Below are 72,089 nucleotides of genomic sequence, written 5' to 3'. Positions count from 1 at the left end.
CCTTATAATTGTATGTAAGGAAGCACTCACTTAGTGAGTCTTTCCAATGTGAACTTTTGTCAGTGAAAATGTGGTAAAATTTACTTGGGAAGAAGGTTATCAGGCATTTTGAAGCCTACTTTTTTGGCAAAAATAGCTATGCTCCTAAGAGTGGCTGGATGTTGCAGGACATGAGGTTTTGTAAAATACTGCTATTTCAGACCTTTGGTCAGAAATGGGAGGGAAAAGCCCCCTTTCTTTCCTTCCTTTTGGAGGTTGCGCTGTGGAGGATGATGGGGAAAGAGTTATAAAATGCCTCCAGCTGTGAGCACAGGATGTCAGGTGGGCTGTGAGAGTCTAATATAGTAAATGTAATAGGAGAAGGAACTTCCGTGTGTACTGTAATTGTGCAGTCGGGATGCAGCTGTCCTTGGTGTGCTGAGAAAACCCCTCACCTATACATAGTTGAGAGCCTCATTAGCAAGGCCTCAGCCACCCAGTGTCTGTTTTTATTTTCAGCAGTTGTCCAAACACAGGTGTAGCCCATGCAGACGTATAAGGTCAGAAAGTCACCGTCAGTAGAGATACTTGGTTACTGGGTATCTGATGGCTGGCTGGTAATATAATTTGATGCCACTGACACATACTTCCAAGAGAACATCTTTCCCAGAGTGCCTCAGACCTTATTGCTTTAAGAGACTTATGATAATGTTTTCATTACTTTTATTATTTTAATGATTTAGCAAAGTGACTGAATCTGGCATAGACTTTTGGGGATATGTGTGAAGTTTTTATCAAACTGTAATATTTGTGAATGGAATGACTTGTAATATGAATGTGAATATGTGTAAAGGGAGATTAAAAAGCTGAATGATTATCCCATCATGTAGTCATTAACTTTGCTGCATTTGTTTGGGATTGGAGGGGATTGGTATGAATGGGGAGGCTTATTTCATAATCTAAAATAAACTCATTACCGTTCAGGTAAAAAAATATAGATTATGGAAATTCAATCATTTCTTAGTGTGTTAGTCAGATATTCACTGCTGTGGCCAAAACACTTGACAAGAACAACTTACGGGAGGAAAAGTGTATTTGACTCATGGTTTTAAAGGCTCAGTCTGTGGTTGACTGGCTCCAAGGCAGAAACATTCTGGTGGCTGAGTGTGTTGGGGAAAGCTGATCAACTCATGGCAGTCGCAGACAGAGGATTTGAGGAAAAGACCAGGAGAAGATAAACCCTTGAGGTCACAATCCCTATGACTTATATTTTCCAGTCATGCCTCACTTGCTTGCAGTTACCACCCAGTAAATTTATTTAAATTGTTAATTCGTCAAACAGATTAATCCACTGTGAGATTACAATCTTCATGACCCAATCATTGCCTAAAAGCTCCACCTCTGAACATTGCTGCATTGGGAATCATGTTTTCTACATATGAGTTTTGGGTGGGGATATTCCAGATCCAATCTACAACCCTTAGGAGCCTTAAAAATGAGAACAGAGGATTTTCTATTTTATCCTTTGTTCCCCATAACCCTCACTGCCTCAAGGTCTGTATGATAACCGTGGTTGGGAGAGAGTTTAGAGAGAGCGCAGAAATTCCCTGTCTTGTTGAAGCTGTTTTTCCTCAAAGCTATAATGCATTAAGTCACATCTCTTTATAAATGTTCACAGGGAAAAAGCCCTGCAGATAACTGACCAATATGCAGTCAGATTTTCATCAAGCAGCTTCTAGTAAAGTAAACTAGTCAGCCAGGAGAGTAAACTAGCCAGCCAGATGCATGTAGGAGAATTTCAGCTTAGAGACACACAAAGTCAAGCTGTGCTGGCGGTTTGGAAGAAGGGTTGGGTTACTTTGAGAAGACTTTCTGAAAATAAGGACTGAATGTTCAAAACAGATAAGCACCCTGACAGATTGGGAATGAGTTTGAGAGTCTTTGGAGCCAAAATACTAAGAGGATTACATTGTCCCTTGCTTTTCTTTGCAAAACCAGAGTTGAGATGTGCAGAGCAAACTTTGGGGTGAGCTGGCCAGACACAACTCTGCTTTTATTTCACGGGGGAATAAAATTTGCCTTTCTTCTTTCCTTCAGCACAGAAGGACCTGGTTTAGTGCTTAGCCCTTCACGTATGCTACCTTTACATATGCGAGTTCATGTACATTGATCTTCATTAGTGTCTGGTGGGCTTACATTCATTTGCATGCTTTACAAGTGTTCCCTTGTAAACAGTTGGCTGTTTTCCAACTGACTCCTGTAACTTACCTTTTTTTTTTTTTAAATTTAGAAGCAGTGGTGTAGAGGTGAAGAGGTCTTTCTTTTCTGTCTGGTATTACTTTAACTGTTATGACTGATAATCTCAAAAGACTCTCTAAGGATGATGAAAAATATGTTCTCCAAATCTTGATTTTTATGCAGAACTACTTCTGTAAATTCAATTTAAAGAACAAATTAATATCTTTTGTGCCACTTTCTTCTTGTTTTTAGAATAAGATTCCAGATCTGAGTTTCCTCAAGATGTCAGAAGCTCTTGTGCAGACAGCTGGCATCACTTGGAGGCTTCTCATATCTGTGCTAGAACACATGTCCTTTAGAAGTCTGCATTTGTTTGGTCTAATGGTGGCCATAATTACACAAGTTATTGAACCTTGAATCCTGGGCATTACCTCACCCTTCTCTTCCAAAACATGTACAAGCACAGCTCATTCTCAGGCTCTATGTGATCTAGGAAAAGGACACTGGAGGAGCAGGAGGTCCCCAGGCCAGGTTCTAGTGCCAGCAAGCCGCACAGGCAAGTCTCTCTACTACTCTGTTTCCTTCAACTGAAAAATGATGGAGCTGGAATACATGTTCATTAAGGCTAAGACACAGCTCAAGTCCATAAACTAATACTAAGGAAGATAGGTAAAACCAAAGTCATAAAGAAACTGTTCCCTTTCATTGCAAAATAGCAGACATTTCTAAATAGCAGGCTACAGACTTCTCACTTGGTACTTTTAATCTGGTTTGAAAACAAGCCAGAAAAATTAAAAAGATATCATATAAAAACACTTGCCCAAAATATCTCCTTTAAAGGAATTTAAAAAATAATCCTAAGTGTTTCTCCAGAAAGAAGAAATTTCTTCTTCCCACATCTCCCAATTCCAGGAACTTTCTAAGTTCTCTATGTTGCTGAACATTTGGTAAAGTATTTGACTTGTGTGAGATTATGAATATGGTAGTTATTTTTGATATTTTATTGAAAATGTTTGTGCACTTTTAGATATCATTTATAAATATTAAAATTTGAATTTTAGGTCATTTTTGCAGGCAACCATGGAATTTATAGTATACACTAAAAAAAAATGGATCAATTCTTCCAAGAGGTGAAATTTCAGAAATGTATTCACTGTGTAAATTTCACACTGTACATCTCAGCATGCACCACAGGAGTTAGCACAGCTTGCAGTTCACTGTCATGACCTCTGGCCCTGGCAAAATTTCTATAGAACCTTGGTCTTTTTTTACCACAACTCTTTACTAAGTTAATTAAAAAATATTTTATATGCCTGACACTACTAGGTAGTGAAAATGTCAGAGTAAAGATAAGATAGGCAGGCCCTGCTCCAGCGCCTCCCAAGTGTTTCAGGAGAACGTGATATTAAATGAATAACATCCAATTATTTTGTTATAATTATAATAGCCCTATTTCAAAGAATCCAGGGTGCCTCTGGAGTACAGAATGGCCAACCTGATAATGCAGTGAAGTATCGGAAGAACATGAGGGCATGAGGGAAGACATCCTAGAAAAAAATATTTTCTTGGACTATAAGAAGATGAGGAATTGTCATTTGAAGATGAGATGGGATGGGAGTGAGAATAGGAAGGAGAACAAATCTCACAAAGTCTCATATAAACAGTGTGTGAGTCAGCTTTCCATTACTCAAACAAAATACCCAAGATAACCAACATATAAAGAGGAAAGGCTTATTTTGGCTCACAGATTTGAGGTTTTAGTCCAAGACCAATTGACCGCTTTGCTTTGGGGGCTGTGGTGAGGTGGCGCATCATGAGAAGGAGCATGGGGCAGAGAACTGAAAGAGAGGAAGAGGAGGGCTGGCATCTCACCATCCCTTCCAGGGCATGTTCCCAAAGACCAGAAGGCCTCCCACTAGGGCCTACCTCTCAAAGTTTCATCACCTCCTGATGGCGCTGAGCTTGGAACTAAGCTTTTAACAAATGGGCCTTTAGGGGACATTTCACATCCAAACTCTTGCAAATAGCAAACTTAGGTTTAAGCCTTTGGTTTCTAATCCCCACAGTAAGCTCTGCCAAAAAATACAAATCCTCAAGACACACCACAATTTTTTCAAGCACAACAGTTCTGTTTCACACATCCAGAAAATATTCCCAAATTAACAGTGATTGGTCAAGCTTTTAATCTTGCTCTAATCCAGGACCCTAAACTGCGAAGGTATATAAACATGGACCATTGTGGTATATGTATATTTTTAAAGCCTTTTCTAGGAAAGATATTTAATCTCTTATGAGAAGACTCCTAATTATAATCTTTGTATTACGAACTGAAATCCAACAGAAAAAAAAAACCTTGCTTGGCCTATAGGTAAAACTTTCATATTTTCATTAACAATCATCTAAAATCATTATGAAATCATAATTTTGGGATTTCATGCCAATCAGTATTCAAGATGAATTTGTTTTTGGCAAAATGCATCTTCTTGGCTTTAGAGACTATGATCCATCTTCATGACATCAAAGGAGGAATCATAAGCATTGACTAGAATCCCAAAGATTTTACATCCTTTTCATTCCAAGATAATCCTACTCTTTTATCAAAAGTACATAATTCCTCTTATATGATGATAATCAAGACTTTGAAAATAATTTGCAATGTGGGTCACTTCACTTCATGAGTTTTTCTCTTTGGCCTAGGAGAATGAAAATAAATTTCACACAATCTCCACAAATTTTTTCTCTGCCCTACCTGAGTATATGTTCTCTTAGGGTACTAACTGCCCGACAGACACTAGTTCCATTGCCATTTCACCAAGCAATTCACCACTTCCTCCCAGCCTCAATCTTCTGGTTGTGCACATGGATATGAACAATTTAGCATGGCCCTATGACCTACACGTATCTCTCTTCCTTACCCCATGTCATCTCTTCCAAGAAAATAATCTAAATCAAATGATTACGAAATGCTAGCAATACCAACTCTCAGGCTAACAACATCTGGAGTCTTGATTAAGTCCATACACAGTTTTTTAGGTCTTCTAGTTGAAATAAGAATAACACAAAAGGGCATCTAATATTTGAAAAGCTATTTCTCCTAAAATTTAAAATTGTGGGTGGCAGAAAATTTGTGGATGGCATAGACTTGGTATAGGAATTGACCAATTCTGAAAGGCAGTTCAGTGTTCAGCCCTAGGATATGTCTAGTTTGACCATTTAAAAAAATCTTTATGTGGGCATAGAAAAATTAGTGTTTATGAATAATTATGAAAAATCTTACATCTGCAAATGTTCTATTGAAATGAAGGCTTGATTTAATGGATAGGCCAAGGGTTAGTACTCTAGAAAATTGGGGTTTAGTCATAGTATATAAAGCAGCTTTTAGAGCTGGGCATGGTGTCACATGCTTGTAATCCAAGCGCTTGGGAGGCTGAGACAGGAGGATCACACAGGTTCAAAGCCAGCCTCAGCTACTTAGTGAGGCTCTCAGCAACTCAGTGAGACTCTGTTTCCAAATAAAATATAAAACAGGTCTGAGAGTATATATAAAATAGCCTGGAGGTAGAAAAGCCCCTGGGTTCCACCCTCAGTAACACACACACACACACACACACACACACACACACACACACACCAGCTTTTAACACTTCTGGGCCTAAATTTTGCCTTTTTGCAAAATGAAAAAAAATATTTCCATCTCATCCCAGTCTTAATTAAATATCTTATGGCTTCAAATTAAGGACATGTTCACTAAGTTACCTTATCAGCATCAGAGTTGATGTTATAATATATTCTTTAAATTTTATGTTAAATATTGAGACTATCTGTTTTTAAAAAGTGCTATTGCCGGGCATGGTGGCGCACACTTGTAATCCTAGCACTTGGGAGGCTGAGACAGGAATATCGCACAGGTTCGAAGCCAGCCTCAGCTACTTAGTGAGGCTCTCAGCAACTGAGTGAGACCCTGTTTCCAAATAAATTAGAAAATAGGGCTGGGAGTGTAGCCCAGAGGTAGAATGCCTCGGTTCCATTCCCAGTACCACAAAAAAAAAAGTGCTATTATGAAACACTGTATAAGCATGGCTAGAAGGTGATGTGAATTTTGCAAATATTACTGAGATTGTTCTAGATGAAAATTATGTGACAATCATGTACTCCTACATTACCTGTCACTATCTAGTAAGTCACTTTGTACCTGAGTTGAAAAGATCAGTTGGAGCCATGGAAAAATAAAATTGAATGTAACTGGCACCTCAGAGTGAAGAGATGTCCTCCTAAATTCTTTATTTTTTATCTTCCTACTCACCATCTCCATTCTCCCCCAGGACCCAAAAGCAATGTATTTTATAAGTGAGATAAAAACTCTTACAAATTATATATTAGAAATTCTGTCATTAAGAAGAGAGGGGGAGCTGGGATATAGCTCAGTGGTGAACTGTTTGCCTAGCACACAGGAGGCCCTCAGTTCAAGTCTCAGGAGAGAGAGAGAAAAAAAAATCTATGAGGGAGAACAAATGGAATAATAGTTACAAATATCTTGGAGTAACATTTACCAATTCAAACCATACTGAGATTGTTAGCATAGAAGGGAGTCAATGGACATGGGGAAGGAAAAAAATGCTACCATCTTTCCAACCTTCTGACACTTTCCTAAATTTCATGTCCCATCTTCTCCCTGAACTCAACAAGGCTAAAACAAAGATTCTCATCTTCACAGTTCATGCAAGGGGCATATGGATCTCCTCTGAACCAGGAATAGACCCTTGGGTAGCTACTATTTCAGGGTTCTCATTTACCCAAGCTTCCCATGAAATACCAACTACTCTACCCAGGATAATTTTCTGGGAGCTCCAATACTTTGTCCAGCACCTGATCTGAGGTGTCAACATGTTCTTTCAAGTATTTTTGCAAAAGAGGTCATTCCACTTCCTCCAACTGATCAGGTTGATGTTTTCAGCTTAATTTTTGTAAATCAGAGTTACTAGATTATCAGTTTGTAACCTTTGCATTGGTTTCTTGTGCTTTCCTGTTTTTGTGCTTGAGGAAAGCTGGTTTTGGATAATCACATCATCAACTAAATAATGAAAACCACAGTACCCAACAGGAAATTCTGCATTTCTCTCCATGTGAAAGGCATCATTGGGTGCAATGACAGAAGGTCATGGATAACTTGCTGCAGGTTGGAATTTAAGGTTAATTCATGGCCATTATCTGGGGGAGATTTTCAGAAGAGGTAGTTATATTCCTGGAAATCTATGTGCTGTTTTTCATCTTTTTAACTTACTAGATACGTATCTGTTCTGATCACTTTGATTAAACCTGTTTTGGCTGCCAGTGTTCACACTGTCTACGAATAAAAAGAGATGAAGTTTTTCATACTGGGCTCCATGGTAGAGGGTTGGAGACAGTGTCTTGGGGACAATTATGAGTTGAGGGCAGCCAAGGAGTCACATCACTGCTGTCACCAAGACATTTTTTATTTGTTTTGAGCAGTGGAACTCTGTATATAACTTTGCTGAAAGAAAATAATTTTGTGGAACTCTCAAAATGAGTTTAAAAATATTTGAATTGAGTATCCAAAATTCTACAGGTAGTCGGATACAGCCCCTGAAAACCTAATATAGTCATAGGGCAGAATTTTCAAGACCATATTCCTCCTGGGCAAATTCTGTGTGCTTTCAAAGAACACAGCATCTGTGCCTGAGTACAGGTCCTTTAGTCATTCTACTAATATCTGTTGACAACTTTTGATGTGTCAGGACCTGGAAATACTATCTTCATTTTGGGAGATATCTTTTTTTTTTTTTGCTTTGTTTTATTTTGTGTGTGGGACTGGAGATTAAACCCAGCAGTATTCTATCTCTAAGTCGTACTCCTAGCCCTTTTTAATTTTGTTTTTTAAAAACAGTTTCTCTAGGTTGCTGAGAGTCTTGTTACATTCCTAAGGCTGTTCCCCAACCTGCAATCCTCCTCCACCTCCCAAGTACTGGGATTGCAAGCATGTGCTGAGACTCCACCTGGTTGAGATACCACTGTTTTACCTATAGCCCTAGTGAGGAGATCATTAAAAAGGACAAGCAACGCTTAATTTTTTGCATATTTTCTCACTATTTCTTTCATCAAGCCTTCAACCTGTAAGGTATGTGTTATTATCTGCTTTCTTCAGATAAGGAAAGTAAACATCAGAGATTAAAATCTTCTTCTCAGTGATTCACCTATTGACTAGCCTTCTAAGTCTCTCCTGGCCCTCTGGCCTGTGAACTCAGCTGTGGATCTCAGGCAGGGAACACTATCTATAAGCTCACCTGAATTGTATATAGATCACATATAAACTGAACATAATACTCTCCCTTTCTCATACCTATTCCTATCTCATAAAATTTAAATGAGCTAATACCTGAGAATATCTTTGAAGTTAAAACAAGACACACGACTGGTAATGGAAGATGGATTATTTTTATTGGACTCTGTCTGAATTTGCACTGTGGGCGTGGCTAGAGGTTCAGAGACAAATCAGGACAATGCTCTCAAACTACCTGGGGCTAAAAATAATAGCTAGTTGTTTTAAAATTTTGGTCCTCATGGATGAGTATACAAAATATAAACCTATAATTTTATTAGTCCCAAGGGATTTAAAATTATTGTGACAAATGACAGAAAATAATTTCTAAATACAATTCTCAATTTCTGTATGAATCTTGTTATGGAAAATAATAGGCAATTGGCAGTGGTCTGCAAACATTTTATTTTTATTTATTTATTTTTTGTAGCACTGGGGAATCACACAGGGGTATTTTACCTCTGAGTTACACTGCCAGCTCTATTTTATTTTTTATTTGGAAACAGAGTCTTGCAAAGTTGCTAAGGGCCTCATTAAGTTGCTGAAGCAGGTCTTGAACCTGTGGTCCTTCTGTCTCAGACTCCCAAGTACTGGGATTATAGGCATGTGCCACCATCCAGCTGTAAACAATTTCAGTAGTATTGGGTTAAGAGATTTGCAATGAATGGATTAGAATCAAAGTTTTCAAAATTTTAGATGGAGTTGTCTTTGAACCTACAAATATAAGCCCAAAATGAGCTCATGAAAGAAGGACACAATGGGTAAGAAGAAAAGGTTCTTCATCTAGTGTATCAGGTTTTATAGAGAAACAGGAAGGGGAAATGTTGTCTAATACCAGTTATCCCGCAATTTATGCAATAGAAATTTTCTAAAGCACGGGGGCCATACAATCAACTTGTGCAAAGTAAGTTATGTGCATACCATCAGAAAAAATTTCTCTGCATGCTTTATCGGAAATTGAAGGATTTTGTGTTTCTCCCGTATAGATCAGGAGGTTGTGGTGATATTCCTGATGTTGTTACTATCTTGTGCTTTTGCATTGGAAGCTGCCTCAATGTCTGGGTATTATAATTAAATGAGCCAGCAAATACCTCTGTTGAAGTTTGGCTGTACCTTTTTTGGCCAGAGACTCTTCCAAAGCTATTCTTTTGCTGTTATTCACAATTCTTTGTCATATCTCCCAAACCTTAGTTCTCTTATTTTTTATATCTTGAGTATCTAATAGAATCAAGTATGGTGTGTCCTACTTTATCAGGAGTTGGCATTGGCTAATATGTCAGAAAACATCGCTGAGTTACACATTTCAGATGGTGGACAATGAGCAGCCCAGGATTTCTCGCTCCAGAAAGCTCAAAGCTATTGAAATGAAAGGTATATTTTTGGCTCCTGGTAGTCTATGTTGCTATAGCAGAAAGTTAGAGTCAGCAGGTTTAGGAAGATTATTTTTGCTGCTTTCTAGAGTGAATCATTTGAATGGTGCCAGCGATAATTCTGTGTGAGTTGAAGGCTCGATGTAGTCTGATAGGGCTTGTCCTTTCATACGTAAGAATGGGTTCTCAGAGGCCACATCCTGCCGAGAGAGAGAGAGGGGGGGGGAAGGAAAGAGAGAGGGAGAGAGAGGGAGAGAGAGAGAGAAAGAGAAGCTTTCACTAGCTTCTTTCATACTACAGATAAATTGGTAGTGAAAATAATCAGCACTACCATTATTTTCTGCCGTTTCTTCCCACTGCAGCATGCATTGTTTTCTGCTGCAATAGAAACTTTCTCTGAGTGCTGTTGACCAATGTTATAGAAAGATACATTTCAACAGCAGATCAGATAGACTAGATTCATGCATGGGGACACACTAAGCAGGCTGAGGCTCCACCAGTATGCACTGGTTCAGCCCTACTGCTTGTTTGCTGCTGGCATCTGTCCTGATTGGCTGGTGCCTATGTCATTCCAGTTTTTCAGGAGTTTGAATACCCAGCCTAGTTCACAAGTATCATTTAAGAGCTGGCCTGGTGAAATATAAAATATACACAGGTACAAAGATTTAACTTCAGAAACAACTCAAAGAATTACCACAAATGTGAACCTGGGAAAGTATGAAACCACCTGAATTCAAGGTGTAAACTTAAGGAATCAGGCCTTAAATGTGACCCAAACAACCAAACAACTAAACAATTATATGTATACATTTTCTAGAAATGGTAATGAGATAGTATTTGTTCGGAGACCTAGGAAACAGTCTTGCTATAGCCTCCTCTCTCCAAAGTTCATGAGGAAAACAGGTATCAAAGACAAACCCAGAAATACACACTTGCTTCCATGCTTTTTTACCCTAAATTGCAACACAGTCCCCTGGTAAGTGGAGCTAAGGATGCAAGGGTCCCCTTTGCTACATTGAAGAAAGGCCTTTCCCCCATTTTCTCTGTGGGTTCAAGTCAAAGTCTACAATTTCTCTATTGTACCACACTGAAAGCAAGGAAGCGTGGTACAAAAGCCTGTCGAGAAAAAGGGAGGGCCTGCCTTCACCTTCTCCAGGTCTATGGGACACTACCCACCCTCTCTAAACTCCCTATCTCCTGCTGTCCAGAGTAAGATGGGCCACAGCCAGACATATCCTGGCCATCTATTGAATCACATGTGCACAGAGATGAAAGCCTCTCGACAAGGAAAATGCCTGGAAAGAGACCACAGCCTTTGTTTGGCAGCGCAATAAATAGCCTTGACGTGTCTAGATGTGTAACTTGGCCAGATGTGTAACTCCTTTTTGGGATTGGAGTGCTTGGTTTTCTGTGTGAAGGTCCCAGCCAGGGGGATGGGGGAGTAAAACCGGAGGCCTGGAGCTCCCCCTACAGGCCAAGTGTATTCCACCCTGACTGAATTAGAAGGCTTTATGACGGCTGGTGGTCAGCAACCAAAGTGTCCCTCAACAGATGATGAGATAAAGAAAATGTGCTATATATATAAGCAATAAGATTTTACTCAGTCATAAAGTAGAATAAAAGTATGCCATACATAGGAAAATGGGTGGAACTAGAAAATATTATGCTAAGGGAGGTCAGCTGGTCTCAGAAAGTAGGTCATATGTTTTTTTCTCATATGTGGGGTAGAAAGAAAATAGGAAACAAAAGAGATTTCAGATAAATGAGGAGAGAGTCCAGTAGAGTAGTGGAAGGGGATTGGGAAAGGGAGGTGGGGAGGAGGGAAAGAAGGATGGAGAAAAGACACAGATCAAATAATGTTATATCCATATGCATATGTTACTAATCTCACCAACATTTGAGAGGAGGGAGAAGGAGGAAGCGGGGTGGGATGTGCAGGGTCCTATAGCAAGCAGTGTGTGCACTATTATATGTGATTACAATGAAATGATAAAAGTATAAAAAAGTATGAAGTGAAAAAGAGGTACTAAATTTAGCAGGCACCGCTGGGTACTTGAGAAGAAGGTCCAGAATCCTTTCTAAACAGTCCAAACCTCAAAAACCTCTGAAAATTAAAGCTGTTTTGAGATTTATTTGGCAACAAACCTTGACCTGAATTGATCTGAGGCCATATGTGATCTTTATTTACCTCAGCGTAAATATTTTTTATTTTTATGGCAGATATATGAATGTGTTTGATGGTGAGAGGCTGCCCCAGTTCCAGTGAGGGGTATCATATATAGTGGAGGAGCAATGCATATATATAAACTCCAGCAATGAATGACTGTCATAATTCACAGTTCCCACCAGGAGTGTCATGATACACAGTACCGCAATGGGATTTTTAATCTATGGAATGTAGGAGTCTTATGAGGTACAGCCAGGTAGGGATGTTATGATATAAAATGTGCACTAAGGATGTTATAATGTATAGTACATGAATTGTTAATTCCTCAAATGTCCTAAGACTTCTGATATCTGAGCTGCACCTGGCCCCGTCAGCTAAGGGCCCATCAGCCTATACATCATAATGCCAATGCTGTGTGGCCTCAGTTGCAGCTCAGGCACTCCTGTGCCATGTGGCCAGCAAGTAAGATAGGTCTATTTTCAGACATTACGTATTAGATGTGATTATGTGTAGGGTTTAGCCTAGGGCCTAAAAAATAATAGTAAATAATAATAGTTTATTATCACATTGTCATTATTACTTGACTTAAAGAGTGTCTAGCTTGCTCATCTCTTATTCATAGACACTCAGGAGTCATCTGACTACCCACTACATGGCCCTCTGTTACCAGGAGGGTGAAATCTTGGATAATATTCTTTCTTTCTTTCTTTCTTTTTTCCTTCCTTCCTTCCTTCCTTCCTTCCTTCCTTCCTTCCTTCCTTCCTTCCCTTGTGTTAGGAGTTAAACCTAGGACATTCAGCATTCTAGGCTATCACTGAGTTGCATCCCCAAAGAATCTTGGATAATGAAAATGAACTTTTGGGTCATTGGTGGTCCATTATAAATAAATAATTTTCCATTCTAAGTCCTACCTGAGTCTCTTGAATACCTCCCAAATTATCAAATTGACAAGTCAGTAATAAACTCACTTCTGAGATATATCAGCATACCTATAACCTTACTGGTTAATAAAGACAGCTAAGAACATTTTGAAGTTAATTTGTAGCAAAGAAACTGAAAGAATACAATTTTTTCTTTTTTGTTGTTTTTATTTTTGGTTTTGGTCTGGTATAAGCACTATAATTTTATGAAAGTCTTGGCTACTTGTTTGACATTAGTTGATAATGATTCAAAAATCTAGAATAAAATTATCTAAGATATTTTACATGGAATACTAGAGTTGTGAGAGCTTTGATGAGTAAGAAATTTCCCCAAGTTATTTAAAAAATAAATCCTAGAGGGGTGTGGAAGATGGCAGCGGCCGCAGCTGCAGTGATGACCGCAGCTGCAGTGGCGACAGCTGGCAGTGACTGAATAGGACATGTATTCCTCTGAGAAACCTGGACAACAGGCTTTGGTTTAATATCTGATTGGGACAACATACAGAGACATTTCCAGCCATGACTTTCTATGTAAAATATAACAGAGAAGAGAAGGATCAAGATGGCGTCAGTGGCCAGTATTCAGGAGAGGCAGACAGATCCAATCCAATTCGCCTTGAACTATTGGAGAAATGTCCCCAAAAATAGACTGTTCCTACCCCACATGCTCAGGAACTCTGGAAAACATATTAATGTAAGAAAAATGCTCAGGAGGAGAATCAAGATGGCAGCAGCGGCCAGTATTTGAAAGAGGCAGAGTAACTCATTCCAATCCACTCTGAACTTTTGAAGAAATCTCCCCAAAAGTAGACTTCACCTGCCCCACATGCTCAGAGACTCTGGACAACATACTATGTAAGAGAAAGATTTGGAGCGCATCAGATGGAGCCCCACATAGCTGGGTCAGCTGGCGTCGTGCGTCCTGGTAGACAAAGGTGCTCCTGGCCACCATGCTCCTCTGCTCAGAGCTGGGGGCCGGGGTGCACTCGGAGCAGCAGAACCCGCTCTCCATGGTGAAGCTGTGGGCCTCCATTCTTGGTGGGGAAATAGGACCCATTGCTGCTAGGTGCTCAGGCCCCCAACTTCTGCAAGGGACACGTACTATTACGTACTATTTTCTTTTATTAAAAAATAATGAAGAAGGAGGAAGATGGTGGTGGCCACGGCCGCAGTGGCGACCACGGCCACAGTGGTGATGGTTGGCAGTGGCCAAATAGGACATGCCTCCCTCTGAGAAACCCTGGACAACAGATTTTGGTTCAATAGCTGATTGGGACAACATATAGAGACATTTACAGTCATGACTTCCTATTTGAAATATAGGAGAGAGAGTGGAAAATGGCGGAATTAGAGGCAAAATGGCAGCATGGCACCCACCACTGCAAGAAAAGTGATTTTTGGAGGGACATCCTAGAAGAGATCAGAAAGTAGAGTGCTCCTGCCACACATACACAGAAATTCTTAACATACTCTAGGAGAGACAAAGAAGGCAGTGGTGGTGGTGGCCAGTATTCAGGAGAGTCAGACAGATCCAATCCAAACCACCTTGAATTTTTGAAGAAACTTCCCCAAAAGTAGACTACTGCCCTACATGCTCAGGAAGTCTGGACAACATACTATGTAAGAAAAAGACGCGCCGCAAGGCCAGGTCTGGACCCTCCTTGAGGCGAAGCCAGGTCTAGGGCCAGCGAGGCCAGGTCCAGAGCCCATCGTGAGGCAAGGCTGGGTCTGAAGCCAGTGAGGCTGGGCCCAGAGTGTGCCATGGGGCTCTTGTGAAGGGAGCTTTCCTAGTCCGAAAGGGGAATATGGAATAGAAAAGGTCTTTGCATCACTGAAGTATTTTTCCTTTATATAGAAGTAAATTTCTTTCTATAAAAGGGAAGTCTTTCAAAGTCAATTTTATGTTTGTAAGACCTATAGTTTCTCTGAAAAACCATTCTGAAATAAGGCAAAGAAATACATCTTGGGGTGGGATATTTTGGGGTTCCCCAACAACCACAAAAATTTTTAAAGTGAAATAAGGCAGAGGGAGCCTCAGTCAGAGAGAGACTTGAACATACCACACTGTTGGCTTTGAAAACAGAGGGAGAAGCCTCAAGCCATGGAATGCTGGCAGCCTTTAGAAGCTGGAAAAGACCAAAAAATGGACTCACCTCATCTCAGTCTTAGCCTAGAGAGACTCACTTCAGACCTCTAGAAGTATAACAAAATATTTTGTGCTGTTTTATTCTACTAGGTTTGGGATATTGGGTCTCAGGAAGTGTTAGGTAGTTAGAAAGAAATGAGAGGGTCAAAGTGCATTTGAGGGGAAACGTTAATTAGGCCCTCATAAATGAAAAGCTGAGATTCCCCACCGAGCTGTGGCTAGAGAACCACAGGGCTATCTAGAGGCTAAAGTAAACAGCACACTGTAACCTCCAGCAGGATTTCACTTAGGAAACAGATGAGGAAAGTTTCCAACATGGTGGGAACAGAAGAGGCACTGGAATGTCTGGGGCGGAGGGGGAGGGGGGGAGAAAGTAACCTCCCCAAATGCATAGACTTGAGCAGGAAAGGTTTCCAGATTGAATAAACCTCATCACCTGGAAGATTGGCAGCCATTTTCCACTCCAGAAAGCTGCCCATTCCAACCCTTTTCTCTAGAATGCACGCCTTTGTTCCATGTCAGTTTCTGCCCTGGGGAAGAAGAGGCCCTTTTTAGACCCTTTCTCCAGAAGGTTACCCCTTTATTATGGCCTTCTTTTGCACTGACCATGTTTCCCTAAATAAACCTCTTATGTCCCCCTTTTGTTCTTTCTGTTTGAAATTCTTGTCTCTGAAAAAGCAAGAATTGGAGGAGAGATAACCACCCTATAACAGTTGATTTCTAAAAGAGAGTTTCGCCTTCTAACAAAAGGACTACTCCAAAGTACTTTGAACTGAAGGAGAGTAAAGGAACCTCAGAAGCCATTATAACCACTCCCTACACCCCCTCACTGCTTTCCTACAGTGTGTGAGAGCTGGCCATGGAAACATGCTCTAACTACCTTTCTTGGAAGCAGATCATAAGCTCTCCTTCCAGGGAGTCCTCTCTATAGCAGGAGATGGAATGCTACTGTAGTGGAAGGAACAATAGCTTCCCTCTTCCCTTCTAGATTCTCAGCTGGGCCACAAATTAAATTCACACAAGGCAGATTTATAAAAAGAAAAAAGCGCTGGGCGTGGTGGCGCACACTTGTAATCCCAGCATTTGGGAGGCTGAGATCGGAGGATCGTGGTTTGCAGACAGCCTCAGCTACTTAGTGAGGCTCTCTGCAACTTAGTGAGACCCTGTTTCAAAATAAAGAATAAAAATTAGGGCAGTGGATTTAGCTTGGAGGTAGAATGCCCCTAGGTTTCATACCCAGACCCGCAAAATAAATACATAAATAAATTAATTAATTAAAAAAGGAAAAGGCACTTTATTTTATTTTTTAATTTTTTTTTCTGGTGGTACTGGGGTTCCTGGAAGCCCTTCTACACTCCCAAAATATAAAAAAAAAATTATATTTTTTGTGGCAGACTGGAAAAATACTAAGCACACCTCCTGGAGGCCTACGTGATCTTTTGAGAAGCAATATAGATCAACTGTCCCAGGAAGGAGCCTGCAGCTATAACAGCAAGAATTTTTACAACACTGTTGCCTCCCTCCCCTCCTCACTTACTTCCTTCTTTTACTCTCCATATAAACTGCCGCTTATCACTAAATAAAACAGACCTTGATAGGATTATCTACTTGGTCTCGTCTCTCTTTCTCGCCCATTTTTATTTACATATCGGGGTCCTCCTCGCCCCCCGAATTACTTGTCCCGCGGGACGGGACATGTGGCGCCCAACGTGGGGCTCGAGGCACGGATGCCCATCGAACGACCCCTCATCAGATGAACGCAGCTGCGCCCCATTCTCGTGAAAGACGGCCTCATCGCTCGTGGGACCGATATCTTTCTGGTAAGTCTTTTCGTCGTTCCATTTATCAAAATGGGCCATACTTTGTCTAAAGAAGCAGTCTTTATCAGAGACTTAAAATGTTCTCTCAGAGAAAGAGGGATTAGAGTTAAGAAAAAGGATCTTATACAATTCTTTTTGTTTATTGATAAGATATGTCCATGGTTTGTTATTGATGGCCCTGAAATTCATTATAAAAAATGGCAAAAGGTTGGCCAAGAATTAAATGAAAAATTACATACAGAAGGCCCAGAGGCCATCCCTACCTCGATCTTTTCTTATTGGGGAATTATTCGTGATGTTATTAATGATCCCGATAAGCAACAACTATTATCTGTAGCAGAATACTGTTTGCGACCCAATTCCAGTCAGGAATTTATACAATCCCCACCTCCTTCTAGACCCCCCTTCGGTTATTATTAATATCCCAGATACAAAATCCGTTTCTGCCCCTAAAAAAGCCCTTTATCCCACCCTGCAGCCACCATCACCACCGTCACCCACTGTGCCTAGTGCCCCCTTAATAAATCCTGTTTTTAAACGGCTGTCCTTAGAAGAGCCTCTAGATCCCAGAGATGCGGCTACTCTGGAGGATCGAGCAGCTCATTATAATGACCCTCCATATAAAGTTCAAACCTTTCCGTCTATATCTCAGCCTCCCACTCATTTATCATCTCAGACCATGCTAAATCTTCCCCCCTCACTTATGCAACCTTTGCTTGTTGCCAAAAATCAATTGCAGGCCCAAATAAAACAACTCCAAGATGTGATATCCTTACAAAAAGAATTAAATTAGCTTAAAATAGACCTTAAGACATTACAGAAAACAATAATACCAACTCCCACAAAAAAGACCCCCCATTTGTCTTCAAAATCTAAAACCCTCGCATTCCCCGTTATCACCCGATCTCAAATACTCCCCGCCCCTGATTCGGCAACAGATCCCGACCATAATGAACAAAATAATGATCAAATCATAACCCCCCCCCGCTCCACCCATAGATACAGATAGTAGTGAAGGAGAAGAAGACAGCGAAAACCCTGCCCAAGACCCTATTCTGAATAATCCGGAAATTGAGGCTCCTACCCTTGCCACCACATACTATAAAAGACTTAAATTTAAAGACATTAAAGAGCTCCACTCAGCGGTTAAAAATTATGGCCCTACTGCCCCTTTTACAATAGCTATTCTTGAAGGACTTTCTAGAGGAGGATATTTAACCTCAAGCGAATGGACTCAGGTAATACAATCTGTCCTCTCCAGAGGCGCCTTTCTCAGCTGGAAAGCTGAATTATTTGATAGATGCCAAACCATAGCCGCCCGCAATTTACATTACTCTCGGGGTGCTGCCCACAACTGGACAGCTGACAAACTTACAGGTACTGGAAAATATGCTGCCGAAACTAGACAGCGAACTCTCCCATTAGGTATTCTGGCCCAAACAGCTGAGGCAGCCCTAGGAGCCTGGAGGGCGATCCCTTCCAAAGGATCAATTACCGCTCCATTAACTAAAATTTCCCAAGGCCCTAATGAGCCCTTCGCTGATTTCATTGCTAGACTCCAGGAATCGGCAGAAAGAATCTTTGGACCAGAAGACGGAGATAATAAATTAGTTAAACAATTGGCTTTTGAAAATGCCAACTCTGCCTGTAGAGCTGTCCTCCGTGGCCATACGAAAGGCTGTACGCTTAATGATATGATTCGCAGATGTAATGATACTGATTCCTTTACTCATCAAGTCTCTAAGGCAGTAAGTTTAGCCATAGGAGCAGTGGTCCAATCTAATCAACCCAGAGAAGCTCGCCTCTGCTTCCACTGCAAACAATCTGGCCATTTTGCAAAACAATGCCCGCAACTACTCTCTTCCCAAACTCCTACAGCAAAGCCTTCATTACCCACTACCCTCTGCCCCCGTTGTAAGAGAGGAAACCATTGGGCCAATACATGCAGATCCCAAACTGATATTATGGGAAATCCCTTGCCTCCCCTTTCGGGAAACGGGGTGAGGGGCCAGCCCCGGGCCCCAATAACCTTTCAGCCGGCCTTGGGGAACAGCCAGCCAAACACGCCTACAAACCAATCCGAGCCACTCCCAGCAGCGCAGGCGTGGACTTGTGTGCCACAGCCAACACAATATTAACCCCAGAGGAAGGAATCCAAATTCTAGCTACTGGAATTTTTGGCCCGCCTCCGCCAAACACCTTCTTTTTAATAATAGGACGAGCCTCCACTACCCTTTCAGGCCTAATTATCCACCCTTCTTTAATAGATAATTGCAGATACCAGCAAAAGCCACGCTCTCTCGGCATCTGCATTTTCGCAGTTAATAGGCAAAATCTCAAAGTGAGAAATAAGCCCCGAGAGAAGGTGTGCTTGCTGGTCAAAAGCATCTTTCCACTTCTAGATATTCTTGCATAACTATTATTTTTCTAGTATTCTTTTAACTCCCTATACGAATTGCTCCAGTGATGTGAAATTAGAACTATGAATGAAATTGAGTCTGTGGAAATAAAACTTTCTAATAATTTGTCTAAACGTCCTTGGCTCTGCTCAATAGTAATGAAAAGACTGGCCAGAATTCAGGTACTGTGATAAGCACCCCAGCTGCAGCAATCACAAATGGCCTCCGACCTTCATCACTATCCATTAACTCCGACAAAGTAGCTCAGTTCAAAGTAATCGTTTACCCTTGAAATCCTGCCTAGAGACAGAGAAAAACCTTGTGTGTGACCTTAAAGCAATTTAGTTGATAAACAACTTAGCTGCCCAAATACAATAGACCCAAAGAAAAAGACTGTTGACTGACCGCATAGTTAGAAATGAATATGACTAAATAAAGGACAGACGTTCTAAATATATATGTCTGAAGGAAAGGAAATACCATAAGAGTAAGAAAAGCATTTTTGCATGAAGAAGAGCTTATCATAAGAAAGTCCCAACTGGGAAAGGAAGGAATTAGAAAGTTAGAAGCAGGCTGCAGAGAGTTTGTGACAGGGACGTGGATTATTAAAGATGAGTAGGCTTTTAATAGGCTTGTTGTCTAAAAAGAGTGCTCAGCAGTTAAGGAAATACATCTGACAATTAGAACTAAGAACCTTGTGGTGTTGTTTGTGATATTTTGTCTTCCAAACTGTGTTGTGAGTATGCTTAAGCTTTCAGACTTAGAAGATAAGGTACCAACACCTGAAGAAACTCCATCACATCCACCTGAATCACCACATTTCCCCACACTTGCTATATGAACTGAGCCCAAAAGATGGAAAAGTTCCAGGAAAAGTTAAAGAAGATTCCTTGAGAAGCTCCCAAGCCTTGACTATTCTGGGAGGCTGCCACCTGGAACTGCTTATCTGCAAGACCTTGGAGAGGAACAGGAGTTAATTCTTCGAGGGCCAACAGCCAGCTGAAAGACACCCACCCCCCTTGTTCTCTTAATTTTACTGGTGAAGGGTATAAACTTCTTGGGGTCTTTGTAATAAAGTGTCATTGGCTCAAGAAGCCTTTGTCCACCTCAGGTTCTTTCCAAAGCGTCGTCATTTAGGGACCTAAAGAAAATTTTGTCCCTAAAGGGAAAGAATCGCTGCAGATAAGATTCTGCAGTACTCCACTTGCCTTTTGCCCCATCTTTCTGAGGATTTGACCGGGAGCGGACAATAACGACCCGACTGAGATTAGTCTGCAACAGATAATGATTATTTAGGAGAAATAAAAATCCTTGCCAGCTCTTCTAAGGGACCCATTACAATTAGCAAGGGACAACGCCTAGCTCAAGCACTCCCCCTCACATTAAATACTTCTTTTCCCGCAATTAGTAAAATCCGGGGCTCCTCCCAACCAGGATTCTCTCATACTTACTGGGTCCAAGCTATCACCAAGGAACGCCCCATGCTCTCACTTAAGATTAATGGAAAAAATTTTGAGGGCCTTCTAGATTCGGGTGCTGATTCCACAGTCATATCTCAAAACTCCTGGCCAACGGCTTGGCCCTTAAAACCTACCCTTACTAATCTACAGGGAGTAGGACAATCCATGAATACCCTTCAAAGTTCACAGCTACTGACCTGGGAAGATTCCGAGGGAAATACGGGCACTATCCAACCTTTTGTAGTTCCACAGCTTCCCATCAATCTGTGGGGGCGTGATATTCTTTCTCAAATGAAAATTCTCATGTGCAGCCCTAATGATGTTGTTGCGCATCAAATGCTATCTCAGGGATTTATCCCAGGACAAGGATTAGGTAAAAAAGGACAAGGATCCCCAACGCCCATTTCTACACCTCCAAAATTAGACAGAACAGGACTTGGATATGACTCCCATTTTTTCTAAAGGTCACTGCTCCTCCTGCATCCCAGGCAGACAAAATCACCTGGAAAAATGATACTCCAGTCTGGGTGGATCAATGGCCCCTTCCTACTAAAAAATTGACCACAGCTATTGAGTTAGTGCAGGAACAATTGGCCGCGGGTCATGTTGAATACTCCACATCACTGTGGAATACACCCATTTTTGTTATACAAAAGAAATCAGGAAAATGGCGATTACTCCATGACCTCAGGGCAATCAATAAAACTATGGTCCCCATGGGGGCATTACAGCCAGGCCTCCCTACACCAGTAGCCATACCTAAAGGATTTTTAAAAATAATAATTGATCTTAAAGATTGCTTCTTCTCAATCCGGATGATTGCAATGGTTTGCGTTCAGTTTGTCTGTCACTAATTGCATAGGACCAGCCCCCCCCCCACCACCGTTTTCAATGGAAGGTCTTGCCACAGGGCATGACTAATAGTCCCACACTTTGCCAAAAATATGTGGCCCAAACAATAGATCCCTTTAGAATACAATTTTCTTCCCTATATATTATACACTCTATGGATGATATTCTCATTGCGGGCCCTAATCATAATCAAATACGAAAAGCTGCCCAGCAAATAATAACAGCATTACAAGATAGAGGCCTCCATATATCACCCGATAAAGTCCAGCTCACTCCTCCACAGATTTTTCTAGGATTTGAACTTCTCCCAAACAATATTCTCTTCCAAAAATTTCAAATACGCAGAGATTCCCTATGCACTTTAAATGACTTCCAACGTTTATTGGGAGACATTAATTGGCTACGCCCATACCTCAAACTTACAATGGGAGAATTAAAACCTCTTTTCTGACATTCTTAAAGAAGACCCAGACCCCTCCTCACCTCGATGTCTTACCCCGGAAGCCCTAAAGGCTCTATCTGAAGTAGAAAAGGCCATAGCCAATCAATTTATAAATTATTATTCCCCACAAGAATCCCTAAAATATGTTATTTTACCTACATCATTTTCTCCCACTGGTCTTTTCTGGCAAACAGGGCCCCTTATCTGGACCCACTTACCTGCCACGCCTACTAAACTTCTGCCAACCTACCCCTACCTTATAAGCCAGTTAATTCGCATAGGCAGAGAAATGGCTATAAAAATCTTTGGTAAAGACCCAGATGCTATAATTGTGCCATATAACTCTGCACAATTACAATGGCTTATAGCAAATGAGGATACCTGGACGATCAATCTCATTTCCTATCAAGGGATTATAGATAATCATTACCCTGCAGATAAATTAATACAATTTCTTCATAAGACTCCAATTATATTCCCTAAAATTACAAAAACCTCCCCCATACCTAAAGCCCTCACAATCTTCACCGACGGATCCTCTTCAGGATTAGCTGCTTTTAACGTACAACAAAAAATTACTCGAATTCAAACTCCCTTTTCTTCTGCTCAATTAGTGGAACTAGTGGCCATAATAGAGGCCTTTAAAACCCATGCCAATATTTCTTTTAATTTATACACTGATAGTTCATACCTCGTGATGTCCATACCCCTTTTAGAAACAGTCCCATATATCCGGCCCACCACCAATGCCTCTCCCTTATTTGCTGTATTACAAAAATTAATACTTACCAGAGATCAGCCCTTTTTCATAGGACATATTCATGCTCATTCCAACCTACCCGGACCCTTAACCAAAGGCAATGAGCTCGCTGATTGAGCCACCCAAATCATTATGTATAACTCTGAAAAACCTTCCCTTGAAAAGGCACAAGAAGCTCATGCCCTTCACCATCTTAATGCTAATACTCTACGTCTAAAATTCGCCATCACTAGAGAACAAGCACGACAAATTGTTAAAAACTGCAAGGGATGTTTAACATTTTTACCTGAACCACATTTAGGAGTCAACCCTCGGGGACTAATACCTAGGGAATATTGGCAAATGGATGTTACACATTATCTGCCCTTTGGAAAATTAAAATACATACATGTATCCATAGATACTTTTAGTGGCTTTCTTTGCGCCACCTTACAAACAGGAGAAGCAACAAAACATATAATTAATCATGTTCTTTCCTGCCTAGCTTATATTCCCCTCCCAAAAACTATTAAGACAGATAACGGACCTGGATATACTAGTCAAAAATTCAAACAATTTTGTGCCCAAATGAACATTAAACATATAACAGGTATTCCTTATAACCCACAAGGACAAGGCATTGTCGAACGTGCTCATCAAACCTTCAAAAATATGATTTATAAGCTCCGCACCAGACATCAATCCATTTATATTGCCAATACGAATCCTAAACTATTATTAAATCATGCACTTTTTGTATTAAATTTTTTAACAGTAGACCAAAATAATAAATCTGCAGCAGATCGCTTTTGGCATCCTACCACTTCACAAACTTATGCACAAGCCTTAGGGAAGGACCCTCTGTCACACAATTGGCAGGGACCTGATCCTGTGCTAATCTGGGGCAAAGGATATGCATGCATATATGACCCCAAAAATCAAAATGCCCGATGGCTCCCGGAAAGATTAATAAAACCATATAATTCGTCCAGGGACAACCATCCCTGAGAATTTCTGCATTTCCTCTCTTTTAGATAAAAAGAAAACGATGCCTCCTGCACAATGGCTGATAATTGTTATTCAGGTATGTATACCTCCTATTTTAGCAACATCTCCCCACCAAATATTTAATTATACATGGACTATTATCAATGAGGCAGGAGATATTGCTCTTGCCTCCTCCAGCATTGGTTCCTCTCCCTCTTGGAATCCATTAGAAGTGGATTTATGTAAACTAGTCCTCGGAGGCCACCCCAATTGGGGAACCCCCAGCACCTTTTTACCCTTATCATCTGCCCCCAAATTACAGGATAGTACCACCGATCCTGGGTGTAGTAATGCCCGAAGGAGAGGCACCCTTGCTGTTTTCCGTGATGAAATATATATATGTCCTGGACCCACCCACAGAGATCGTACCCTAAATCATAAATGCGGGTTCCAGGAAGCTTATTTTTGTGCCTCCTGGAGATGTGAGACTACTGGAGATACATACTGGAATCCTAGCTCCTCCTGGGACCTCATAACCGTTAAAAGAAAATATCCCCCTAAAAAAATTTATTCTGCTGGTGAACAGCCCTTAAACTCTAAATGTCCCTCGGATAGCGCCCGCCATGGCTGGTGTAACCCCTTGCTTATTACATTTACATCAGCAGGAAAAAATTTTAATTGGGCTTCCCCCCCGGGGAGCAGAATGGGGCCTTCGATTATATAAGGACAATAAAGACTTTGGCCTCACTTTTAAAATAAAACTTATTAAAGAAATTCCTCGTACACAACCTATCGCCATAGGACCTAACACTGCCTTACATCCATACCCTGATAAACCTAATAAAAATTTAAAAATGCCTCTTTTATCTACCATATCTCCTGAGGTCACTCCTATTTTCCAGCCAACCCTGCCCCAGGGATCCCCATCTTCTGCTCTTTTAATTATAGAAATGGTTAATGCCTCCATTCGAACTCTACATCAGTCCAATCTCTCCCAATTTACTACATGCTTGGTCTGCTATTTCTCCCAGCCACCCCTTTATGAAGGATTTGCCCTTTTCAGAACCCCTAATAAAACCTCCAATGCTGATGATCTCAGATGGGCCCCTAAACAACAAGGTATCACATTAAGCAAGGTGACTGGAATAGGCACATGCCTCCTAGGACCCAATATGCTCCCTCCAAAAGAATTAGTACCTATATGTAATGATACTATAATTGTAGAGACCAATTATACTTATTACAGTACTCCTACAGGAACCTTTTTAGCCTGTGCTAGTGGATTGACCACATATATTGTTTCTGCTACCTTCTTAGCCCATAAAGAATATTGTGTCATAATACAATTGCTCCCCAAACTTACTATACATCAACCTGAGGATCTCTTAGGATTCTGGGAAAAAGGCACCTTGTTACCCAGACATAAAAGAGAACCCCTTACTGCTATAACCTTAGCAGTGGTTCTCGGCCTAGGGGCTGCCGGAGCAGGAACAGGCATTGCCTCACTCATTACCTCGCAACAACAATACGCTCAACTCAGCCTAGCTATCGATAGAGACATTCAAAAATTACAAAAAGGGACTTCCGGGAAGATGGCGACTGAGAAAAGCGGGGCTTAAGAGCCCCGCTAACAAGCAAACTCCATTACCACAAAATCAGCGCCTTTCAGAGCCAGAAAACACCATCACCAGAGAAACAAAAAAATCACCAGGCTCCAGAGAGAAAGCGGACTGAGAACAGAGCTCAGAGCCATAGAGGAGATACACCGGCCTCACACCCGAGGATGCGGCAGCAGCACCATACTGCCGGCAGCAGGGGCAAGTTCACCAGACGGCTACAGCAAACCAAGGTGAGCTGCTGCGGAGCAGCCAGGCGGGATTTCTCGGCGCAGAGAGCATCTAAAGCTCCCAGTGGCTGAGCTCAGCACACGCTGCAGGGAGAGTGGAACTCAAAACCAAGAAGAAATACGCCAGCCTCACGGCCGAGGGCGTAGCAGCGGCACCATATTGCCACAGGCGGCAGCAGCAGTGAATTCACCGAGACCAGTACAGCTACATCTGCGAACTCAAGAACAGTGAGTCAAATTGCGGGCCACAGAGGAGAAATCCCACTATTGTACTCCCTGGGACTTGACCCAGTGGGGGAGTGGTGGTGGCAGAGATATCACACCATAGGAGAACGTGCAACCTGGCACTCCCCACAGTCTAAAGCAGCCTCTATCGACTCTCTGGGTTGGAGACTCTGTGATAAAACCCAGTAAAGGAGTAGTGGGGTCTGAGATACTACTGACTCGAGATCCAGAACACCTTAAGTGAAGTCATAGTGACCCAAGGGAAGAACCCAGAGAAGGCACAAACTTCCGAAATCATGGGAAAGAGGAATAATACTGGAGCAATGAATGCCCACAACCCCACAACATCAGAACCCGATAAAACAGAAAATCAGAGATTTCTAGAAGATCAAATCAGAAAAATAACTGTAGAAATAATAGAGGTGCTTCGAAAAGAACTCAGAGAGAGTCAAAAAGAGATAAAGGATGCAATTAATGAAGTAAAGGCCTCAATTCAAAGCACAAACAACCGATTAGACCACATGGAGAACAGAATCTCGCTCTTAGAAGATGATCATTCCAAAAATGAACGCATAGTTTCTAATCTAGAAAAAAATATCCGACAGCAGGACTCTGATATTGAAGAAATATGGGCCCATTTTAAGAGAGCTAACCTAAGAATAATTGGAATAGAGGAGGGAAAAGAAAGTGAAACCAAAGGGATCAACAATCTCTTCAAGGAAGTAATAGCAGAAAATTTTCCAAACATAGAGCCAGAGGTCAAAACACAGGTCCAGGAAACTTATAGAACTCCCTTTAGACAGGATCGAAGAAGAGGATCCCCAGGCCACATAATTGTCAAAATGACCAATGTGGAAGCCAAGCAGAGAATCTTAAAGGCAACAAAAACAAAGGGCCAAGTGACATTCAGAGGCAAACCAATTAGAATCACTCCAGACTTCCCAAACCAAGTTATGAGAGCCAGAAGGGCTTGGAGTAACATATTCCAAACTCTGAAAGAAAACAACTTCCAGCCAAAAATTTCCTACCCAGCAAAACTTTCTATCAAATTAGATGGGGAAATAAGAAGCTTCCACGACAAACAGAAACTGAAGGAATTTATTTATGTCTTCAAAACCAGCGCTAGAGAAAATACTCAGAGATTAACTACAAAGAAGAAATAGGTAACACACACCAGAACCAGAGAAATAAGATTTTCCATCCAACAGACAACTAAGATTGGTTATCTGTGGAGATTCATTATTTATGTTAGTCTTTTACCTATCTCTAAATTGTATTTTTTGCCTTTATTGTTGTTAATTTTTAGGATTTCTAGTTGGAATATTAATATACCTTCAGATATAGCATTGGGAAATATTTTATCCCATTCTATCAGTAACTTTTAACTTTGTTTACATTGTCTTTGGATATACAATATATTTTTTTTATTTTTTAGGGAGTTTGTATACTCTTCTTTTGCCTGTGCCATTGAAATCATATCCAAGAAATCACTGCCAATTTCAATGTTGTGAGGTTTTATGACCCAGATTTTCTCCTAAAAGTTTATAGTCTTAAGATTTATATTTAGGTCTTTTATCTATTTTGAGTTAATATTTGTATATGGGATTAGGTAAGGGTCCAATTTTATTCTTTTCCATGTAATTATTATTTTTCAACAATATTTAGTTAAAAGATTATTATTTTCACCACCAAATGTTTGTGGAAACCTTGTCAAAAATAACTTGACAATATAGGGAAGAATTTAGCTCTAGGCTTTTATTTAACTCCAATGGCTTATATATCTGCCTTTAGAATAGTACTACACTGTTACAATTATTGTAGCTTTATATGGTTTGAAATCAGAAAGTATATATCTTCTAGCTTTGTTCTTTTTCAAGATCGTTTGGGGTATCTAGAGTCCATATTCCATATTAGGATAGATTTTTTTCTGAAAAATAAATATATAAATATATGATAGTTTCACCTAAAAAATAGAAAAAAAATATCCTCTGGTAAGAAAGAAAGTAAAAAGAAATATTGAAATGTTACCTTTAAGTCATCAAAAGCTTGGTATCAGACAAATGAAACTGTTATGTGAGATTATCATTTCTAATTTTGGATAAATTGCTATAATACTAGATGTCAACCACTAAGCCAAGCATGGGAGGGAGGGATGGGGAGGGAATGGAGTCGGGATCGGGTGGGGGCTGAATGGCAATGTGTGCACGTATGTCTACAAAAGTTTGTATCCCACTATGATGTATGAATACAGTGCACCAATAAAAAATTTTAAAAATAATTACAAAAAGGGCTACTAGAAAATCTTAAAGATTCCCTCGTCTCTTTATCTGAAGTAGTGCTACAAAATAGACGAGGCTTAGATTTTTTACAAGAAGGAGGGCTTTGCGCTGCTCTTAAAGAAGAATGCTGTTTCTATGCAGATAAAACAGGTTTAGTTCAAGATAGCATCGAAAAGGTTAAAGAAAGCCTAGAAAAAAAGAAAAAGAGAATGCGAAAAACAAGAATCTTGGTACCAAAACTGGTTTTCTTCCTCTCCTTGGCTTTCTACCTTGCTGCCCAGTCTGCTAGGCCCCCTCATGAGTATTTTTTTGTTTTTATCATTTGGACCCTGGGCCTTCAATCGTCTAATACGCTTTGTCAAGTCACAGGTCGATTCCGCCTTCAAAAACACCGTCTCCGTGCATTATCACCAAATAGCCACCCAAGAAGAGGACGATCATACCCCGACCCCGGTCACGACTCATGGCCTACAATTTTCAAAACTTACCTCTGCCAGATCACCCTTCTGGTCACGGTGGGCTCACAATATAAAAACTGGAGGCCATAAGCTGTGAAGTTGCCAATGACGGGATTTTTGTGGTACCAAGGATCAGAGGCATGTCGCTCGATGCTACACAGTTACCCAATGATGGGAATAGAATGAGGCCGAGATCCAGAATCCCACCGTTTATGGTGCTGGAATCGGGAGCACCTCATTTAGCCTAAGACAGGGGCTCTGTCACTAGGCGACACTGACCTTGGATGCATACCACATAGCCTAAGACAGGCGCTTCACCGACCTCCCCTTTCCCACCCTTCATTAATGAAAAAACAGAGGGGGAAATGTGGCAGACTGGAAAAATACTAAGCACACCTCCTGGAGGCCTACGTGACCTTTTGAGAAGTGATATAGATCAACTGTCCCAGGAAGGAGCCTGCAGCTATAACAGCAAGAATTTTTACAACACTGTTGCCTCCCTCCCCTCCTCACTTACTTCCTTCTTTTACTCTCCATATAAAATGCTGCTTATCACTAAATAAAACAGACCTTGATAGGATTATCTACTTGGTCTCGTCTCTCTTTCTCGCCCATTTTTATTTACAGATTGGGGTCCTCCTCGCCCCCAGAATTACTTGTCCCATGGGACGGGACAATTTTTATTTGGAAACAGGGTCTCCTAAGCCAGCGTGCATGGCTGGCTTCGAACCTTCGTGATCCTCCTGTCTCTGCCTCCCAAGCGCGGGGATTACCATGCCCGGAGAAAAGGCACTTTAATTGCATACATATGCACAAGAGTCTCATAAAATATAAGATTTAAAGAAGAATCAAATGATTGTAGTTGAGCTTCAAAAAGAAAAGTGTGTGTGTGTGTGTGTGTGTGTGTGTGTGTGTGTGTGTGTGTTACTGGGGATGGCACCCAGGGGCATTTTACCTCCAAGCTACACCTCTAACCCTATTTTTTATTCTTTATTTTGAAACAGGGTCTCACTAAGTTGTGGAGGGCCTCACTAAGTAGCTGAGGCTGGCTACGAACCTGCAATCCTCAGGTCTCAGCCTCCCAAGTACTGGGATTACAAGTGTGCACCACCATGCCCCACTAAAAAGAGAGTTTCTGGGGGTGATGGTGAAAAGTTATGGGAGAGTAAAGGGAGAGAATGTCTGGTGAATAAAGGTTTCCCTGTTAAGCAGGAAAAAAAGTAGCCCTCAGAAGAGGTAATGGTATGGTGTCTACCTCCAGTTATCTCTTCTGTGATCCAGGTAGTCTTCCCTGGTTGAGAAGAACCCGGAGAGGGGACCACAGTAACTGAGTTTCTTTTGAAGGACTCATCACAGGCAGATAGGGGAGCTCAGAGAAAAATCTCTGTCCATATCCACTGTTCTCCGGGTGCCATCTGTTCTAAGCAATCAATGTATTAAGACCTCACATTGTGAGGGGAACTTCCTGAACTCCTCACTACATGGAGGCCAAGAGGACACTGAGCAGGCAGGACTTGTTGGGTTTCCCCGTGTATGACCATTAGTCAGACCCTTTTGCTGTGTTATATTTATATACCGCGGTCCATTCTTCACTGACACTACATCTAAAACTAGACTTTGATTGGATCTTCATTCTGAAGGATCCCATATCACATAAAATTTTGATTACATAAGTCTGTTATGCTAGTCTCTTATTAACCTATCTTTTGTTATTTGAATGTGGACCGTGACCCATGTATGGATGACGAAAGGTATCATATGTCCTCACTTCTCCAGTGGCAATTTGTCACCATGTTATGCTGTCTTAGTTTTGTACTGCCTGGATGGCCTACCTAATTTTTATCCTGCCCTAATCTTGCTTATCTTTGAGGATCTGATGCCTAAAGCCCGGCTGTGCCTCTTTAATTGGGAAGCTGATAATGGTTAGACCTAAGATGACTGCCAGAGTGACCACCAGACAACCTCCAACTTTAATGTAATAAGAGACATAAATACTTCTCCCCTTTATTAGGCTATCTCTTCTCATTTTTTTTCACTCTGTTATCTATGACCTCCTGTCCCTAGAAGCCAGAGTGGATTTGTCAGTTTATCTCCCACTTCTCTTCTTCTTGGCCATGAATAAAATCTCCTTTATCCTCAATTGGTGCTCAGTCTCATTATTAGTTTTACAATTCTGAGAGAGAAAAAGGACACAGCCCTTTGGGCTCCAAAGTCAGTAACAACACAGACTAAGGGAAAATAAACAGATAATATCAAGTCATCACTTTGCCCGTTTTAAAGTCTTTCTCAAACTTTCCTAATATGAAGAGATACCAAATTTTATAAAAGGTAAGCTTAAAAATAAATAAATGCTTTTTTCAGTGCTTGCAATTTATTATGTATAATAGTTTATGATAATATAGATGCAGGCACTAAAAATATTTATCAAATAGTTGACAAGCACAGTGAAAAGAAGTAATTTAAAATATTAGAAGCCAGGCATAGTGGTACCTGCCTGTAATCCCAGTACTCGAGAGGCTGAGACAGGAGGACTCCAGGTTGAAGACTAGCTTCAGCAACTTTGCAAGACCCTCAACAACTTAGTGAGAACCTGTTTCAAAATAAATAAATAAAATAGGACTGGAGTGTAGTTCAGAGGTAGAATGTACTTGAGTTTAATCCTCAATAAAACACAAACACAAACACGCATACACACACACATGCACACTTGAGTAGGATTATGAAAAATCTAGAAAATCTCTTCAGGCCTTTAACAGCAATGCAGTTTTTTTTTTATTATTGTTTTTGGTACTGAGGATGGAACCCAGGGGCATTCTACCTCTGAGCTATATCCCGGCCCTACTTTATATTTTTTATTTTGAAACAGGGTCTCAATGAATTGCAGAGGGACTTACTAAGTAGCTGTGGCTGTCCGCGAACTGCGATCCTTCTGTTTCAGCTTCCCCAATGCTGGGATTACAAGTGTGTGCCACCATGCCTGGCAGCAGTGCCGTTTTATTGTTTTTGTGTAGAATCAGGAAGCATTGTGATTATTACACAAATGTCTGCTGAGCGGCATTCCCTGGGAAGCCCGAGCCAGAGCCTGGTGTGAGGTTTTTGCCTAGATCAGAATCTCAGGTAGATCTGGCTTTAAATTTGGTAAGCTCTGCCTACAGCTAGGTGGGGCTTTTGTTGTGCAAACCATCATATTTCTGGAGCCTGCTCTTGAGCTTTCAGTGAAGTGGATTTGACTCGATGTGAATGCTTTAAGAAATTTCCTTGAAAAGTTGTCCTGTCTAATGCTTGCTGGAAAGGGTTTCCACCACTGGCTTCATAGAGAGGAAGGTTTTCACAAGCAAAGTGTAGCTGGGTGGTGTGTAAGGTAGTATTGGAATGTGCCCCTGCCATTTCCCTTTCTGGTGGGGAGTTCAGTTGGAAAGAGTTGCTGTGGATGCAAGTCACTTGAAAAATAATGACCCAGAATCCCAATTCCTAAGTTCCAAGGATACTCCTGAGAAATTTGCTCTGAAATATGAAACTTCGCCCTGGAATATGAAACTGCAAACTTTTGGAGAAGGCTGAAAAAGGAATGCTTTGGAGTAGAAATCAGAGAAGGGAATTGGTGGTGCAGTGGTAGTCTGCATGTGTGTGAATTTGTAGAGAGAGGATTAATGAGTAGCTCTGCTTGCAAAGTTTAAGATAAAGCAATACCACACCTTGGATTTTGCTCAGTGTAGCCCTGGATTTGCATCTAGCACGATGGGGCTATTTAGAAATAGAGAAGCGAGATCCAAAGGGAGCAAAGGTTCCTCTCTTGACAGGCTAAGTTTTCCTCCAGGGTTGGCCATTTGTAGGACTTTGTAATTTTCTTGAGGCTCCGCAGAGTACATATTCAAAGGGGGAAAAGGAACACCATTAAAGCCAAAGAGCTACTTAACTCCCAAAGCACACCTAGGTGTGGCTTACATATAATGTGCAGTCCTTAAGCATAACTTTCGTAGCACACGCAGGTGTGGCACCTAGGGCATCAAGGGCAACACATAGGCACCAGGCACGAGGAGTAAAGCCGGGCATGATAGAGACAATGTCTGACATCCCATTGTTAAGTCCTGACAGCTAGCGGAGTCCCTAGCAACCTGAGCACTATAATTGTCAGCACCTAAGACTGAGAACTCACAGCTTCTTCTGCCAAGGATCCCTGCCACCTGGTCATTCCAACCACCCGTAATGAGGCTAAACGCTGACCCAGCCAGCTGTGCTGGTAGCTGTTGGGTAAGTCCTCATCTTCAGTTCTGATTGAGCACTGGTTAAGGTCAGGCCTGAGGACCCAGACTAGACTCACCACGGACCTGGGCCTGAGACACTGACACGGCCAGCTGAGCTCTGTGGTAAATGGACTGCCCAATCTGCTTCCCAGTTGTATTAATCCCTCTCTTTGCCCTAAAATATCATAAACCGTATGAAGTTTGCATGGAGTACTGATGAATATAGGACCTGTCTCGGTCATGATTGCTATAAACATTCTGGAAATGACTGAGACTGTTTTTCAGTTGTTTTCCACAATCTAAGTCTATTCAAGACAAGAGTGTGCGTTTATTCACTAACTCTAAAAGCCACAGAGCTAATTGAGAGTACAGAAAGACAAACTTTAGGTAGAAAATACTTGTCACACTAACCAATTTTCACCTGAAATTTTCAGTGTCACGTGGTGAGCTTGTGACCAGAATGAGTTCTTAAACAATCCAGAGAAATAATATAAGAGAGATGTTGAAAAGGGGAGGTGCTGTTCTTAGTTCTTTCCAGGGTTATTGATCCCAAATTGGCTTGAGGAGAAGAAAGAGACATTTGTGTAAACCGGATTGTTGGTATGATATCTTTTAACACAACTGAATGCAACTGAGTCTCTGAAAGTGACTGGGTTCATTTTCTGTTATCATTACAAATGGAAACTTCAAATCACAAGAGTTATCATTGTAAAATTATGGGAGAAACTTTTTATACACCTGATTTACGTGGACAGCTAATGGTGAAACTTCACACAGGTTTCAAAAGTGTAGAGAGAATAACCTAGGAGAGAAGTCAGGAAAGAAAATGCCCCAAGAGATCAATGGAATTGAAGCCAATGTCAAGAAGTTGGTGTGTAGAAAAAGTGACTCAGAGGAAGGGGTGATGGAATCTTCTGGAAAAGTAGCAGTAATTGACTCTCTTCTCAAACCCACTAACTACTGGCTGTTTTGCCGATCCCTTTGGGAATTAATAACATAGCAGCCAAAGAAATCTGGAATGTATTGCTGGTGACTTTGAAGTCCGGGCTACAAATTGAAGCATTTGGAGCATTTGGAAGAGAAAAAGGCCGGGGGCTGGGGGGAGTGAACCATTGGCCACAGAAATGGTTTCAAAGTGTTTTAGATCATGATTTTTCATGCCAGAACTTCTGAGCATTGGCAAAGGATTAAGTGCAGCCCATGAGAACAGGAAAACTGTGTTTGACAGACTTCCTAACCTGTTCAAAAGGAATCTGATCTGGAATATAAAAAAGAATGAGAAAAATAAAAACAGAAAAAGCTCTAGAATAAGTCTAGTTATTAACTGAGATAACATGAGAAGAACCATTACAAGTTGGTGCTCAGTTAATCTAACAAGAAAATAGGGAAAAACTGACAAGTAAATTTGTGGCTCTGCCTTACTTTATATCCTATTGTATAGAGAATGGGAACAAACTAATAAAAGTTGTCAGTGTGATTTCTTAAACATCATTGTGAAGATATAAGAGGGAGCAGGCTTTTTGTTGTGATGTTTAGTATGCAGCGTGAGAGCTCAGATTGCTCCAGCCTGGACAGCCATGCCAGAGAGTAAAGTGGCAGTTCTGGGTTTAGCCTTAGGATATGTATGTCGACAACTAGCAATTTGGTTGCTGGATATATATCTCAGAGAGAGTCTTTTACAGATTCACAATTTATCACAGCCATTTTGGTGGTGATGGGGAATTTGGAGGCATCAGGGAAAAGCAGATATTCAAATGTTGTGCATGAATCCTGTGGAGCATCATGCAGCAGTGAGAAGCAACTAAGATGTAGAGCTAATAAAGATGGTACTGAGTGAAAAAGGTAAGAAATAGAATGATGCGTATATAACACAGTATCAATTATATATTCTAAAATACATTCACATGGAAAATCATACACATCTTGAAATGCATTTATAGACACACACAAATACATTAAACATGAGAATGATTTGGGCAGCTTAAGATATGGTTATAATAAAGAATTTTGATGGACCTATGTAATATATTATGAACTAAGGAGTAAGACAAATTCAAGTCTAAATTGTAGTGAGAAGATAGAGAGAAGGAGAGAGAATGTTTTAGTAGAGGGGACAACTAAAGAGAAACAACTCTAGAGAAAAGAATTAGATAATGCTCATGGAAAATCACATATATGTGTCTTTGTCCATGACTAAATCCCACATGATGTATTATTAATAACCAGAAAAAAGATATAAAAAGAAGACATTTATAAATCCCTATAAACTTTTGATATGACAAAAATCTAGAATACATTATAAACTATATTGGATAATGAAAATTTAAAATAACATTTTGAGAATAGTCAGAGAAATAGTAGTACCCAAGCCTAGTGCCACTGCCTATTTCTGACGGTGATGTATATAGTTAGATGCTTTCATTGAGAGGAGGAATCTGGTAACAGGAATCAGACTTCTAGAGAAAGCAGGGTTGTACCTCTGGGTCTTAGAGAAATTATCAACTCAGTGTTTGCATACTGGAACAGGAGACTCTCTGGAACAGGACCACCCTGCCCATGGCACCAGAGATGCTCTGATGACCATAATTTTACCTTCTTATGGGAGATATAAGGAAATAACTTTATATCGTTGTCGCCTATTTTCTAAAGTAATGTTATTGATAACCAACTTTGCTTAACTTGTATTGTGGGCCTACTACTGTTACACATTCTTTGCCTGCATGATTTCTTTTAGCTTTCATAATAAACCTATAAAGTATGTGCTCCCATTATCCCACATTTACAGGTGAAAAAATTGGAGAACATAGCCAAGGTTTCAAAATAATAGAACCCAAATTCATAGCCAAACTGTCTGACTCCAAAATCCATTTTTCTTAACAGTTAGAATTTAGGTCTGATAGAACTGGGCTGTGTATTATACCAAAGAAAGAATATATGAAATACCAGGAAATTCCTGCTTGTTTGTTTTTTGTTTACTTTGTTTTCCAGTTACTAAATGATGTCTTTTTTTTTTTTTTCTGGCACACACCAATTTTGCAATCAACTCTGTTGTTGGTTCTTCCAGGCCCCCTGTATAGCTCAATGGCAGAGGAAGATCATGCTTTCTTTGGAAGCATTTGGAGACCTACAACAATCCATTTCTCCAGTTCATTTTCCTTTCTTCAATGCTTTTTGCTTTTTGTACTTCTGATATAAGAAACAGAAATCTGCTCAAAGTACTTCAGATTCATTAGGAGAATAGCAAGTGGAAAGCAGTGCACTATGAGGTTTTTGTTGTCAGACTCGGGTTCCTGAATTATCAATGCCAGACCTGGGACCTAGAACCTTTAGGTGGGAAAAAAATCCCACTTCTGGGCAGAGGGCACACAACCATGTGAGTAATTACAGCCATGTGAGTAATTGCTAGAGCTGACTTGGCATCGATCTGATGGATAATAAAGGTCATGTAAAACCTTGTCTTCTCTGACTTAGTGCCCTGAAATTTTTATTGTCCTGTAATCCCAAGAATCAAGTATGATCTTGCCCAGGAAGGGACATACTCTAGATTCTTGTGGTCTTGTCACACTATTCTTCAGATCTCTTGGTTTCAAAAGGTGCGCTCACTGTCTTCACCTCATGAGAATATTTCAGTCCTTCAGTCTCTCTCTCCATCTGTTTTCCTCCTCCTCTCCTGTCGACTTCTGTACTCTCCTCTCCCCATCCCTTCTCCTCTCCCTCCCCCTCTACTCCTTTCTTCTCTTTCTCCTCCTCCTCCTCTTCCCTTTCCCCTTCTCCTCCTTCTTCTCCTTCTCCTTCTCCTCCTTCTTCTTCCTTCTTCTCCTTCTCTTTCTCTCTCTCCCTCTCCTCATTTTGTTATCTATCCACATCTCCACTACATTTCAAATTTGTTAAGAATAGATACTACGTTTCTTCTCCTCTCTTTCTTCCCTCACCTACCAATCTAACACAGTATTTTGCATATTGCATTTCTCAATAAATACTTGGTAAGTTAATATACATATGCATACAACTATTGGCTGCGGTTACTAATTTGTTTCTTACTAGAAACACCTATGGAAAAGTCATTGTCTTTACTTATCAGTTGATGTTATTCCATGCCTCTGTCTGATCTTTTCTTCCCTCACTCTTTGCAGTGAAAAGGTTTATAAGAGGTGTAAGGCTGGAAATGAATTCTCTTCTTTCTCACTGAGACAACTCTCTCTCTCTCTCTCTCTCTCTCTCTCTCTCTCTCTCTCTCATCTCTCTCTCTCTCTGTGTCTCTCTCTCTGTGTCTCTCTCTGTCTCTCTCTCCTTCCCTCCTTTCCTCCCTCCCCTTTTTCTTCTTTCTTTATTTAATATAAACTATTTAATATAAACTTCAATACTTTTCTTTATCAAAGAAATAGGATCATTAATTTTAGTAAGATGTAGGCTGTCAATAACTTTAATAAAATATAGGCCTTTCATGTGTATTTATTGAGTAGACTATTTTTCTTCAACTCAGTGACCTAGGTTGGACTTTATTGATTTTTATTGGCACAAAGATGTAGTGTTTTCTTTTAATTCAGGCAGGGGCTATGTGGGGTGGAGCTCAGTGTGGCTGGGGGAGCCAATTTTAGCTTCAGGAGTTTGATTTGGTGCCATTTGGTGGAAACTTGAACATTTCTAACTATTTTCAATGTGATTACATAGTAAGAAGAAAAATGTTCAAACTAGGCAACTGAGAAATAATTTCCCCAAATCATTTAACTAAAAAGTCAAGAAGAACTTTTAATTTATTTGGCTGTTAAAAGCAATGACAATTAAGGGGTATTTAAAGATTTCTAATGCACTCAGAGGAACCAACTCCAATTTAAATGATTCATCCAAAATGTGTGCATTTTTTCTATACTAAGTAAGTATGACCCAATTTATTTTAAATACAAATATACTAATGCTTCTAGTGGGATTGTATATAATGACATATGTTAATCAATATACCTTTATGTTAAGTCACAAAACCTTTTAAACTCTCAGTAGTGAAAGAATGGTAACTGTGTCCTCACCCTGCTTTTGCACCTCCTCCGTTTGTAATATGCATCTAAATGCCCTTCACTTCTCCCTCTTCCAGAGCTGCACGTCTATCTCCCTTGCACTCCTCACCATACACATTGCAGATGCCCATGTTTCTGGACTGTGATGGGGCTGGACAGCCTCATGGAGACATCCCCATCCTCCCAGCTCCATTCTCACATATATGTGTTCAAATTTCTTCTAGGATATTACAACATTTTGATTGCTTTCTCTTGTTACTGTACAAGTACATCCACCTAGGACCATGGCATCTAGTGCTTTATGGCATTAACCTTTTAATCTAGGAGAACTACACAGGGTGACTAGGTTGGCTATAAAAAGAAACTGTGATAATAAAGTGTTTTGTCTCCAGTACTGTCTAGAATGCTGCACATCTCTGCTAGTTTCTCTAAAGCTTTTAGTATCTCATTTTTTTTTTTTTAGTGGAAGGTAAGGAGAAATAATACCTCTTAGACAGATTCCAAATCCCACATTATTCATCTCGTCTTTCCAGACATCCTCTTCTTCCTGAATATAGTGCTGTGTTACATTCTCCAGCCCTCTTGGAGTTAGTACAGCCTTTGATTGAGTTGTGGCCAATAGAAATTGGGCGAAAAGAATAGATTACTCCCTAGGCTAACCTCTAAGATCTCTGGAATTATTACTATTATTATTATTATTATTATTATTATTATTATTATTATTACTATTTTGATACTAGGGATGGAACCCAGGGGCATTCTACCTCCGAGTGATACCCCCAACCCCATTTTCTATTCTTTATTTTGAAACTGGGTCTGAGTTGCAAAGGGCCTCACTAAGTAGCTGAGGCTGTCTGCGAACCATGATCCTCCTGTCTCAGCCTCCCAAATGCTGGGGTTACAAGCATGTGCCATCATGTCCAGCTTGGAATGATTTTTTAACCCAGTGTTCTTGATGGGGCTTGGGGGAATTTTGAGTGCACATACATTTGCATACAGATGCAAACACACACCATCCCCAGAAAATTATGATTGTCGCAACTGGGAGGTGGTTAATGACATCTAGTGGGTGAAAGTCAGGGGTACTGATGAGTATCTCATAAGGCACAGGACAGCAAATAAAGAATGATCCAGGTGACCGCAGTCACAGTGACGACCACAGCCGCAGCAACAATAGCTGGGATCGGCCAAATAAGACAGGTATTCCTCTGAGAAGCCCCGGACATCAGATTTTGGTTTAATATCTCATTGGGACGATATATAGAGACATTTATAGCCATGACTTCCTAACTAAAATATAAGAAAGTAGAGAAAGACCAAGATGACGGAGACAGCAGCAGTGGCGGCCACCAGTATTCAGGAAAAGTAGATAAAACCAATCCGACCAGTCTTAAACTGTTGGAGAAATCTCCCCAAAAAAGACTGCTCCTGCCCCACACACTCAGGAATTCTGGACAACATACTCTGTAAGAAAAATGCTTGGGGGAAGGGCCAAATGGCAGTGGCCAGTATCGGGGAGAGGCAGATAGATTCATTCTAATCCACCCTGAACTTTTGAGGAAATCTCCCTGAAAGTAGACTGCACCTGCCCCACACGCTCAGGAACTCTGGACAACATATTATGCAAGAAAAATGTTCAGGGTGCATCAGATGGAGCCCCGAACAATCAGGTCGACCAGCACCATGCGTCCTGGGAGCCAAGGGCTTTCCTGGCTGCCACGCTCCTCTGTGCAGCGCTGGGGCTGGGTGCACGCAGAGCAGCAGAACACACTCTCCCTGGTGAAGCTGTGGGCCTCCGCTCTTGGTGGGGAGATAAAACACATTGCTACTAAGTATTTGGACCCCCAACTCCTGCAAAAGACATGTACTCTTTTATTAAAAAATATTGAAGAGGAAGGAAAATGGAAGCGGCTGCAGTTGCAGCTGCAGCAGCGACCACGGCCGCGGCAGTGAATGTTGGCAGCGGCCAAATAGGATATGCATTCCCCTGAGAAACCCCAGACAACAGATTTTGATTTAATAGCTGATTGGGACAACACACAGAAACATTTCCAGTCATGACTTCCTATCTGAAATTTAGGAGAGAGAGAGAGTGAAAAATGGCGAAATTAGAGGCAAGACAGCAGTGCGGTGCCCACCACTGCAAGAAAAGTGATTTTTGGAGGGATAGCCCAGAAGAGATCAGAAAGCAGACTGTTCCTACCACACATGCACAGGAATACTTAACAACAACATACTCTAGGAGAGACCAAGAAGGTGGTGGCAGTGGCCAGTATTCAGAAGAGGCAGACAGATCTACCCAAACCCACCTTGAATTTTTTAAGAAATCTCCCTGAAAGTAGACTGTTCCTGCCACACATGCTCAGCACACTTGTAATCCCTGTGCTTGGGAGGCAGATACAGGAGGATCACACAGGTTCGAAGCCAGCCTCGCTGGCTTAAGAGAACCTGTTTCCAAATAAAAATATAAAAAATAGGTCTGGGAGTATTGCCCAGAGGTAGAAGGGTTTCCAGGAACCCCAGTACCACCAAAGGAAAAAAAAATTGGTTGTGAGTGGATCATCTTGTCAAAGTTACTCACCTGGCTTTCAGGTTTTCAGTAAGTGGTAATAAGTATGGGGAAATAGAAGCTCTAATACATTGTTGGTGGGATTGCAAGTTGGTGCAACCACTTTGGAGAACAGTATGGAAGATCCTCAAAAGAAGGAAAACAAACTTACCATATGATCCAGCAATACCACCTCTGAGTATCCACCAAAAAGAATGAAAACCAAAACACCAAACTAATGCATGAACAACCATGTTCATAGCTGCACAGTTCATCATTGCCAAACTGTGGAGCCAGCCAAGATGTCCTTCAACAAATGAGCGGATTTCAAAACTATGAGATACGTATACAATGGAATTTTGCTCAGCCATAAGGGAGAACAAAATTATGGCAGTGAAATGTCACAAAAAAAAGAAATCAGATGCTTTTGTTAATGTGCAAAATATTAGGGAGAAATGGGTAACAGGAGGAACTCTAGATGAAGAAGGGACCCTATAGCGGAGCAATGAAGGTGACATATCTGGCAGTGAAATGTCACAAAAAATAAGAAATCAGATGCTTTTGTTAATGTGCAAAATATTAGGGAGAAATGGGTAACAGGAGGAACTCTAGATGAAGAAGGGACCCTATAGCGGAGCAATGAAGGTGACATATCTGAGGGGCTATGGGGGAGGATATGGAAAACTCTTTAAAGCATATGATGTACTTAAACATATCAAAGTCAATCAGGAAGCCAAGCATGGGTAGGTGGGAGGGCGAGGGAAGGGGTTAGAGATTGGGTAGGGGTTGATTGGGTGATGTGTGCATGTACATCTCCACAAGTTTTTGTTATCCCATTGAGATGTATGACTACAATGCACCAATAAAAATTTATTAAAAAAAGAATGATCCAGCCCCAAATATCACTAAAACTATTAATCAGGGTTCTCCAGAACATATGATTAGATCAATATATATGTACTTGCCAGGCATGGTGGTGCACGCTTGTAACCCCAGCATTTGGGAGACTGAGATAGGAGATCACAGTTTGCCAACAGCCTCAGCTACTTAGTGAAGCCCTTTGAAACTCAGTGAGACTCTGTTTCAAAATAAAAAATTAAAAATATTCCCAGGAGTGTCGCTTGGATGTAGAATGCCCCTGAGTTCCACCCCCAGTACCACACACACAAAAATATATATATGGTGCCCCGGCCGGAGGCGTCCTTTCCATCACACCCCTTCCTGGCGCCTCCATCTCAAGACCATTCATCAAGCACTTTCTATCTAAGGCTTTCTAAAAGTTTGTTATCCAAGATGATGAATGCTGACATGGATGCAGTTGATGCTGAAAATCAGGTGAAACTGGAGGAAAAAACACGACTTACCAATCAAGTGTTGGAACTGCAACACACACTTGAAGATCTCTCAACAAGAATAGATGCAGTTAAAGAGGAAAATCTGAAGCTAAAATCAGACAAACGAGTTCTGGGACAGTATACAGAAAACCTCATGTCTGCTTCTAGTGTTTTTCAGACGACTGACACAAAAAGCAAAAGAAAGTAAAGGGATTAATTTCCCTTCTGTTTTATGGAATTGCTGCTGATCTTTTTGTTTTTCTTTAAAACTTGGATAATTCTAAAAGGTACAGATCTTTTGTTTGTGGCTTCACTGACTATTTAAGAAGATAATGTCAAGTCTAGGAAAAAGTAACTGCATAACAAGTTTGTGTATTATGTTAGTCTATGAAGATGTGTAAATGTATTGTAGAGACTTTATAATTAGAATTGCATATATTTATGAGACTTGAGGATGAATGTTTTATCAAATTTGCTTTGATATATAGATTTAACGCTGTCTTTTATTATAGGCTTGGTAAGATATTTAAAAAAAATAACCACCATGTTGTGAAAAAGTGAACACAATCATGTCCTGGGTGTGCAGCTTCAGGTGCCCGTCCACCATCTTGTGCCTCTCCTCCATCTGCCTCTCCTTTGCATTGCCCTTCCCCAAGGAAAAAAGATGGTTTAACATTTGTAAACGTAATTTTAATAGTTAATCACCTATAAGAGTAACCTGCACTCTTAATTGTTGATACTTAACCAAAATAAGATACTTTCTCGGCTAGAGCTTGTTGTTTGTGATACTTAATAAGGTAAGATTGTAGATTTCTCTTTAATTGAAAACAAATTGAGGCTATAAAATGAAGATTTTTCTTTGAAATGAAATTTCGTATTGGGAAGAATTGTTAAAATCTTCCTTTAAACAAAATAACTCATTTTGTATCTGAAAAGAGAGGAGTTCCAGTCATGTGTTGTTTTAAACATAGAAAATCTTAGAAATAAGGTAGAAAGAAGTTGCTAAGTAATAATAACCAACTCCAGATGTTTTCTCTCCAGATTTGTGTCATCTCTGGCTTAGAGTAGATCTTTTAGGGGATATATATGAAAGAGGATTAAGTTTTAATTGACCACATGTTAGACATGTTACAGTTTGGCAAGGTTTATATGTGGGACCCAACAGATCAACTTTTGCAAAATTCCTTCAGAGAGTACATTAGTATCAGAATCATAAATAAATGGGAGAATTTAACATGTATAAGAATCAGTAATCTTACTATTTCAGCATTTTATCTTCTCCCAGAATCTATAAATTCAACAACTTGGTTTGTAAGAGTTTTAGTTTTATTTAACAATATTTAAAAATTTAGTTTGTAGATTCCATTTGGTAAGGGAATCAGTATCAGAAGTAATATTAAAATGTTATAAAAGAGTTTCACTAATATAACTTATGATTATTATATTTGGACTACTTTTAATCATGAAATAATCTTACATACTAATGTAAAATTCAATGACTTTAGCTATATGAATATATAATAGACTGCAAATGTTTTGCATCCTTTTGTGACCTAATTTACAAATATTTAAAAATGTGTTATAGTTCTGCTTTGCTGTTTAATAAAAAGTTGTTTCAGAAAAAAAAAAATATATATATGTGTGTGTGTGTGTGTGTGTGTGTGTGATGTGTGTACTTATAAGCAGATATTTATTATATATTTTATTTTATTATTATGTTTATTTATACTTTATATTTATGTATAATACATTTATTATATTTGTTACATTTATATTCTTATCAGAGGATATCTACTGTGGGAGTCGGCTCACATGGTTACAGAGACAGAGAAGTCTCCCATATTCTGTCAGCTAGAGACTCAGGAAAGCTAAGAACTCTAGAGTTGCCGAAGGCCTGAGAATGGAAGAGGAAGCAGGACAGAAAATGGTGAATGTTCCAGCTGATGGAAAGAGAGAATCTACCATTCCTCTACGTTCCACTGTATTCTTCTTTGTGGACCCTCCAAAGATTGCCTGATGCCCAGCCACATTAGTTAAGAGTGGGCCTTCTTAGTTCAGTCTATCCATTACCCTTCCCTAATTTTGTACTACCATGGTTGCCTAGCTGAATTTCTACTATGCCCTATTCTTGCTTCCTTTTGAGAAAGGTCCCTGAGGACCAGAATTTTCTCTTCAGATGAGCTAGATAAAACTGATTAAATCTAAGATGGCCACCAAAGTAAGCACCAGACAGACTCTAATTTTATTATAATCCCATCATCCTCCCGCAAAACCCATGAATATGCCTCCCCCTCTTTGTGTGTGGGTGGGTGGGGGGGTACTGGGGATTGAATCAAGGGCATTCTATCTCTAAGCTACACCACCAGCCCTATTTTATTTTGTTTATTTTTTTACTTACTTATTTTGAAACAGGGCCTCACTAAGTTAAGGCTGGACATGAGCCTACAATCCTCCGGTCTCAATCTCCCAAGTACTAAAATTACAGGCATGTACCACCACACCTAGCTATTTATTCCCTTTCAATATCTTCTTCCTTTCCCTCATTCCTTTTGCCCTAGATCTATAAGCTCCCAACCCCCAAGGGGTAGAAATTTAATTTTTGAGTTTATCTTTCACTTCTCCTATTCTTGGCCAAATAAAAGTCTTCTTCACGGCTCAATCTGTGTCTAGTCTTGCTATTGTTTTCATAACTCAACCAGGGAGAAAGGACTTAGTCTTTGGGGGTCAATATTGGTAAGATACGATTTCAAATGCTAATCTCTTCCAAAAGCATCCTCACAGACATGCCCTGAAATAATGTTTTGTCTGCTATTTGGGATTCTCTTAGCCTAGCCAAGGCGAAACATAGAATTAATCATCACAGATGCTGAAGTTGAGGAACAATTCCTCAAGCTCTTCTTTACTCCTGTCCTGCTTAGATGCAGAAGATCCACAGGTGGTTTCTGAGAGGCTAAACTGTTGCCCATCACTAGATGGAAAGAGACCAGGGCTCTGAATCCCTGTACAACTGTCTTTGTTGAATATCTGGCTGGCCTGTGACTTGAGCAAGGAATAAAACTGTTACTGTAGATTCCTAGAGTCTCCCACCCACATATCTGTGCAGCTAAATAAGACTGTATTCTCTCTAACTTTATTTCTGCCTCATGGGAAAGCCCCTTCTTCCCACAGACAAGCCTTGAGGTGGTTACTAGTGGCCTGTTTCTTTTCCCTGAGGCATCCTAGCAGTTCTGAGAGAATGGAAGGTATGTCACTTAACATTAGTGTAAAAGAAACACTGAGAACATAGTCATCACTGGTCTAACAAGCAACTGAGACTATTGATGTAGATTCTCATTTATAAATATAAACAGACAACTGAGAATCACCCAACATTTTAAAACACCAACAGCATGGAAAACATAAAAACATGCTAGACAAATTTTGAATAGTAGGTGAGTAGGTGATTTTTAAATGGATAAGATATTTACAAAATATATAGAATTAATCTCTGCATAATGATGCAATATCAACTTTGGGCGTCTTATATGGATAGTGGTCCCATAAAATTATATAACCTAGTGAAGTGACATCACAGCCATCTTAGTTTGTGTAAGTAGACTTCCATGATGTCTATATAAATGCACAATGGCCTAGAGACTCAATTCTCAGAATATATCCCTGTCATCAATTGGCCCCAAACAAAATACCATATTTCTATCCATCTACATTATTTGAAAATTTTGAGAGGCCATCACATCTGTGAAATAAGCAAGGATGCTATAAGGAAGAAAAAAATTCATATATAGCATTATAAATCATTTGAAGCTTTTTCTTCTCCTGCTTAAACATACAATTTTCTCTGTTCTAGGGCTTTTTATCCTTAGCATCAACATTTTGAGCCATATAGTTTTGTGCCTTGTAGGATGTATAGAAGTATTTCTAGACTCTACCTACTAAATGCCTGCGGTGCAGTTTCCTCTCAGTTGTGATAACTAAAAGTATCTTTAAACATTGCCAAATATGCCTTGCTATGGGACGAAATTGTCCCCAGGTTGAGAACCACTGTTCTGCTCCAACATAAGTACAATGACATTTAAGAGAAAGACTCTCAATGAGATTGTCTATATAACTGGTCGGCTCACCAGGAAATTTGGCTGTGGGTAATCTTGCTAACCAAAATCTTGGAGAACCTTGGCATTTTACATAGGGAAAACTGAGGAATAGAGCTGTTACAAATTGTGTCCACAGTCAGGCAATTAGTAGTAGAGATCTGACTCCAGAGCTGGTAAGCAGTTTACTATAGTCCTCTTTTAAAAGAGTGATTCTAATAAGATTGTCTGGCTCTGGAAGATGGTGGCGGGAGTGAGTCTGAGGTAGCTGGTGCTCTCTGTGCCCTTCCAACCACATCAGTACAGCAACACCCACTGTAGTCATGCATTGGGCAGCTCTTTATATGAATGGGGAGCATTCACCTGGAAAAGGCACAGGGCATAGCACTGGAGTAGTGCCATCTCTGCCTATCCAGTAACCGTGAGACTCCTCCTATCGGAAGAAAATGGCTTATGGTCACACAGATGCAGGTCCAATGTGTGATGTGGCCAAGAATCTTCCAGTTCTGAGCCTCAGTTTCCTCTTCAGTACATTAGGGATCATAGAGATCCCTTGAGACTCACAGAAAGCCCTGCAGAGCTATGACGTGTGTGAAGCATCAAACAGAATGTCTGGTGCATGGTCTGTACTTAATTAATGGTGATGCTTCTGGTGGCTGAGAAGCCTTTTATTGCTTATTTACCTTAGAAATTATACCCTGTGCTCCTGCTTTGAACTCTGGATTTAGCTTGGACTTCGTTTTGCTGTTTGCTCCTGGCCTCAGCATCTGCTCAACATTTTATGTGTCTAACTGAGTCACTTGCCTTGCCTGCTCAAACCACATCTGGGGGGTTGTGTCCTCTATAACCTGTGGGTCATGGCTGGCCCTGCATTTCTCGTTTTGTGCCTTGCTCCCTGGACCTGTGTCCCACGAGGCTGCTGCCGAGCCGTGACAATTAGGATTCAAAGGAATAGGACAAGGTAGGTGTAAGTGATACTTATTAAAAGAACCCAAATAGAAAGAATAGCTGCAGAATTAGAGATCCGCAAAACAGAAGCAGAAAACCACTGACCTGGCGACCACAAACAGTGGGGTGTGAAAAGAAGCCAAGGGTCTTTTTTTTCTCTGGTATCCCTGTGGTTGTCTGATCTCAACACCGATGGAGGAGTGAAACCAACAGAGGTTGGAGAACTTGAATGAGCAAGGAATTGATACCAAGGGAATCCTTTGAAGCACGCTGTTTGCTCTGCCCCCAGAACAAACTGCTTGCCTACTGTGGCCAAGAGCCTGCGAAGCTGCAGAAATGTATGTTGGAAAGTAAATGCTGGCTTTTTGTGGGCTCGAAAGCTGCCAGCGACAAGTTCTTCTCTCCTTTTGGGCTAGGTTTCCTACCAATACCCACATGCAATTTTAACTCTTAGAAAAAAAATACACCCATTTCAGGGTGGCTTTGTAATCTTTAATCACCATCCACAGGATGGAAAGCATACTTCTATACGATACTTCCTTCCCCTCCATATAGTGATGAGCTGGTAAGCTAAGGCCTTTAAAATTGAAAGCTAGAAATTTCCCTTTGATTGTACATACCTAATACCAAGATGTCAGGAAACTGCTCATCAAAAATAGTTGACCAAAGTGAAAGAAACATTAAGACTCGCAGTTGATAAGTCAGGGATCAACATTTTGCCTGCACCCATGTGCCTGGGTGCAGCTCTTTTGTTTTATTTAACCGAAACACAAATCTCTTTGATCTGTAATAAATTTTATTATTTATTTATTTAATGTATTTATGTATCTATTTTTGGTACTGGAGATGGAGCCCAGGGAGAGTCTACTTCTGAGCTATAGACTTTTTTATTTTATTTTTTGAAATAGGGTCTTGTAGTTGCTGAAGATCTTGCTAAGTTTTTGAGGCTGTCCTTGAACCTTCAACCCTCCCTCCAATCTCAGCCTCCCAAGTACTGGGATTACAGGTGTATGCCACCATGCCCAGCAAATCTGGGTCAAATTTTCAATGGAATGAGGGGGGAAACATTTTCACTTTATCGATGCTCATGAAAACAGATTGTGGTCTCAAGTCCACAAGTGTAAAGAAACAGCTTCTCAGTCCTTTCTGTTTCCTTCCAGTCTGTGAGTGGAAGAAATCTTAGAATTACACGAAGGAAGTAGAGGACGGAGAGCACAACAAACACCTAAGTGCCAAGTGGTTAGTGAGCGTGAGCTTTTTCGTCCTACCTGGAATGAGTGACAAGATGGTTCCTGGCAAAACTTGAAAGAAGCTTTTATGTTTCACTTCAGTGGGGTCAGCTTCAGTAATTGCCAGCATAGCCGGCCCTTGAAACAACAACAAAAAAGCACACAGAATTCATGTACCCTGGACTTGTCCCCTTACCTCAGTTTCACCCCATCCTGGTTCCTAGCTGTGACTTTCCCAGACATCTGGTTACTCTTGGCTCCATTTTCCAGTTGGGCTTTTGCTTTCAGCACTAGCTTTGACCAGGCCTGTTACCGTATCCTTCTTTATCTACACATAATTCTCTTTTCCCTGGCTCTAGCAAGTTTCCCTGTAATGGAAAAAGTGGGCATTGAGGGTTAGGAGCTGCTGGGTAGACAAAACAAGAAGAAACTCCTAACTTTATCCACTAAACATATATTTGTTGAGTTTTTATCTTGTACTGGGTGCCAATGGCAAATGAAGTGGTTGTCAGTAGAGCTTTAGGGAACCTGCTTTTATATGCACCTGGGCTCCACTTAATACCACGAAAAGATAACATCTACTGAGCTCTTATTGTATGCCAGGCACTGTGCAGAACTTCATCTTACTAAATACACATAGCAGCCCTATAAGGAAGTAAATTTGGCAGTTTTCTTTTATAAGTTAAAACACCAGAGATTGGATAACTTTTCCAGTCTCACGGAGCCAAGCAAGTAGTGAATTCCTGCCTAGTGCCCTTACCTTCTGGACTGTATCCTACTTGATGGCTCATACTTGTAATCCCAGTACTTGGGATCCCAGTGCTCCCAAGCATATGTCTGGGGACAGCCTCAGCAAGTAGTGAAATTCTCATCAACTTCAAGAGACCGTGCTTCAAAATAAAATAGGGCTGGGAGTGCAGCTCAGAGGTAGAATGCCCCTGAGTTCCTACCCCAATACTACAAACAACAACAAAAACCACAGGATATGTGCACAGTGTCACACTTAAATGTGTGTAGAATTGGACTATTTGCTCAGGTAGTGTCTCTAACTTAGCTTTGTCAGAAGGTGCTGGCATACATAAGAATTATATGATGGATTACATGCACCTTGGGGTTTTTATCTTTGGGACTTTCTATGGGAGTTGACTAATTCCTTTCTTTTTCAGGTCTCTTTCAAAGAATGAACAACTCTGAATGTGTAAGGATTGGTTTTGGTTTTATTCGTCTTTTTCCTCTCTCTACACGATGAACATCCTAGCAGAAGAGGATTCTGAATAGTATTTAGAAACCATTGAGGGCCAATGAGTCTCCTGCTGCTGGTTGGAGCCCAGGGCTGGTCCTGGGACTGTAAGATATGTTTTTCTTGAAACCAGTCTCTAATAGGACATTATCTTTGGCAAGGAATCTATCTCAGATCACAGCATATCCATCTCTGGGAAACTCTCCATCCATCCATCTGGGTTTGCAGTAATCTCCTTGTTTGAGTGAACTGCCAGTCAAAACAACAACATCTTTCCTGGGTCAACTTTTTTTTTTTTTCAACATGGTTAAGTTAGTATCTAGTGATATCCTGCAGGAGATTTAGAAGACTACAAGTTATAGTCAACCAAGCTGTCCTAGGGCTATTGACAGGAAATTTGCTTTCTTCCCATGGTGGGAATTCTCTATCGTCATGAGAAAGGCAAATCCCAGTAAAGCAAAAAACTGGGCAATTGTTTTCAAAGACACAGCTATTTTTATTGTCCAGGTCTGCAAAAATTAAGCATGATCTCTTTCTGGGACAGTCCCCTTGTAATTCAACTATTGTTTAAGCTCCAAAGCTCTACATGTTGTGTTTGCTTTGTGGCTCAGCAGCAACATAGTGTCTGTCAATCCCTAGGCAGACAGGGCTCTGTCTGGTTGGCAGGACAAATCTTATCTACACTGGGAAACATGGCATAGTTGTGTGTGTGTGTGTGTGTGTGTGTGTGTGTGTGTGTGTGTGTGTGTAACTGGGGGTGGAACCCAGAGGCTTTCTACCTCTGGGCTATACTCCCAGACCTATTTTATATTTTATTTGGAAACAGGGTCTCACTAAGTTGCTGAGAGCCTCACTAACTAGCTGAGGCTGGCTTCAAACCTGTGTGATCCTCCTGTCTCAGCCTCCCAAACGCAGGGATTACAAGCATGTGCCACCACGCCCGGCCCAGTGATTCCCATTTTATAATGAAAGAAATCAAGGAACAGAGAGGACCAGCAATTTGCTTGGGGCTTCATAGCTGCTACATGGCAGCTGGAGGTTGAATTCGGGTAGTCTAGCTCCAGGTTACAGAGGAAGTCTTTTACCATTAATTTGTTTCTTTTATTCTTCCAAAATCCATTTTAAATGACCAGGAAAAACCAGTGTTTTGCATCGTGGCTTTTTGTTTTCCCTGTTTTAATAGTCTATTTTATGTTCATTATTTTTCATGTCATAGATTTGTGACAATTACTGACTCCAGGAGCTTGGACAAACTTTAGGAACATTGAGCCAATCATTGTGTTGACGAAAGAAGAGGTCATGACCCAGTCAGGTCAGGAAACTTCTCAAGAGCATGGAGTGATTGAGAGGGTGAGGGATTGTTACTACAAAACGTTGATCTCATGAAGGGCCTGGAGGAGTTCCCAGTGGGGGAGAGAAGAAAACTTTACTCAGGAATAGTGAGGTCCATGGCTTATGTGAAAGAAATGAATTTCAGTATGAGACAATCAGAGACATAGACAGAAATTTATTTAGGAAAGCAACAGATACACATTCAGGAGAATGTGGGCCATCATAAAATGAAAGAGGTGCATGGCTCTTCTTATACAGGTAACTTTGAAAATGGTAAGCACGAGAGGACTGTGGGGGTAGTGTCGGCCTAATGAGCTTGATTTCTTTGATTGTGGAGCACAAAGCAGGGATGCTGGCCTAGTTCTTCTCAGCATCTTCAGATTGACATTATCTTATCTATGAATAGTACTTGGATGGTACCCATATCATTAAGCTTTGAACAATATCTTTCTCTAGAGTTCTCTTTCTTTTTGTAGTAGTAGAAATTGAACCAAGGGGTGTTCTGCCTTCAAACTGGGCACCCAACTCTTCCTAAAATTTTTTACTTTAAAACAAGTTATCACTAAGTTGCTGAGGCTGGTCACAACCTGCGATCCACGTCAGCCTCCCAGGTACTGGAATTATAGTTGCATACCACCATGCCCGGCTTCTGGACTTCTTTTGATCAGTCTAAAATATATATTCTGTAAGCTAATGAGGTGTATAGGCACTAATGAACTAGATTTATAGTACTCACTCTAAGATTTATTGAACCTTTTACTAATTCAGGCCTGAAGGAAAATTGGCAGAGGAGTGAAGGGAAGGGTATACATGGAATTTTTCTATTTAAAGTTATAGTTTCTATTTCCTTTTATGTGTGTCTCCTTTCTATTTCTTTTATTTCTTCTATTTTACCTCAAGATGATGACTCAAAAGTCTCTTGACTGTTAGAACTTAGCTTCCTCCAACCAAAACTGGTACCAGTGCAAAGACAGAGGGAAGCCAGAGACATTTAACACTGCCTCTGTCCATTCTTCAATCCCTGTGTTAGTCTACGTTGTTACACATGCCAGGCACCATACCTGTGGAAGAAGAGGGTGAGGTGGGTGGGATCTGGGTCTGTTTGTTATAGAGTGGCTGCCTCCAGGTGATGCTTGCCTCTTCCTGGATTTCAGTGATAAATATCACTTAGCCATTGGGATGTCTGCATATGCTTTTTCTCAAGAACTGGATACAATTTAGGGACTTAATTCGGGGTCTTATCATTATAGGGCCTTTACAGACTTGGTAATCAAAATTGATTTTTGTTTCTTGATCATTTTGTTAAGAACTGCTTGTTTTGATTCAAAAGAACATTAGGGCAGTCTATAAATACCATTGATAGTAGCTTATATTCTGAAATTATCTTATGCTATATACAATATAGCTACAATGTGTGTGTGAACAGTGATAAGAATTGATTTTGAAGAGTTAATAACATTATTTCAATTATGTTTAGAATACATTGTGTATATGTATTCCTTATGACATGTTAAGAAAAGGAGTGTCTCACCTGCTAGTAAACATGCACTTTAAAGAATTTCCAAATTAGGCAACCCACAGAGGTGTATGTAAAAAAAAAAAAAAAAAAAAAAAAAAAACTACTGTATGATTTTAAATCTCAAGAATAAATAAATAAATAAATACAGGGTAAATTTTACTTTATGTCTCAGAGTTTGAATTAGTGTTAGAATATATTAAATGAAATGGTTGAACTTAAACAGCAGTTTGTATATAGGCATAGAGATTTTTTTAAAAATCCTGTTCCACCCTATAAAATCTTTATTGTACATATATTGTAACTAGATGTTACTTTCCTGGACTCGATTTTTTAATATGACTTTTCAAAGGAAATGTTTAATTTGTGTTCCTGTTTTATTGAGCCAGGGAAATACTATGGGCCAAACACAATCATAGCTAGGGCATCCCATTTGGCCTAGTGGTGGCTGTCAAAGAGTAATGAAAGGAAAAAAAGGATCTTTTTATTTGTGGCAAATATTATGGATACTTAGAAGCTGAGTTTAATTTTCTTGTTTTTAAGTGGTGAAAACAAAATCTCTATGTGTTCTTTTGACCTGACCATGATTACGCAGCATGTCAAAAGAGAAATTTACAGACTGTTTTATGTACCAGAGTGTTATATTTACCTACTTGATTTCCTCTCTTTGCAGAATCCAAACTCGAGTTCCAACTTCATTGGCTTATACACTTATTCAGACAAATAACTCCAAAGTACACTGAATTATGCTTACCTGAGACCATTTACATATCCCATTTTATGAATCCTATGTCTAAGGTCTTTGGAAAGAAATGAAAAACAACCCTAATATATTTCAAGGAGTTGACAGAAACCAGGAAGTACAACCCTGTTGTGAGAGGGAATTTCATTGAAACTTCTATGGGAAAAGGATGCTTTGTTGTTCTAATTCCAACAAGGTTTGTGAAAGAGATGTTGGCTGGATATCAGATAAGAAAATAAAACTTGTAATGAAAAAAAACCCAGAAATCCAAACACTTATTCCTAGCATTCATTTGAATTTTGTTAAGTGACTTTCACCAAGTAACATAAGTATAAACATTGTATTCATATAAAGAATTATGTACTCATCTGCCTGAGATTGGGATGCCCTTCAGATCCAACAACCAAAGAAATAGGGTTATTTCCAACAATAACCCAGCCAAATGATTTGTGGTGCTGGGCAGGAAGAACCCTTAGGAAAACTGAGCCTAGCCCTTACTGGCCATGTACAGCCTGAACAAGTGGACATAGTTTCAAAACAAACTCCAACCCACCTGGAAAAAAACCCAACAGATGCCAGAGTCAACCTGAATTTAGGCATGGCATGAACAGTGTATCAGGATCAAACTTTAAATGTCTGAAAGCACATGAAATATGTTCTTTGACTATAGTGGAATAAAATTAGAAATAAGATACAAATAAATCTGGGGATTTATAAATAGGTGGCAATGAAGAACATATTCCTAAGTAACCAGTGGATCAAAACCGCCAAAACTGATCCAAAAAGAAGTAGAAAATATAAACAGATCTATAGCAAGTGAAGAGACTGAATAAATATTTAATAATCTCCCAGTAAATAAGAACCCAGGCGTGATGGTGCATGCCTGTAATCTCAGTTCTTGGGAGGTTGAGAAAAGATTACGGGTTTGAAGCCAGTGCATGATAAATTAGCAAGATTCTCTTTCAAAATAAAAAGGGATGGGGGTATAGCTCAGAAGTAGAACACCCCCAGGCTCAATCCCTAGTACCACAAGAACAAAACAAAAAAATATGGATTTATTGGTAAATTTTACCAAATATTTACAAACAACACCAGTCCTCTCAAACTCTTCCAAAAATTAGGAGAAAATGCTTCCCAACTCATTATATGAGGTAAGTATTACCTTGATATCAGAACCAAAGATCTTCTAAAAAAGAAAACTTTTGCATCTATAAAAGATAAGGAAATATATCAGATAAGGAAATAAAACTTGTAATGAAAAAACCCAGAAATCCAAACACTTATTCCTAGCATTCATTTGAATTCTAAATAGAATTCTAAATTCTAATTTATTTAGAATAAATAGAATAATTATTAGAATAAATAATTTAGAATTATTAGAATAATTTAGAATAAATAAATAATTTAGAATAAATAACATTATTAGAATAATAATTTAGAATAAATTCTAAATAGAATTTTTGTGATATGAACTCAATATATAAAAGGGATATATATCATGACCAAGCCATGTTCATCCCAGGAGTGAAATGATGTTTTAATGTTCATAGCCAATCAACATAATTAACCATATTAATAAACTAAAAAAAGGAACTTGGCTGGATATGGTGGCACACACTTGTAATCTCAGTACTTCGGATGCCAAAACAGGAGAATCACAGGTTCAAATCCAGCTTCAGCAATTTACCAAGACTCTTAGCAACTTAGTGAGACCTTCTTTCAAGACATAAAACAAAAACAGGGCTGAGCATATAGTTTGAAGGTAGAATGCTCCTGGGTTCATGGGTTCATTCCCCAGTTTGAGAGAGAGAGAGAGAGAAAGAGAGAAAGAGAGAGAGAGAGAGAGAGAGAGAGAGAGAGAGAGAGAGAGAGAGAGCTGACACACTTGCATACCTTTATGCAAAACAAAAACAAACAAAAAGAATTTAATGCATATTTTATACCATATTAAAAATTAACTCAAAATCAATTATAGCAAGATTCTCTTTCAAAAAGGGAATCTTTTTTGGGGGGGTATAGCTCAGAAGTAACTCAATGGTAATTGAGCCTAGCATGAATGAAGCCCTGGAGAACATAGGTCAAAAATACAAAACCAGGATGTGAGGGTGATCTGGCTGGGACATCTGTCACTCCATTGATTGCCAGGGTTGATTCGGCTGATCTGGCTGGCTAGGCGGTGTCACCTTCCTCACTCACCACTCCATGTCCCCTTCCTCCCTCACCGCTCCATGTGTGTCCCTCCCAAAGCTGTGCGCTCGGTCGAAGAGGACGACCTTCCCCGAATAGAGGAGGACCGGTCTTCGGTCAATGGTATACGAGTAGCTGCGCTCCCCTGCTAGAACCTCCAAACAAGCTCTCAAGGTCTATTTGTAGGAGAACGTAGGGTAGTCAAGCTTCCAAGACTCCAGACATATCCAAATGAGGTGCTGCACGTGGCAGTCTGCCTTTCTTTAAAACAAACAAACAAACAAACAAAAACAAAAATACAAAACCAAAAACTATAAAACATTCAGACAAAACGTATGAGAAAATCTTTGATAACTTTGCTTATAAAAATTTATTTACCCAACACCAAAAGCATTTTTATGAAAGAAAAATAGACAAGTTAGGCTTCATAAACTTTTTATTTATTTTTTTACTCATCAAAAACACTACTAAGCTGGTCATGGTGGGACATGCTTGTAATCTCTGCGCTTGGGAGGTGGAGACAGGAGGATCGCACAGGTTCGAAGCCAGCCGCGCTGGATTAAGAGACCCTGTTTCCAAATTTTAAAAAAAAGTATAAAATAGGCCTGGGAGTGTAGCCCTGAAGTAGAAGGGTTTCCAGGAACCCCAGTACCCCCCCCCCACACACACACAAGCACTACTAAGAGAATGAAAAGATAGACCACATAACATACGGCATATTATCTTAAAATGATATAATATAAATATGTATATATTTTTCTGCGGTAATTGGGATGGGACCCAGGGCTTTGTATCTCCGAGCTACACCCCAGCCTTATTTTTTAGTCTTTTTATTTTTGAAACAGTGTCTTATTGAGTTGTGAAGGGCCGTGCTAAGTAGCTGAGATTGTCCGTGAACCACGATCCTCTGGTCTCTGCCTTCTGAATGCTGAGATTACAAGCATGCATCACCACGCCCAGCTAATAATAATATATTTTTAAAGCATCTATCTTAAGGATTTGAATCTAAAACACATAAAGAATTCACAATAGTCCTTAATATGAAAGCCAGCTACCTGATTTTAAAAACTGGGGAAAAAGCCAGGCGTGGTGGCGCACGCTTGTAATCCCTGTGCTTGGGAGGCGGAGACAGGAGGATCATGCAGGTTCGAAGCCAGCCTTGCTGGCTTAAGAGACCCTGTTTCCAAATACAAATATAAAAAATAGGTGTCTGGGAGTGTAGCCCGGAGGTAGAAGGGTTTCCAGGAGCCCCAGTACCACCAAAAAAAAAAAAAAACCTGGAGAAAATATTTTAATAGAAACTGCTCTTCTTCAAAGAAGATATTCAGATGACAAGTAAGCAAACAACAAGATATTCAACCTTGTTGGTCATTAGGTAACTGCTATCACGTCCCTAAGGCTCCGTCCTGCAGAGCCCCAGGAAAGAAGACACAAACGCTGAGTCTGCTGATGATTCTTCCTCTTTAATGCTTCCTCTCAATAATAATGCTGCTGCTGCTGCTGCCGCCATTGCGCACAACAGGCAAATATATATCAGTCTCATAACCCCTCCCTCATCACTCCACCAACCCCAAGCTTCCCGCAGCTAGGGCATGCGCATTTCTAACCCTCTCATAGGTGGGCTGGTGGTAGCACGAGGCGCTGCGTCACTGATCATCCGTAGGGCGCCTGATAGGGCTCACTGCGCAGGCTCAGGGCACCGCCAGCCTCGTGAGCCTTGTGACTTGGCTGCAAGCCTAGGCGCCATCTTGAGTCCACGCTGGCAACAAGCCTGGGCGCCATCTCGGTCCAGCCGAGTGGGCCCCGACAACTGCAAGTTAAAGTCCCAATAAAATAACACTTTACACCTATTAGAATGGCTAAGGTTAAAAAGATGCATCACAGCAAGTGTTGATGAGAGTATGGAAGAACTGGCGGTGGGAGTGTAAAGTACTTTGCAAAGCAATCTGGCCATGTCTTTTTTTTTTTTTTTTTTGCGGGTCTGAGGATGGAACCCAGGGGCATTCAACCTCCGAGCTACACCCCCTGCCCTATTTTTTATTCTTTATTTTGAAACCGTGTCTCACTGAGTTTCAGAGGGCCTCACTAAGTAGCCGAGGCTGTCTGCGAACCGCGATCCTCCGGGTCTCAGCCTCCCAAATGCTGGGATTACAAGCATGCGCCACCAAGCCCGGCTCTGGCCATGTCTTTTAAAATCAAGAATCTATCTACTCTATGATCTAGCCATTTCTCTCTTGAATATTTATTCACATAAGATCGTTGTAAGCCTCCTCTATATGAAGGCTTGTGCACGAACACTAGTAGTGACTCTATTCGTTATGAACCAAAACCCAGAAACAACCCAAATTATCTATCAGCAAGTGAATGAATAAATGTGAAACTCTCTTGCAATAAATATTTACCTAGCAATGAAAAGAAATGAACTGTTGACACACTCATCAACATGCATGAGTATTGATTGAAACAATTACCTTAAGTGAAAAAGAGAAAGAAAGTACATACTATAAGATTCAATTAAATACGATTCTAGAAAGTGTAAACTGTAGAGACAGCAAATCCAGAGCTTGCTGGTATCAGGGAGTGGTGGAGAATCCAGAGGACTAAGAGGATTTCTAAGGGGCCCGCTATGATCTGAATATTTATGTCCCCCCAAATTCATATGTTGAAATCCTCACCTCTAGGGTGGTAGCATTAGGTGGGGCTTTGGGGGAGGCTATTAGGTCATGGAGCCTCGGCCCCCATGCATGAGATTAGTCTCTTTACAGGTGCAAGGAAGTTCATTGGCTCCTTTCACTTTATGAGGACACAGCGCGAAGCTGAGACATCCTCCCTTCCTCTCTTTTTCTCCTTCTTCACCTCCTCCTCATTATCTTCCTCCTGGCTGGAGGCAGACTACTCTCTAGCTCTATTTTCTGTGTATCTTTGGCTCCTGGTTTGTGCCTTACTTCTATTACTATAAAATGAGGCTAATAAACATATGTTGCCCATAGAATTGTTCTGAGGGCAAAACTAGTTAGTGTTTTAAGAGCCCTTAAAATATAGTTAAGTTGACTGGGCGTGGTGGCACATGCTTGTAATTTCAGCATTCAGGAGGCAGAGACCAGAGGATATATAGTAAGTTTATGGGATATGTATACAATGGAATTTTACTCAACCATAAAGAAGAACAAAATTACGTCATTTATAGGGAAATGGATGGAACTGGAGAACATTATGCTAAGTGAGTCACAAAAAGTAAGAAATTGGATGCTCTCTAATATGTGGAAGCTAGGGAGAAAACAGGTCATAGGAGGAACTGTAGACAAAGAAGGAAAAACTATAGATGCGCAAATAAGGCGACCTAACTCAGGGAAATGGGAGGGGGTAAGAGGGAAATTCCCTAATGTGCATAATGTATATTCACAAACACATCAAAGTCAATCACTAAGCCAAACATGAGAAGGAGGGAAGGGGAGGGAATGGGATGGGAATTGGGAAAGGGCTGAGTGATGTGTGTATGTATGCCTCTAATGTCGGGTACCTCATTAAGATGTATGACTACAATCTATAATGCACCAATGAAAAAAATTATATATATATAAATTTATATATAGTTTTCATGTAGTCAGAACAGTGCTCCCTTGTTCCAGCCCTGCTGACCTCCTTAATGTTCTTCACACACAGACTAGTTTGCTCTGCACCCATGCCCTTGCAAACGCTATTGTCTCTAGCTGGTCCTCACTGACACAGATTCCCTTAAGATTTCGCTGCTTTCAAGCCTTGATTCCCAGCATCTGGGGTGAATCCATTTAAGAATAAAACGTAAGAATAAAATAAAAAATCAATTTAGGAATAAAAATCAAAACTATACCAAGAGAAGAACCAGCAAGTTAGAAATGAAGAGTGTTGTTTGGATTCAGGAAAGAAGTGGAACAGACAAAATTTTCTCAACATGAAAAATCAATGAGAAGGTGGTTTAAGAAGAAGACGTTCAAATAAAATTTTAACCAAAAGAATTAAGATGTGTGATTTTTTTTTCCTGGGGAATCATAAGGAAAGTGAAGTATAAACTAGGTATGGATCAGCACTGTTTAGTTTAGTTTAGGATCTACCTTATTAAGCCATCAGGTTTTTCCTGATACTGTATTTCTGTCTAAACACCACAGACCAGCTCGTCACCACCCTGACTATCAGAAAACCTTTTTTCCATTTACTTCCATTCTGCTTCCTGCCCTAGAGCAGGCCCGAGCTGTCTCATCTGGCCCTGTGGCCACCCAGGAAGCAGCAGATCCTGACTCCCTGTACTTGTTCCCAGGCCAGCCTGAAACACACCCATCACCAGGCCCTGGCTCCCCAGAGCTCCTCTCCCTCTATTACAACTGCCTCTCTGATCCTCTCTTGACCCCTGGCTTCTCCTAAGAATCAAAATTGTTTCTCTTTCCATGTAGCATGCCAGAAGTCATTGCTTTTGTTCATTTTTAAGTAAAGATTTATTTGAAGCAATTTAGTACCTAGTATTTTTCCACCAGAGAACTCTGAACTATTTTATGGGCTCCCCCCCCACCTTATTTCCATAGAGCTCTAAACAATTATAAGTGGAGAAAATAAGTAAGTATGAGTAAATAAATATCATCTATTCAGGCAAGGAGATGATAGAAAAGAAGCATTACATTTCTTTTTCTTTTGCGGGTCTGGGGATGGAACCCAGGGGCATTCGACCTCCAAGCTATACCCCCTGCCCTATTTTTAATTATTTATTTTGAATCAGGGTCTCACTAAGTTGTGGAGGGCCTCACTAAGTAGCTGAGGCTGTCTGTGAACTGCGATCCTCTGGTCTCAGCCTCCCGAATGCTGGGATTACAAGCCTGCGCCACCACACCCGGCTCAAGGGGCATTGCATTCTATATGTTCCTCTCCTGTTTCTGGGGAGGCAAGGCCACATGGAGGGGTCTCGTCTGGGCAGTTTGGAAATTGTTTATAATTCCAGTCCATCTGTCATTGGCCATGTCTATCCTGGGCCCCAATGAACTGTGGCACTATGGAGTGCGGCTCTGTCTAAGCAGGAAGAGAAACAGAGACATCTTATCTGACTCCTGGCAAGAACCTGCCTCTCCACTTTAAGCCGAAGAAGTAAAGCTAGACCTAAGCTCACCATAGTGGAATAAAAAATACCCCTCAAGTTGCCAGAGGGGTGAAAATGAACATCATATGATCGAAAAGTTTTCAAAATATAGAAAACCCCAGGGTGGGAGCGGATCAAAAATGTAAGAAAAACCTCCAGATCTGTAAACATACGTGTAGATTTTGTTTGTTGTTTGAACTAGAGCTGGAGGAAGACTGCAGAGGACAGAGTTATTGGCTTTGCTTTTGGAAACTTTTTTTTAAAGGGATTTATGAAACGCAGATGTTGATTAATTTTTCTTTCTTTTCAGGAAGCTTTTCTGATGGTGTCCTCATCCACCCAGTTTCTGCCCTTTCAAATGAGCTCATTGTTTTTCTAACCTGATTTGGGGTGGGAAAGAGTTCTATGAATTTGTTCCAGAATAGATAGTGTCGATGTGACTGAGGCTCTTTCTTTGACTACACAAAGTTTTCCTTTCCTGAGATGCAAGCAACTTTATCATTCTGCTGTATCCTTCTTGTCTTCTCTCTTCTCCTAAAACTGGGAAGCAGTGTTCTGTGACCAGAGGAGGAAGGAGCTGAGCCAGCTCCATGTTCCCACCCAAATGGGACCCCAGTGAGCACTGGAATGAGCATCTTCAGAATGGTTACTGTCTCTGCCCACTGCCTCTGGATTATGGCAGAAAAAGGAAAGAAGAAAAAACAGTGTCAGAGAGAGGGTTCATTAAGAGGCCAAATATAACTCTTGCAAATGTTTTAAAATTGAAATGAATGTTGCTACAAATGTCATCTGTAACAACAAATTTCTGAGAAATTCTAATTTATACATCTCCACAATTGAAAATCATGTTAGAATTAATTTCTGTAGTTATACAATAATACTACCTTCCTATTCCTCATTAACCCTAATCCTACTGCAGTTTGTGACTATATAAGGTTGTACTACTTGAGTTTTGACTTTGAAATTTACTCACTTTTATAAATACAAAATAAGTTTTCTTTTAAAATTCAGGAGTGAATGGCCTTCAGGCTGATACCTATACAGTAACTAACTATAAGGAGTAGGAGGGGTCTTCAATGTGTGTCTTTCTTCCTTCAGATTCCACCATCTTCCTGTCCTATTAACTCATCTACCTCTAATCTCTGTCACTGCTCGTAGATGAAACCTGGCTGCTGTCCACATGTTCTGTTGTTTGCAGTGTTGAACAGTGGTCAACCCCATACTCTGGTGGGGAACTGCCTAAGATCTGATCATGGCTCTACTGCTCCTTAGTTTTTACACTACATCTCTAATATGCTGGAGAGTTAGTATTTATAACAATCTATAGGTTTGGGAGGCTAAGACAGGAGGATCACAATTCGCAGACAGCCTCAGCTACTTAGTGAGGCCCTTTGCAACTCAGTGAGACTCTCTTTCAAAATAAAGAATTAAAAAAATAGGGCTGGGGGTTTAGCTCAGAGGTAGTATATCCCTGGGTTCAATCCCCAGTACTGCCTTCCCCCAAAAAATACTATAGTAAAAATATAAATTAAGATGAACAACTTGCTTAGAACAGTGTCTGGCAATGTTGTATGAGACTAGATATTGTTATTTTCCAACCCTTAATGATTTTATTATTCCTCTGAGCGCCTCCAGGATTGTTCCTTGCTATGGTTTAGATAGGGTTTGAGTGTGCCCCCCAGGGGTTCATGTGTTGGGAGTGTGATGCTCCATGTGGCGGTGTTGGCTTTCTAGCTAACACTTAGCAAATATCAGAGTCAGAGGCCACTTTAATGTAAATCTTTTCTATTTTTTATTTGGAAACAGGGTCTCTTAAGCCAGCATGGCTGGCTTCTAACCTATGTGATCTTCCTGTCTCTGCCTCCCAAGCACGGGGATTACAAGTGTGCTCTACCACACCCAGGTGAGCCTGACCTTTGAATGATTCTTTGGCTTCCTGCCTTACACACACTCCTACCATAACGCCATCCACCATGAGGTGTTCATCACAACTGAGCCATATCAGTACTATAGATCTTTCAGAACTGTGAGCTAAGAAAACCTCTTTTCTAGCAGGGCGTGGTGGGTCATGCTTGTAATCCCAGTACTTGGGAGGCTGAGACAGGAGGATCATGCAGGTTCAAAGCCAGCCTCAGCTGATTAGTGAGGCTCTCAGCAACTTAACTGAGACCCTGTTTCCAGATAAAAGTATAAAATAGGTCTGGAAATGTAGCTCAGAGTTAGAAGGCCCCTGGGTTCCATACCCAGTACCACAACAAAAAAACAAAAAAAAAAAAAGGAAAAAACCTCTTTGCTTTCTTTCAGTAGTACTGGGATTCCTGGAAGCCCTTCTACTTCTGGGCTACACACCCAGACCTGTTTTTTAAAATATTTTTTTATTTGGAAACAGGGTCTCTTAAGCCAGTGCAGCTGGCTTTGAACCTGCGCGATCCTCCTGTCTCCACCTCACAAACGCGGGGATTACAAGCATGTGCCACCACGCCCGGCATCTTTTCTTTATAAAGTACCAAGATTCAAGCATTCAAAATTTCCCACTAGACCCGCCTCTTTTTTTCTTTTTTCTTTTTCTTTTTTTTTTTTTTTTCTTTTGCGGGTCTGGGGATGGAACCCAGGGGCATTCGACCTCCAAGCTACAGCCCTGCCCTATTTTTTATTCTTTATTTTGAAACCAGGTCTCACTAAGTTGCAGAGGGCCTCACTAAGTAGCTGAGGCTGTCTGCGAACTGTGATCCTCCCATCTCAGCCTCCCAAATACTGGGATCATAAGCATGCACCACCAAGCCCGGCTTAGACCCGCCTCTTAATAGGCCCTACCACCACCCAATAGTATCAAGCCAGGGACTAAGCTTTTCACATATGGACCTTTGGAGGGACATTTAACACTCAAACTATAGCAGACAACACACAGGTTCTCCGTGTTCTTTCCTCTGCCTTTTCTTCCCATGTCTTCTCTCATTGCTCCTTTCTCTAATATTCATGAATCCTTTGTGCCCTGGCTGTGGGAATGATTTAGTATCTCCAATGTGTCAGATTCCCTCAGGCCTCCTCACCGTGCCTCAGTGGGCTCTCTGCAGGACTGCTGCCAGCGTTTCTCCCTAGCTGAGGTTTGCTAACTCCGGAGCCCTGGCTTAAGAGTCTCCTCCTGTGTGTCACTTCCTCCGCTCCCCTCCCCAGCAGAGTCAGGTGCTTTCTTTCCTCTCTTTTCTTTTCCAGCAACCTTTGACAAGCTCTATTGTCACACATTTGTTGTTTGTTCCCAAACAGAACATTTTAGCCACAACTGTGTGAGCACTTTTCTTTCTGGGACTCCAACTTACTGGGAAATTTGCCTTCAGAAACAAAACTGTCTAGCGTTTGGTTAACACTGAACAGATTCAGTGACTTCAATTTTAGGTAGGATTTCCTATGGGCTAATCACTTAAAAATATTTAATAGATGAATGGCTGACAAAATTATGGGGTGTACACACAATGAAATTCTACTCAGCCAATAAAGAAAAACAAAATTATGTCACCTGCAGGAAGTTGGATGGACCTGGGGAACATGATGCTAAGTGAGATTAGCCGGTCACAGAAAGTGAATGACTATATGTTTCCCCTCATATATAGAATCTAGGGAGAAATTGGGATGCAAGAGGGAGTGTAGATAAAGGAGAAACTCTGGTGGACTAGTGACGGGGGTGTGGGAGAGGAAGGTGGGCGAAGTGGGGGAGGGAGACTTGATGAAGGAAACCCTTCCATTGATGCTATGTACATATGTGGAATTATCCATGCCGATCTCAATATTATGTACAGGGACGGGAAGGAATGAAGTAGGAGCCAGGGTGAAGTGCACTAAGTGCTGTGTGCATGTATGTCTCTTCACTATGATGTGTGATTACAATGCACCAATAAAATCTATTCAAATAAAAATATTAAGACCAAACTGCATTTAATCTTCACAAAGAGATCAGAATTGTGATATACTCAAAATCACACACATATCCCCTCTTTGAATTAAGAAGAAAAATCACATTTATATATCTTATGAAGTCTCTTATTCAATGGGCTAACAGGAGCCAACCCATGGGGCTACCCAGAAACTACATTGTTTCCAGATTAAATGCACCTTGTTCATCTCTGGAGAATCATGCCTACAAGTTTCAGCTGGAAATAGTACCAAACCTTTTGACTTATGGAGATTGCTCCAAATGCTGTCCCATTGCCCCCAACTCTTCCCCGGGCCTTACAGCACATTCCAGGAGGGTTCTAGGGAGAAAGGATTAAAGATATCAGTCAGTATTATGTTCTCTTGATAATAATATGGACTACTCTTTCTTCCCTAAACACACACACACACACACACACACACACACACACACACACACACAGCCTTGGAAAAATGGAAAACATCATTCTCCCTTATGTTAAACAATTTCAGAGATATTAAGACTGGAAATGATGGTGATTCCCACAGTCACAAGGGAGATAGGCTTTCTTTGAGGCTCTGCTCCAACATGCTTAGGGTAATGCTTGTTCATATGGTTCAACATTGCTAATAAAATTTAACTATCACCAAATCAGAATCGAAGAAAGGCAAAAGAAGGCTTCTTCAATCTTTAAGAACTTCTGGAATGTTACACAGTACTTCCACTTATAGCCCATGATCAATTACATGATTATCCCAAGGTAATAAAAAAGGGAGACTTTTTGCTGGATCTCGAACTACAAGATGGCATTCTTTATTACTAAAGAAGAAAGGGAGAGTGAATACTGAGACGAAACTATGAGTCTCTGCCATACCTCTCATTCTTCCCTGTAATTATTGCATGCTTTATATAAACAAACAAGCCAGCCTCAAGTATGTAAAAGAAACTCTTGTACTAAGGCATCTAATTCCTTTCATTCTGTTTCCCAGAGAATTTTGAGTTATTGACCCAGAAGCCAAACCCAGGAGGCTAGACTTCCACGAGATGGTGTCCCAATACAACTGGTAGCTTCACTTTAATCCAAGTACCAATGATTACCACAAACATTTTTTCTTATTGACATCTCCATTCTACCATTTTATTATGAATAGCCACAGAAATGGTATAATCTCAAATATGTTCAGATTCACAACTTGCACTCTGAAAGCTGGAATTGTGTGTGTGTGTGTGTGTGTGTGTGTGTGTGTGTGTGTGTGTGTGTGTTACTGGGAATGAAACCCAGGGATTTTCTATCTCCAGGCTACACACCCAGACCTATTTTATATTTTATTTGGAAACAGGGTATCCCTAAGTTGCTTAGAGCCTCACTAAGTAGCTGAGGCTGGCTTTGCCTGGCTGAAAGCTGGTATTTTAAACACTACTGATCAAAGTGTGACCCAAGAACTGGTGCTAGTCTCCAGCCTGTTACAGGATAAGGACAGATAATTGTGAGTGAGTGTTTAGAAATGTTAGTAGCAGCTTGAGTTGTTGTGCATCCAAGCATGTGTTTGCTTTCCTAGCAATTTTTTTTAGATTATATTCAACAGAAGTATTAGTCTGCAACCAAATGTACATAAAAATACAAAGCCACAACCTCATCATATTCAATTTGAGGAGCAATGAATAAAAGTAATTAAAATTATCTATTTCAGCCCTTTTCATTTTGAACTGGAAAACACTAAAACCCAGCCGGGTGTAGTGGCGCATACTTGTAATCCCAGTACTTGGGAGGCTGAGACAGGGGGATCTCAGGTTCGTGGCTAGCCTCATCTACTTAGTGGGGCCCTCTGCAATTTAGTGAGACTCTGTTTCAAAATAAAGAATAAAAAAAAAATAAGGCTGGGGGTGTAGCTTGAAGGTAGATTGCCCTGGATTCCATCCCCAGCACCAAAAAAACAAATAACAAAAAAAAACCTACTAAAACCCAGAAATGTGAAGCTAGAAAACAGAGACATTTCTTGAATGCAGGTGTCCCAATTTCTGTTCTAATGCCCTCTTAATGTTCCTGAATCCTGAAACTAAGATTACAATTTGTGTTCTGGTTTAGAGTATCCAGGTCCACTATCTCTCTTTTTCCTCCCTTCTGAGGCTTATTCTAGAGGACCATTTTGGTACTCAGGAACACTACCACCAATGGGAGATTCAAATATATTCTGGAAAGAGTCTTTGGCCAAGAGTCCCAAGTTCCTATTACTTTAGGAAAGCACCCCATCACCCACTACCAGTCATGTAGAATACATTTGTCACCTTTCTTGGAAATTTGAGGTCTTCTTTCTCTATCCAAAAATGACTTATTATTTATTGAATTTTTATTGCCCATCGAGAAAGGCAAACAAAATTTTTGTTCTCCACAAGGTAATTGGGATTGAAAAAGAAAAGGATGGCCAGTGAAGAGCTGGAAAAGGGTTTGACAACATTAGTCTCCAGAGACAGTTATATAGGATAGGACAAGGAGACAGAATCCCATAATTTTAGAGCAATCCAGCCCAAACCCTTTTCATTCAATCTGAGTTTTCCTGGAAGAGAACACATTTTCTCTTCAGCTGCTGCCTTTCCCCTTAGCATTACCTGAGTTTACTCAAAGAATTTCCTCTAAGAACTCCTTTGGAAAATCCCAATTCCTTTCAATTAATCAAAAGGGGAAATCAGAACCAATCAAAAGACAAGATACTTAGGAAGATAAGGAAGGTTCTAGGGGTCCTGATGCTGGTGGTACATGTGACCACTTGCATCTAGGAGATAGGAGAGAAAAGGAGAAAACCATGGGGTGACTCTGATTGCAGATTTCTTTCTGCCTGGCATTTCTTCACACAGATAATTTTTTCCTTGTCCTGTTGTCTTCCTTAGCATTAGGCAACCAAAACAGAGGTAGTCTTTCATGAAGTTCTCAACACCCAAGGGACGGGAAGGAAGTCCTATGAAGGTGTAAGGTCTCCCAGTCACCAACACAAAGACAGCGGGATCTTATTGGCTAAATGTTCCCTTGGCATGCACAGAGGGAACAGGGATGGAGATTTTGAAAGTAGGATAGAGAACCAGGGTAGGGGCTGAGATGCCTAAGAAAAAGAGGGTAGCATTGGGTCCAGGACACTAAGGACGATGAGATAGAACTGGGGAACAAATGCTGAGAGAGAAAAACTCAAAAGAGAGGTCAACACCTTCACAGTTTCCTCAGGGCTGGGTCTTTATTGAACAATATGAGGTTGCCTTTTGCTTGAACTCTCATGGATACAGATATTCTCTCCATGTCTTTTGAGTTTGGATCAGTTTTACACAATATTTGGGATATAATTTAAATTGTTGCCGTGTGTGTGTGTGTGTGTGTGTGTGTGTGTGTGTGTGTGTGTGTGGAGAGAGAGAGAGAGAGAGAGAGAGAGAGAGAGAGAGAGAGAGAATAGAACAAACAAAAATCAAAATAGAGATTCTGGGTAGTAAATAATGTCAGCTATAATTATTTTTCTTAAAAAAGAATAAAATTGTAGAGCCAACAAACATCTCAGTATTATTAAACTGCCAGACATTAAGGCACTGTGAGATCCCAGCTACATGACAATTAACCATTTAACTGTTTATATGGATGTTTTGGACTCATTCTAAAAATACTTTCTTCTGGTCAAATTCCAAGCTTCACAAAAGGAATCTTTTTGGTATTTCAGGTTCTTCTTTTTTTTAATTTTTTTATTGGTGCACTGTATTCATACATCATAGTGGGATACAAAAAACTTTTGTAGACATACATGCACACATCGCCCAGTCAGCCCCCACCCGGTCCCCACCCCATTCTTTCCCCATCCCTCCTTCCCATGCTTGGCTTAGTGGTTGACATCTAGTATTATAGCAATTTATTGAAAATTAAAAATGATAGTCTCACACAACAGTTTCATTTGTCTGATACCAAGCTTTTGATAACTTAAAGATTACATTTTAATATTTATTTTTGCTTTCTTTCTTACCAGAGAATATTTTTTTAGGTGAAACTATCATATATTTATATATTTATTTTTCAGAAAAAATCTATCCTAATATGGAATATGGACTCTAGATACCCAAAACGATCTCAAAAAAGAACAAAGCTAGAAGATATATATTTTCTAATTTCAAACCATATAAAGCTATAGTAATTGAAACAGTATAGTACTGTTCTAAAGGCAGATATATAAACCATTGGAGTTAAATAAAAGCCTAGAGATACATTCTTCCATATATTGTCAAGTTATTTTTGACAAGGCTTCCACGAACATTTGGTGTAGGAAATAATAATCTTTTAACTAAATATTGTTGAAAAATAATAATTACATGAAAAAGAATAAAACTGGACCCTTACTTAATCCCATATACAAATATTAACTCAAAATAGATAAAAGACCTAAATATAAATCTTAAGACTATAAACTTTTAGAAGAAAATCTGGGTCATAAAACCTCACAACATTGAAATTGGCAGTGATTTCTTGGATATGATTTCAATGGCACAAGCAACAAAAGGATATACAAACTCCCTAAAAAATAAAATATTGTATATCCAAAGACAATGTAAACAGAGTTAAAAGTTACTGATAGAATGGGATAAAATATTTCCCAATGCTATATCTGAAGGTATATTAATATTTCAACTAGAAATCCTAAAAATTAACAACAATAAAAGCAAACAATACAATTTAGAGATAGGTATAAGACTAACATAAATAATGAATCTCCACAGATAACCAATCTTAGTTGTCTGTTGGATGGAAAATCTTGTTTCTCTGGTTCTGGTTTGTGTTACCTATTTCTTCTTTATAGTTAATCTCTTTGAGTATTTTCTCTAGTGCTGGTTTTGAAGACATAAATTCCTTCAGTTTCTGTTTGTCATGGAAGTTTCTTATTTCTCCATCTAATTTGATAGAAAGTTTTGCTGGGTAGGAAATTTTTGGCTGGAAGTTGTTTTCTTTCAGAGTTTGGAATATGTTACTCCAAGCCCTTCCGGCTCTCATAACTTGGTTTGGGAAGTCTGGAGTGATTCTAATTGGTTTGCCTCTGAATGTCACTTGGCCCTTTGTTTTTGTTGCCTTTAAGATTCTCTGCTTGGCTTCCACATTGGTCATTTTGACAATTATGTGGTGTGGGGATCCTCTTCTCTGATCCTGTCTAAAGGGAGTTCTATAAGTTTCCTGGACCTGTGTATTGACCTCTTGCTCTATGTTTGGAAAATTTTCTGCTATTACTTCCTTGAAGATATTGTTGATCCCTTTGGTTTCACTTTCTTTTCCCTCCTCTATTCCAATTATTCTTAGGTTAGCTCTCTTAAAATGGGCCCATATTTCTTCAATGTCAAATTCCTGCTGTTGGATATTTTTTTCTAGATTAGAAACTATGCGTTCATTTTTGGAATGATCATCTTCTAAGAGCGAGATTCTATTCTCCATGTGGTCTAATCGGTTGTTTGTACTTTGAATTGAGGCCTTTACTTCATTAATTGCATCCTTTATCTCTCTTTGGCTCTCTCTGAATTCTTTTAGAAACACCTCTATTATTTCTACGGTTATTTTCCTGACTTGATCTTCTAGAAATCTCTGAATTTCTGTTTTATCGGGTTCTGATGTGGAGTTGTGGGCATTCATCGCTCCATTGTTATTCCTCTTTCCCATGATTTCAGGAGTTTGTGCCTTCTCTGGGTTCTTCCCTTGGGTCACTACGACTTCACTTAAGGTGCTCTAGATCTCGAGTCTGTGGTATCTCAGTCCCCACTACTCCTTTACTGGGTTGTATCGCAAAGTCTCATATCCAGGGAGTCAATAGAGGCTGCTTTAGACTATGGGGGGTGCCAGGTTGCGCGTTCTCCTATGGTGTGATATCTCTGCCACCGCCACTCCCCCACTGGGTCAAGTCCCTGGGAGTTTCTGGGATTTCTCCTCTGGGGCCCGCAATTTGACTCACTGTTGTTGAATACGCAGATGGAGCTGTAGTGGACTCGGTGAATTCGCTGCTGCTGCTGCTGCCGCTGGTGGCAATATGGCGCCGCTGCTACGCCCTCGGCCGTGAGGCTGGCGTATTTCTTCTCTGTTTTTGAGCTCTGCTCTGAGTCCCTGCAGCATGTGCTGAGCCCAGCCACTGGGAGCTTTAGATGCTTTCTGCGCTGTAAAATCTGCCGAATGCCTCCGGGCTCTTCCACAGCGGCTCACCTCGGCTCACTGTCCGGGCTCTTCTGCAGCGGCTCACCTCCGCTCGCTGCCCGTCGCTCCTCTCTGGAGCCTGGTGGGCTGTTGCGTGTGTTGGTCTGTAGCCATAGCTGTCCGGTGAGCTCACCGCTGCCGCCGGCAGTAAGGCACTGCTGCCACGTCCTCGGCCGTGAGGCTGGCGTATCTACTCTGTGGCTCTGAGCTCTGTTATGAGACCCCCTCCTCTCTGGGGCTGTTGATTTTGTTGTTGTTGTTTCTCTGGTGATGGTGTTTTCTGGCTATGAAAGGTGCTGATTTTGTGGTAATAGAGATTGGTTGTTAGCAGGGCTCTTAAGCCCCGCTTTTCTCGGTCGACATCTTCCCGGAAGTCCTCTTTCAGGTTCTTCTTTAAGGATTTTGTGGGGAATTTATGTCTGCCATCTTTAATTTAACCCATGTCTCCATTGTTGCTAACTTCCTAATGTATCTTCTCTACTAATTTTAGCATTATCTTAAAATCATGGGCCTTCTTCTAAATAATGCTCGGAATTTCTAGAATTCCTGATGATTGAGGCCACAAATTCATGTATACATGTAAATATATTCTTTCTTCAATCCCCACAAAAACATTTTTCTGGAGAGATAGATTATAGAAACTTTTCAGCTCGTTTATCCTGTTTTCCTGTGTTTTCTCCATTGGTAGTTTGTACATAACTCTTGTGATATGGCTAATGATCAAAAGCCATGAATGCCCTGTGTAGGATTATTTAAGTGCTTCCTAAAACTCATTTTTAGTTCTTGAAATAGACGAGTTTAAAATATTATTTACATGTCTGTATAAAGTTTTTTATATCTTCAACTGGACTTCATGGTTTTTCTGTTTTTTTGCTCATCAGAAGTGTCAATATTTTTCTCTACTGTTGTTTTTATAGTTTTATCTATTCCCCTTCACTGATTTTTATTTATATGCCCCATATGAGAAGAGAAAGGGTAGAGCAGATAAAGAATATAGAGAATGAAAGAGAAGGACTACAGGTACAGGAAGTTTAGGATGTCATATGACAGTTACCAGGTATCTATTTCCTTTATAATATATCATCTCCAGAGATTCAAAATGGCGACTACAGGACACAGCACTTCTCAGTAGCTGAAATAAATAAAGTTCAACTACCCAGAAGGCAGTGTCTTAACAAATATATCTCACAAACCAAAATAGATCTAGGAACCACTCAGAAGGAATCCAGTAACTCCAAACTGGGAGATCCACTGGGGAAAAAAAAAAGCTCGAGCATGTGATGGACCTGCTGCAGATGTAGCCCAGCTGCTGGTGCCATCGTGGGCCTCCGGCCCAAACTGCAATTCCTGGCCCCGTCTGACACCAGTGAGACAAAATAACCCAAGAGTTTGAAAGTGGCCATATAGCTCCAACATCTTAAGTGGTGAGCAGCACCCGAGCCTGAAGCCTGTGGGCTCACCAGAGGCGTAACCCGCAGCGGCACAGCGAGCCCTTCAGAGACCCGGAAGGGGACCAGGTAACCTTGTGAGCCCAGTGTGTGCCGCAGAACCCAGCGGGCAAGTATTGGCACAACAACATGCATACTGACCATTGGAGCAGAATAGAAGATACAGAAACAAACCCACACACCTATAGTCAAATAATCTTTGATAAAGTGGCCAAACTCATATGCTGGAGAAAAGACAGCCATTTCAACAAATGATGCTGGGAGAACTGGCCATCCATTTGTAGAAAGATGGAACTAAATCCTTACCTCTCACCATGCACAGGAATCCACTCAAGATGGATCAAAGACTTAGAAATTGG

The 72,089-nt window shown here is 40.5% G+C and overlaps 1 protein-coding gene across 1 annotated transcript; it reads left to right on the top strand.

Moving 5' to 3' along the window:
- Window positions 1–41,761: 41,761 nt before the first annotated feature.
- LOC308262874 (short coiled-coil protein-like) lies at window positions 41,762–42,010 on the top strand (the record flags this gene model as incomplete). Its single annotated transcript, XM_080695582.1, has 1 exon — window positions 41,762–42,010. One exon carries the CDS (start codon window positions 41,762–41,764, stop codon window positions 42,008–42,010), a length of 249 nt encoding a protein of 82 aa, XP_080551708.1.
- Window positions 42,011–72,089: the final 30,079 nt, after the last annotated feature.

This window comes from Muscardinus avellanarius, assembly GCF_963383645.1.
Source record: "Muscardinus avellanarius genome assembly, chromosome: 5".
Taxonomy (NCBI): domain Eukaryota; kingdom Metazoa; phylum Chordata; class Mammalia; order Rodentia; family Gliridae; genus Muscardinus; species Muscardinus avellanarius.
Note: the sequence above shows the minus strand (reverse complement) of the source record. Positions and strands in the feature narration are given on the sequence as shown.